The 72,089-nt window shown below is 38.6% G+C and overlaps 1 protein-coding gene and 1 pseudogene across 1 annotated transcript; one reads left to right on the top strand and one right to left on the bottom strand.

The window, feature by feature from the left end:
- Positions 1–5,077: 5,077 nt before the first annotated feature.
- Positions 5,078–7,025, bottom strand: LOC121136375 (annotated as a pseudogene).
- Positions 7,026–42,203: 35,178 nt separating this feature from the next.
- On the top strand, positions 42,204–43,037 carry LOC121136348 (olfactory receptor 18-like). Its single transcript, XM_040736672.1, has 2 exons — positions 42,204–42,549; positions 42,838–43,037. The coding sequence occupies exons 1-2, from the start codon at positions 42,204–42,206 to the stop codon at positions 43,035–43,037; spliced, it is 546 nt and encodes a 181-aa protein (XP_040592606.1).
- The last annotated feature ends 29,052 nt before the right edge of the window (positions 43,038–72,089 follow it).

Genomic DNA, 72,089 nt, shown 5'->3' with positions numbered 1-72,089 from the left:
TTGAGAACAGACATGGGGAATTTCTGGTCTTTGGATTGGCACACAGGAAAGAAATATGTTTTTGCAGACATAGGAGATATTACATAGAATTTAATAATAATAAAATAAATACTAAAGAGAGCCCAAATTGAAATAAAAGTGGAAATAAAAAATTTAGGACATCAAAGAAACCTCACAGCTATCCTCTTGAGAACATTCAACATATTTTCTTCTTCCATTAACCCCAGGAAATTCTTAGATACTGCAATGTTGCAGACAAGTATGTGTAATCACCAGTTCTGTGCATTGAGTTTCTAAGGTTATATAAGAATAATTAGTTGGCCCATCCCTGTAGGTCATCAGCTTGATGTGTAATCCGGGACTATATAACCCTATTTGCTCTTCTTACAGTGTTCTGCATCAGGGCCTCTTCTATTATATTCACTCCAGTATTCAAGTGTGAGCTTGGTCATTCACCAGTTAAGTTAGTGAGGTTTGTCATATCCACAGCCCTTCTACATGGCCACGTGGTGCCACAATTTATTCATGTATGTTCTGAGGGAGTTGATGATATAGAAGAGATTACAGTAATTATTACTCCTTCCTATTCATATTAATTATGATAATTTGTGTACTCTGTTGCTATGAAAACTGCAATAAAAAGTTGAGCCTCTCCATGGGGATTTAATGTTCTTAGTTTCTTTGGAAGTCCTCTAAATTCTCATTTTATTGTTTCAGTGTCTCTTCTCCATGGTTCTAAGATCCAAGAGTGCAGAAAATATGTTCAAATAAGTTGTTTAAAAAATAAATTGTTTTATATGCAATCTAAAGTACTGTGGCTATGCTGGTTACAGTAATTCAGTAAATATACTTTTGAAGAAAACTACTACGTCTGCATGACTACTTGGGTCTTTCCTGATTGGAGGACCTGAGTTCTATATTTCATGGGTCTTACTTCATCTGAATAGTTCTTCCAGGTTCCAAAATTATAAGCTTCTGCATGATTAATATTTCATAGAATATGAAAAACAAAGACTGCATTGCTGTTTAACATGTACCAGGAAGTCAGGTAAAATTCTTTGAAGTCTTGTGTGAATTACTTTGCCTGATGACAACACAGAATGATCTTTTCATCAAAAGACATTGTATAATGCTTCATTATAAAAGAAAAAAAGTCCCATCTTTTCTTTCCCTTGTTATTTCCAAATTCTTTATAATGGAAAGTTCACTTCTGCCATGTAAACTGTAGTTTGTATATTCCAGGTGCACGCAGAACAATCTCAAAACTTTGAAACAATAATTCAACTCATGCTTTTCTAGTTCCCTTGGTTCCTATTTTGCCTAATCCTCTCAGTGATGGATTTACTGTTCTACAAAGGCTGCATTCTATTTCTCTGCATATCTTTGCTGCTGTCAACATCCTCCATAATTCCAAGGATCAGCCACTAAGTTTCCAATAGAAAATGAGGTCAGGTCCCTATATCATCTGTAGTTTGAAAGCATGAGAGCTTAAAAAGACACCTTGTATTAAGACCTATGATTATCTTCTTAAAACTATATGATTAGTTATTCATGAAAATATACACATGTGAATGAAATAATGGATGAACAAAGAAGCTGTGAATGTGAAATAGAGTGGGGTGAGTTATACAGGGATTTTGAAGAGGTTAAATGGAAGAAATGTTAGTATATTATGATTTTAAATACGAAAATCATCAAATAAAAACCAAAACCAAAGGAAAACACTTCAGAATCAAAGAATTATACATATTATTTTGCCTCTGCTATTTATTCATGTGAATTAGGACACATTATTAGTAATTGTGGAACAATTTCACCATTGTGAGACCATGTTTTAGTATTTTTTCTATGAACACTCCTGAATATATGAGCATTTTTTTGTATATTGATATTAGTTATGACCTCTAGCTTTCATTTTTTGGTTTCATATCACCTAAAGGGTCATTGCCGCAGATGTGAAATGAACATACTTCAAACATTAAGTAGACCCTTTCTTCTCTCAAAATACCACCCTCCACATGTTTGGTTTTCCTTTGTATTTTCATTCCATTCCATAATGTGACCTAGAAATTTATGAAAGGTCTACATTTTGGTGTTTGATTCTGTGTCATGGACTTTTTGGGTCATCTAGTGATATTTACGGTTGCATTAATGGGTTATCCAAATAATTTTGACTGCATTCTCATCAGAAGTTAAAAAATGTAGAGTTATAAAAAGAAATGGAAGGTCAATCTTATATTTTGTTTGAAGACCCACTTTAGATTTTCACATAATTATATGGTCGAGTGTCATTTGGAAATGCTACCCAATAAACTCATATTGTCTGTATCCAGAGGATTTAAATTTGGACAAATAAGTACAATGCAAATTTTATCATTTTGGAATTGGAGATGGGCTTTTAATCCTTGGTATGTGTAAATATGTGGTATGGAGAACGTCATAAATGTTCTCTTGATTCACTGATTCCCAACCATTGTCACTGTTTTTACCACTGGAGACAAATAGAGATATATTCTACATGTGAGTGTATTTCATATTGTATTATCTTGAAGGAGTATAACTAGGTAGATTTCACCAAATCTCTGACTTGGCTGACAAACCTGAATTTATCCTTCGGGTAGAAATTACAATGTGGTCAATGATTGTTCTCATGCTGGCAACAAACTGACCCTGCAAGAGCACAAAATCCTGCCTGCAGGGGTTTCCACTCCTAGGAAGGCATACCTCTTCAGCAGAGCTTTACCACAACCTGAAGAATGTCATCAAGAAGAAATGAGGGAAGAAAGCCACCAATATGAGTGATAAGGACAGGTTTGTGCCTAACATCCAGAAGAACAAAGAAGCCTTGGAGTTCCTGAATTCCTCAATTGAGAAATCCAGCTACAATGACCAGGGTGACATTGTCATGGACATGACTGACTCTGAGTTATTCAGGTCTGGCAAGTATGACCTGGACTTCTAGTCTCCTATGGCTCAAACAGGTACATTATGCCTGACTAGATGAATGACCTGTGTAAGTCCTTTATCTGGGAGTATAGTGTCTGTAGCACTCATAACTCCAATGTAATGTCTAGAGTGGCCAAATGCAAGACCACACCTCAGTAGTTCTATATGCAAAACAAAACTTCAGTGACCACAAAACAAATTCATAAGTTAATAGATAAATTTTACTTTCATACCTTGAATTTTTCTTCATTTCATTCTACTGTTTTTGTTTTCACAGACTTCATTTTTCATACCCTCTTTACTCACATCCTCTGTAACAGTTTTAAAGATATTCGTAACTGATCTTTTTTGAATTGTATTACTCAAGACCTCCGGGAAGAGGGTTACTGGCTTCCTGTGGAGGAGGGCTGTCTTGGCTGTTCATGCTTGAATCTTAGCACAAGAATCTAAACATCTAGAGCTATGATGTGTGAGGTGTTTCTTGGTGTTGATATCCAGTCTTATCTTTGGTAGGTGAGTGTTATTTTCTTTGGTATTACCTTCTAGAGATCCTAGGCAAGTTTGGTTGCTCTGGGTTTTCTGGTAAACAGTGCTACTGTGGGTAGGTAATTGGCAGACAGGAATGGGGATGAACAGGAAGGAAAGGCTGAGAAGTCTGCAGAAAAGAATGAGGGGAATGCGTTTACAACAAGAGGCAGAGTTCTTAGGGATTGTAGTTGTTACAGAAGGAGGATCTCTTGCAAAAAAGGCTTCAGTATGATAAATAATAAATCAGGATAGACAGGGGTGAAATGACAAGGAGTTTGATTGGTAGAAGGGGTTCCTGCAAAATGGCTACCACAGAACTTGTTGTAAAGTCTGAAGCATAATAAAGGACAGAAAGAACAGTGAGAACTGCCTACCTGAGTCCCTGACCAATGCAGCCACTAAAGGATACCTGATAGGTGTTTGTAGGAATTGATGACTCACAAAAAGAATGCAGATGGAGTAGAAGGGAAGGATGAGAGGGTCATCAGGAAAGACCTAGCTGATATTGAAGCAAGTAGCAGAGTCCTCAGGGTTTAGAGGGAGAGGGGCTTCTGAAAGCAGACTGCTATAGGACTATGAGATGGGAAAATGGTAATGGCAGACAAGAAACAGAGTGAAAAATGCCCACTTGAATCGCAGCCCTGTGTGGTCAATGGGAGAAAGTGTTTGTGGGGATCAAAGCTGACACAAAGGAATGGAGATGGACTGAAAGAAAAGGCTTAAAGTGTTGGCAGGAAAGCTAAGCCTGGTCTACATCAAGACTTGGGAATCCCAGAGCTGTACATCTTATAGAAATACTTATTTTGATCTTTTGTTCATATCAGTAACTGGCAACCAAGTCACTCACCTGTTCTTCCAACTGGTAAAGGTGTTTGTGCCTATAGGGGCTGCTGATGTTGCTGGGCATGGTGGGTCATGGGGAGAGTTAGGGTCAGGGTACATATAATTCGGGAGGGGTGTGCATTAATTGGTAAAGTCCTCCAAGCTGCATATTAGTATTCTGTTACACCAAATAGTTTGAAGACAAGGAAATGTTGTAATATAATTTTAGGTTATGTTTCTTTTGTCTAAAATAGAGCATAATGTTGCTTTGCCATATTAAAAGATTACTACAATAATTTTTTCACATAACTCCAGGGCTAAATATGGCACGATTATTTTGCTTTTTATCTGTCAAATAGCTAAAAATTGACAATTTAAAAACTATAACAAAAAAGTGAAACAGTGAGACTCTTACATCATTGAACCAAATATAATGGTTAACTGTTAATACCCAACAAATTCAAAGAGTTAATGAACCATTGCATTCATTCAGTCTTCTGTGCCTTAGCTAGGATGCATAATTTCAAAAGGCAGCAGTTCCTGGTCAAAACTTTAAGACAGAAAGTGCTTGATGCCGTTACAGTTCTCAAGGGTTTGTTGAGAGTTTAAGTGCAGATGCTGATGAAAACCATTTCAAGAAGAGTCAATTTCATGCTAAAGTGTTCAAAGATATCACCATGAGCAGAAAAAGGCTTTAATAACATCTTCTTTGACTTATTAGGCATTTAAAGAGTCTACATAATTAATGTTATCATTTTAGTAGAACATTTCCATACAGTGGTTATTGCTTGTTTTTATTTATCTCCCTTCGCATAGCTTCCTCCTCCTCTTGATATTTTTCATAATGTGCAATGTCATCAAAAATTGAGGTGATATGCTTGAAAGTAGCAATTATTTTAACTACTTGCTTTGCTTTTTGGGGGGATGCTTCTTGCGTGCCCCTTGAGTTGGTTACTGATTTGTTGTCACTGGTTTCTTAGTGAATATGTCATAATAGGTCATTAGGAACATCTTTGGCCGGGCGTTGGTGGTGCACACCTTTAAACCCAGCACTCGGGAGGCAGAGGAAGGTGGGTTTCTGTGAGTTCAAGGCCATCCTAGTCTACAGAGCGAGTTCTAGGACAGCCTCCAAAATGATACAGAGAAACCCTGTCCCAAAAAACCAAAAAAGAGAACATTTTTGACAAAGATTCACTTAACTTCATATTTGCCCTTCCACTTATCATGAGACCAGACATCAGCATACACAATATAGTGTACAACAGACTTCACTTCAGCCACTCCACAAAAGTGTCCCCTGTCATTCACACTGAAGAGTAAATGCAGTGGTCTTTCACATTCAGGGAATGATAAGCTGCATCCAAATGCTTGTTACCATGCTCAGTACTATACCAGATAGAGTACTTGATAGAATGATGTGTATTATCCTCAGAATAGCTCTGTATTATAAACACATGTCCATTCTTCAGGTTACAATCAAAGTCTTTATTTTTTCCAGCACTGGATGCACCTCCAGATGAGAAGGTGAAGCACTAACAGGTATAACACCTAAACCAAAGTTTTCACCGCCCATTTCATTGTTCTCATTGCAGCCAGTTCCTCTATTCTGAGGAGCTATTCAGTGATTCTGCAGCTGTAGCTGTTGAGACTAGTCTTGGTGAGGCTGGGCCTATGGTTGAGGTCCTTGTTGCTGCTGTGGTTGTGGTGGTTGAGGCTGCTGTTGAGGCAGTTGGCTTTGCACCAATGGTGGTGGTTGAATTAAGGCTGAGGCTGCTGAATTGTAGTTTGTGGAGGCAGAACTGGTTGGGTTGGTGGAGCCTTTACCACTTACCTCTTTTCCTCCCAAGTTCCAATATTCATGTTGTGTTTTATAAGAGGAGGTGGCAAACCAGTATCCTCCAATTCCCACATTGCCCTTGGGTTTAAGTTTGGGTTGAGGTTTGGCAGGCTTTCTGGCAATAACAGCCCAAGAAGTTGGTTTATGTGCTGCACTGCTAACAGGGGTCACATTATTGGTTGCAATGCTAGTCATACTACTGCTTCTCAAGACTACACCTACAGATTTTGTCACTGCATCTGTCAGGTCACCACTGATTTTCAGTCCAGTCATACCTTGCACAGTACTATTATTGCTAGGCATCTTACTCAAAGTATCATTTCCAATTCCTGCCTGTCCATCAGTAATAGTTCTCCCAAGAGAACTAAGTGGATAGCCATAACTGCTACTATAAGCAGAATTTTGTGTTGATTGTTCCTGAGATCTACTTGTCCCCATGTAGAGAAATCAGCATTACCAGTTAAGTCCAAGAAATGGAGGGATATTTCCTAATGCCCTTGGTCGAATAAAAATGCCATCTGGTATTTAATGATGTTTTCCATTACTAATTTTTCCATAGTTTTTTTGATGCGGCATAGGCTGGTTTCCAACTGTGGACCACGCGGCGTCCGCAAGAGAATATGGAAATCCAGTGGATAGAGCATAGTAATCAGGCATGTATGGATCTGACATTGGTGGATAGCTGTTGCTTATGCACACACTACTCTCCAGTCAATGCAACCAGCAACCTCAGAGCCCCACCCATACATGATGATACCTCTGATTTGTGTGGCTACTTAATAAAGTATGGCTCAAAATCTTCATCATTTACAGCATGTTGTTGATGAATTGAATCATTTTGTACTGAAACTTTATTTCCTTGCCCCTTGGGTCTCTATTCCACGCTAGCAGCTGACAACTTCACTTTAAGTTGAGAGCAAGAGCAACCTATGCTCTAGCTGCTGCTCCAGCCCATTCTCACAGAGATTTCAGAAAGAGGGTTGGGAGTTGCAGAACCGGCCCAAGCTTGCTGGCTGCATGTTGCTAGTCCTGGTTGGCCCTCAGCTCCTCAGTCCCACAATGGTGGACCTAGTTCCTAAATTTTTCATTTCATGTCTTACCTCAGTTAGGTTTTCTTTATCAATACTATTGTATTTTCATGTCTTCTATAATTTATTCATTATTTCACTGTTTTTTATATTTCAAGAATAAATTAAATTGTATTCTCTTTAAGCACCTCAATTTTATGAAAATGCAATTTGGAGTCCTTGCACTGTGCTTCAGCTATATTGCTTTACTCAGGTCCTGTTGTACTGCTTTGCTATGTGTGTTAGAGAGTACACATTGTTCTGGCTGTTAGTGATTATATATTTGCAGTGGTGTATAGTTCTTTGCTTGGAATAATTGCCATTTTAGATGCTGATACCTGTTCTTGCCTTTGTTGGGTGAGTGTTTGCAGATGCACGGATAATGATTCTCGGGACTAGGTTCACAGGACTGCCACAGGTTCCAGCTCTAAGGATCCTGACAGGCTGGTCCTTGTGAGCTGATGAGAAGCAAGAGAGAGCCACCTTCCCTGATCCCAGACCTAAATTCACTCCCAGTCTGGTCTTCACTAAGTCACTGTGTTCCATTTTCCCAGGCAGTTTTCCTGTTATTGGAAAGTCATGTTGTTTTTCAGTACCTTGATTTGGTAATGAATATTGTCTTAAACTAGTATCAACTTAAATTGTGTTTATGTTAATTAAAATTTCATTTGAGTTCACAATTCAAAGTTGGTAGTAGTTATGATAAATGTGCTTTATTATTAAGAACTTTTATTAAAACTTACATAGTAAATGGAATCAGTAAACATAAATATGCCCTTTTTATCATTTTTTATTTTAATTTTAAATAGCTTGTTTTACATGTCAATCCCAGTTCCCTCTCCCTCCCCTCCTCCCACACTCCTCTTCCCCCCCACCCTCCCACCCTATTGCCAAATCCTTCCACATAGGGGATATCTAGAGTCTGTCATTTTACTCTGGGTAGGGTCCAGGCACTCCCATAAGAGTCCAGGCTGAGAGAGCATCCCTCTTTGTGCTATAGGCACACGAAGACTGTTTGTATACCAGGGATAGACACTGATCCACAGCTCAGGGCCCCATAGGTTGCCCAGGCCTTCTCACTGACACTCAGATTTGGGGGTTCCAGACCAGTCCCATGCTGGCCTCCCCACTGTCGGTCTGGGGTCCAAGAGCTCTCCACTGTTCAGATCAGCTGTCTCTGCTGGTTTTGCCAGCCCATTCTTTGCCAATTTGCTCATCACTCCTCTCTCTCTGTCACTGGGTTCCTTGGGTTCAGTTCAGTGATTAATTGTGTGTTTGCCTCTGCTTCCATCAGTCACAGGATGAAGGCTCCCGGATGGTTATAGGCATCAAGTTCATTATCAGGAATGGGCATTCGAGGTGGTCTCTCCACTATTGCTTAGCTTGCCAATTGGTATTATCCCTTTAGATCACTCGAGGTTGCTCTGGTGCCTGATCTGTATTCGATCCTATGATTCCCTCTTCCCCCTATTCTACCCCCACCCCCCTCAACTTCCTGTTCCCCCATGACCAACTCTCTTCCTCTTCACCCCCTCTCTTCTTCCCAGGTCCCACTCCCCCCCGCCACCCCTCGCCGTGTTCCCCATCCATTCAGGAGATCTTGTCTCCATCCTCTTCTCTTGGGTACTATGCATATATGCATATCTTTTAGGCTCTTTCTTGTTTCCCAGACTCTCTATCAGTGGAAGTGCAGACTGGCACTATCCTGATCCATGTCTAAAATCCATATATGAGTGAGTACATACCATGTTTGTCCTTTTGCGACTGGGTTACCTCACTCAGGATGGTTTCTTCCAGTACTATCCATTTCCCTGCGAATTTCAAGATTCCATTGTATTTTTCTGCTGAGTAATACTCCATTGTGTAAATGTACCACATTTTCTCTATCCACTCTTCAGTTGAGGGGCATCTAGGTTGCTTCCAGGTTCTGGCTATTATAAACAATGATGCTATGAACATAGTGGAGCAGATGCCCTTGTTGTATGAACTTGCCTCATTTGGATAAATGCCTAAGAGTGGAATTGCTGGGTCTAGTGGTATATTAATTCCCATTTTCCTGAGGAATATCCATACTGATTTCCAAAGAGGCTGTATGAGTCAGTACTCCCACCAGCAGTGGAGGACTGTTCCCCTCTCTCCACATCCTCTCCAGCATAAATTGTCTTCGGTGTTTTTGATTTTAGCCATTCTGACAGGAGTAAGATGGTATCTCAGAGTTGTTTTGATTTGCATTTCCCTGATGGCTAAGGATGTTGAGCACTTTCTTAAATGTCTCTTGGCCATTTTAGCCTCCTCTACTGAGAATTCTCTATTTAGCTCTGTACCCACCTTTTAATTGGATCCTTTGGTGTTTTGGAGACTTGTTTCTTGAGTTCTTTGTAAATTTTGGAGATTAGCCCTCTGTCAGATGTAGGGTTAGTGAATATCTTTTCCCATTCTGTGGCCTGCCTTTTTGTCTTTTTGACTGTGCCCTTTGCCTTACAGAAGCTTTTTAGTTTCAGAAGGTCCCATTTGTTAATTGTCGATCTCAGTGCCTGTGCCACTGGTGTTATGTTTAAGAAGTGGTCTCCTGTACCAACTGGTTGAAGAGTATATCCCACTTTCTCTTCTAAAAGTTTCAGTGTGGCTGGATTTATGTTGAGATCTTTGATCCATTTGGACTTAAGTTTTGTACAAGGTGATAAACATGGATCTATCTGCAGTCTTCTGCATACCAGTACCCAGTTATGCCAGCACCATTTGTTGAAGATGCTTTCTTATTTCCATTGTACAGTTTTAGCTTCGTCAAAATTCAAGTGTTCATAGGTGTGTGGGTTAAAATCAGGGTATTCAATTCGTTTCCATTGGTCTACCTGCCTATTTTTGTGCCAATACCAAGCTGTTTTCAGGACTATAGCTCTATAATAGAGCTTGAAGTCAGGTATGGTGATGCCTCCTGAAGTTCCTTTATTGTATAGGGATGTTTTATGTATCCTGGGCCTTTTGTTTTTCCATATAAAGTTGATTAATGTTCTTTCCAGTTCCTTGAAGAATTGTGATGGAATTTTGATAGAGATTGCATTAAATCTGTAGACTGCTTTCGGCAAGATTGTCATTTTTATTATGTTGATCCTACCAAGAGCATGGGAGATCTTTCCATTTTCTGGTATCTTCTTTGATTTCTTTAATTAAAGACACAAAGTTCTTGATATACAGGTCTTTAATTTCCTTGGTTAACATTATCCCCAGATATTTGAAGCTGTTTTTGGCTATTGTTTTTTTTTATAGCTTGTTTTACATGTCAATCCCAGTTCCCTCTCCCTCCCCTCCTCCCGCACTCCCCTTCTCCCCCACCCTCCCACCCTATTGCCAAATCCTTCCTCATAGGGGATATCTAGAGTCTGTCATTTCACTCTGGGTAGGGTCCAGGCACTCCCCTAAGAGTCCAGGCTGAGAGAGCATCCCTCTTTGTGCTATAGGCACACGATGACTGTTTGTATTCCAGGGATAGACACTGATCCACAGCTCAGGGCCCCATAGGTTGCCCAGGTCTTCTCACTGACACTCACATTTGGGGGGGTCCAGATCAGTCCCATGCTCTGTCGCTCTGGGGTCCAAGAGCTCTCCCCTGTTCAGATCAGCTGTCTCTGCTGGTTTTGCCAGCCCATTTGCCAATTTGCTCATCACTCCTCTCTCTCTGTCACTGGGTTCCTTGGGTTCAGTTCAGTGATTAATTGTGTGTTTGCCTCTGCTTCCATCAGTCACAGGATGAAGGCTCCCGGATGGTTATAGACATCAAGTTCATTATCAGGAATGGGCATTCGAGGTGGTCTCTCCACTATTGCTTAGCTTGCCAATTGGTGTTATCCCTTTAGATCACTCGAGGTCACTCTGGTGCCTGATCTGTCTTCTATCCTGTGTGTGTGTGTTTAAATGCTGTGTTTTTTTGAGGTCATTATAGTTCTCTATGAATTTAGACTTTCTTAGTTCAGTGAGAAATTTCACTTACATTTTGGTGGGGATTGCATGGAATATTTAGGATTCTTTAAGTAATTTTTCCCACAGTATTAATTGGGCCAGTCTCTAAGCATGGAATTTTTTTTCTAGTGACTGTATCAGTATCATTTTTAAATGTTTTCAAGGTTTCATAGTAGCGATATTTTTAATCTCCCCAATGAGGTTTATTCCTAGCTTTAAAAAGATTTATCTTGTTATTTATGTTTGTTTGTGTGCCTATGTGTGTATGTATACATGTGTTCAGAGAACCTAGAAGAGGGCATCAGATTCCCTGGAGCTCGAGTTATAGGAGGTTATGAGCCCCATGACATGAAGGAAACCAGACACCATTCCTCTGCAAAAGCATTGTTTTTTTTTGTGTGTATTTTTTTATTTTAATTTTAAATAGCTTGTTTTACATGTCAATCCCAGTTCCCTCTCCCTCCCCTCCTCCCGCACTCCCCTTCCACCCTCCCTCCCACCCTATTGCCAAATCCTTCCACATAGGGGTTGTCTAGAGTCTATCATTTTACTCTTGGTAGCGTCAAGGTACTCCCCTAAGAGTCCAGGCTGAGAGAGCATCTCTCTTTGTGCTATAGGCACATGAAGACAGATTGTATACCAGGGATAGACACTGATCCACAGCTCAGGGCCCCATAGGTTGTCCAGGCCTTCTCACTGACACTCACATTTGGGGGGTCCAGATCGGTCCCATTCTGGCCTCCCCACTGTCGGTCTGGGGTCCAAGAGCACTCCCCTGTTCAGATCAGCTGTCTCTGCTGGTTTTGCCAGCCCATTCTTTGCCAATTTGCTCATCATTCCTCTCTCTCTGTCACTGGGTTCCTTGGGTTCAGTTCAGTGCTTAGCTGTGTGTTTGCCTCTGCTTCCATCAGTCCCAGGATGAAGGCTCCCGGATAGTTATAGACATCAAGTTCATTATCAGGAATGGGCATTCGAGGTAGTCCCTCCACTATTGCTTAGCTTGCCAATTGATGTTATCCCTTTAGATCACTCGAGGTCACTCTGGTGCCTGATCTGTCTTCGATCCTATGATTCCCTCTTCCCCCTATTCTACCCCCACCCCCTCAACTTCCTGTTCCCCCATGAACAACTCCCTTCCTCTTTACCCCCTCTATTCTTCCCAGGTCCCACTACCCCCCCCCTCGCCCTGTTCCCCATCCATTCAGAGGATCTTGTCTCCATCCTCTTCTCTTGGGTACTATGCATATATGCATATCTTTTAGGTTCTTTCCTGTTTCCCAGACTCTCTATCTGTGGGAGTGCAGACTGGCACTATCCTGATCCATATCTAAAATCCATATATGAGTGAGTACATACCATGTTTGTCCTTTTGCGACTGGGTTACCTCACTCAGGATGGTTTCTTCCAGTACTATCCATTTCCCTGCGAATTTCAAGATTCCATTGTATTTTTCTGCTGAGTAATACTCCATTGTGTAAATGTACCACATTTTCTCTATCCACTCTTCAGTTGAGGGGCATCTAGGTTGCTTCCAGGTTCTGGCTATTATAAACAATGATGCTATGAACATAGTGGAGCAGATGCCCTTGTTGTATGAACTTGCCTCATTTGGATAAATGCCTAAGAGTGGAATTGCTGGGTCTAGTGGTATATTAATTCCCATTTTCCTGAGGAATATCCATACTGATTTCCAAAGAGGCTGTATGAGTCAGTACTCCCACCAGCAGTGGAGGACTGTTCCCCTCTCTCCACATCCTCTCCAGCATAAATTGTCTTCGGTGTTTTTGATTTTAGCCATTCTGACAGGAGTAAGATGGTATCTCAGAGTTGTTTTGATTTGCATTTCCCTGATGGCTAAGGATGTTGAGCACTTTCTTAAATGTCTCTTGGCCATTTTAGCCTCCTCTACTGAGAATTCTCTATTTAGCTCTGTACCCCACCTTTTAATTGGATCCTTTGGTGTTTTGGAGACTTGTTTCTTGAGTTCTTTGTAAATTTTGGAGATTAGCCCTCTGTCAGATGTAGGGTTAGTGAATATCTTTTCCCATTCTGTGGCCTGCCTTTTTGTCTTTTTGACTGTGCCCTTTGCCTTACAGAAGCTTTTTAGTTTCAGAAGGTCCCATTTGTTAATTGTCGATCTCAGTGCCTGTGCCACTGGTGTTATGTTTAAGAAGTGGTCTCCTGTACCAACTGGTTGAAGAGTATATCCCACTTTCTCTTCTAAAAGTTTCAGTGTGGCTGGATTTATGTTGAGATCTTTGATCCATTTGGACTTAAGTTTTGTACAAGGTGATAAACATGGATCTATCTGCAGTCTTCTGCATACCAGTACCCAGTTATGCCAGCACCATTTGTTGAAGATGCTTTCTTATTTCCATTGTACAGTTTTAGCTTCGTCAAAATTCAAGTGTTCATAGGTGTGTGGGTTAAAATCAGGGTATTCAATTCGTTTCCATTGGTCTACCTGCCTATTTTTGTGCCAATACCAAGCTGTTTTCAGGACTATAGCTCTATAACAGAGCTTGAAGTCAGGTATGGTGATGCCTCCTGAAGTTCCTTTATTGTATAGGGATGTTTTATGTATCCTGGGCCTTTTGTTTTTCCATATAAAGTTGATTAATGTTCTTTCCAGTTCCTTGAAGAATTGTGATGGAATTTTGATAGAGATTGCATTAAATCTGTAGACTGCTTTCGGCAAGATTGCCATTTTTAATTATGTTGATCCTACCAAGAGCATGGGAGATCTTTCCATTTTCTGGTATCTTCTTTGATTTCTTTAATTAAAGACACAAAGTTCTTGATATACAGGTCTTTAATTTCCTTGGTTAACATTATCCCCAGATATTTGAAGCTGTTTTTGGCTATTGTAAAGGGTGATATTTCTCTGATTTCTTTCTCAGTCACTTCATCATCTGTATATAATAGGGCCACTGATTTTTTTGAGTTAACCTTGTATCCTGCCACATTGCCGAAGGTGTTTATCAGCTCTAGGAGTAACCTTGTTGAGTTTTTTGGGTCACTTATGTAAACTATCATATCATCTTCAAACAGTGAAAGTTTGACTTCTTCTTTTCCTAATTCTATTCCCTTTATCTCCTTTTGTTGTCTTATTGCTGTAGCTAGAACTTCAAGTACAATATTGAAGAGATATGGAGAGATTGGACAGCCTTGTCTTGTTCCTGATTTTAGAGGCATTGCTTTGTGTTTCTCTCCATTTAGTTTGATGTTAGCTGTTGGTTTAATGTATATTTCTTTTATTATATTCAGGTACGTTCCTGTTATCCCTGATCTCTCTAGGACCTTTATCATGAAGGGGTGCTGGATTTTGTCAAAGGCTTTTTCAGCATCTAGTGAGATGATCATGTGGTTTTTCTTTCGCAGATTGTTAATATGGTGGATTACATTGATAGGTTTTCTAATGTTGAACCATCCCTGCATTCCTGGGATGAAGCCTACTTGATGATGGTGGATGATTTTTCTGATGTGTTCTTGAATCCGGTTTGCGAGTATTTTATTGAGTATTTTTGCATCAATGTTCATGAGGGAAATTGGTCTATAGTTCTCTTTCTTAGTTGTGTCTTAGTGTGGTTTGGGTATCAAGGTAAATGTAGCCTCGTAGAAAGAGTTTGGCAGTGTGCCTCCTGCTTCTATTGTGTGGAATACTTTGAGGAGTATTGGAATTAGCTCTTCTTTGAATTTCTGGTAGAATTCTGCACTGAAGCCATCTGGGCCTGGGCTTTTTTATTTGGGAGACTTTTGATGACTGCTTCTATTTTATTAGGGGTTATAGTTCTGTTTAGATTGTTTATCTGTTCTTGATTTAGTTTTGGCAAGTGATATCTATCCAGGAAATTGTCCATTTCCTTTAAATTTTCAAATTTTGTGGAGTACAGATTTTCAAAGTATGCCCTGATGATTCTCTGGATTTCCTCAGAGTCTGTTGTTATGTCCCCTTTTTCATCCCTGATTTTGTTAATTAGCATGCTCTCCCTCTGTCTTTTGGTTAGTTTGGACACAGGTTTATCTATTTTGTTGATTTTCTCAAAGAACCAACTCTTTGTTTCATCGATTCTTCTCAGTATTTTTCTGGTTTCTACTTGATTGATTTCAGCCGTCAATTTGATTATTTCCTGGCGTCTGCTCCTCCTGGGGTAGTTTGCTTCTTTTTGTTCTAGAACATTCAGCTGTGCTATTAATTTTCTAGTGTGACTGTTCTCCAGTTTTTTCATGTGGGCACTTAGTGCTATAAACTTTCCTCTCAGCACTGCTTTCAAAGTGTCCCATAAGTTTGTGTATGTTGTGTCTCCATTCTCTTTGAATTCCAGGAAGTCTTTAGTTTCTTTTGTTTTTTCTTCCTTTTCCCAGGGATGGTGCAATTGTGCATTGTTCAATCTCCATGAGTTTGTAGGGTTTCTGCGATTTGTGTTATTGTTGAATTCTAATGTTAATGCATGGTGGTCTGATAAGATGCAGGGGGTTATTCCAATTTTTTTGTATCTGTGGAGATTTGCTATGTTTCCTATTATGTGGTCAATTTTAGAGAAGGTTCCATGTGGTGCTGAGAAGAAGGTATATCCCTTTGTAAATGGGTGGAATGTTCTATAGATGTCTGTTAAACCCAGTTGTGTCATAACTTCTATTAGTTCTTTTGTTTCTTTGTTAAGTTTCTGTGTGGAGGTCCTGTCTAGCGGTGAGAGTGAAGTGTTGAAGTCTCCTACTATTAGTGTGTGAGATTTTATGTGCATTTTGAGCTTTAGTAATGTTTCTTTCACGAATGTAGGTGCCTTTGTATTTGGGGCGTAGATGTTTAAAATTGAGACCTCGTCTTGATGTGTTTTTCCTTTGATGAATATGAAGTGTCCTTCTTCATCTCTTTTGATTGATTTTAATTTGAAGTCTAATTTGTTAGATATTAGGATTGCTACACCCGCTTGCTTCTTGGGACCGTTTGATTGGAAGATCTTTTCCCAATGCATCTTCCAGAAAGCATCAAATATTCGAGTATTAAGCAGTGATTTTGAATTAGCAATGTTGATGTTTATATATGCAACTCCATCAATCCCCCATCAAATGAGTCACTCATATTCTTCATTATTTATTCTTCATTCTACAGTGACATGTTGATGTGGTTTCATGGACTCTGTGAACACAACATCCTAAAATCCTGTGAGGACTTCCGAACTGAGAAGGCCAAAGGCATTTTGAGTCCCAACCATTTAATGCTTCATTAGAAAATTTTTATTCGTGTCAGTCCTTATCCATGAACTTTATTTTCTCACTTCTGGGAGTGAAAACTGCTAATCTTCTATGGATATTGTGATAAATTTAATTGATTTTATTTAAAATGATATTATAAAGTAAATTAAACAGTTCTCACCTCCCTCCAATCCTAATTAACATGTATCCATCCTTGCTGTCTTTCAAATTCATTGCCTTTTTCTTTAATTGCTGGTATTTCCTCTGCTCTCAGAATTCCTTCTTTGCATATAGTTTTTTGTCTAAGGATGGGGCCTACTGAGCTTTCCCCTGCAACATTGGAATGACCTGAGTTCACCAGTACTTTAATTTAATTTCTTAATCTATATATTTCCTTCAACAGCATTCATCTCCATTCAAACTTACTGGTGCTCTTTTTCTCTTCAGAATGTACTTTTTGCAATTTTCCATACTCATCTTGCTATTTTTCATTACATTTCTTCATTAGAGTTACCACTAATATGTGCACAACAGAGTATTTTGAAATTTCTTCTTCCCATGAAATTAATCCAAGATTCTTCACTTTAGGCTCAAGCAGAATTTTGAGACAAGGGCCAAAAGAAGCAACTTCGTCAAAGTATCACAAGAACGATTTCAACGCAGCATACTAAAATTCTTCTCTGAAATCTCTTGAATGAGCCTCGAAAGTTCAAATGATGGTAAGCATCTCTGTATTCCATGCTTCTATTAGTATGGCCCATTAAGCAATGCTTAAAGCATTCCTATGTTCATAAACCAAAGTACCAAAGTCTAAAATCCTCCAAACAAACACATGGTATGGTGTGGCACCCACACACAAGCAACTCCAAGGTATCAGGAAAAGAAAGAACAGATGTTCATCTGTTTGTACTAGGAAGTGTCTTTATTTTGCAAGTGCTAAGAGGCCTCTCTCTCTTGAAGGAGTGAGCAGTCTTATATATAGTCTTATAACACATTAGAAAATCCCCAGGTGGAAGAGAGCATGTTTTCCTTGTGCTAGTTGATGATGTCAGTGGGACAATGCGGGGGCAGTAAACAAGGACTAGTGAGCAGGATGCACGTGTGGCTATCAGATGACAAACAAGTCAGAGACCCTGTGGGGGCTAGGTTCCAACATCTCCCCCCCTTTTTTGAAAATTTGTTTGAACTGTTTGCTACTCTATAGAATCTTCTATACAGATTTCTTTGGCTCTCAGGACATGTTATAGGCTTTTGATACTTTTCTCAGGGGCTATAGCCATACCCACTCCTTGTAAAAAGTCTTTAGAGATGACTCACAAAATTGACATTAAATTTATAACAACAACCAGCCCTGTGGAAATGCAAACATTTATAAACAGTATTTGGGAATGTTGGTATCATTCTTTGCAAACTACTTTCTGCTGTTAAGGGGCACTGTTCATACCATGGGGATCATGACAAAACTCAGAAACCTGTATAAGTCCTTATTTTATGGGTCTGTAATGATGTGTCATCTTAGCTGTTTTAAATGTTGAATCACTTGGGCCACTGCCACTGGAGGCCTTGCTTCATCAAACCATGCTAGTCTGGAAAGAACCCACAGCTTTTTATTTTCTGTGGAAACAAAAGCAGAAATTTTTCCCAAGTAACCTGTCTTATATTTAAAATAAGAAGTTATGACAAATAACATGATGACATTCAGATAGATCTGGTGTTGGAACTAAGAGAACTAAACTGCAGGCAACAGGAAGTGAACTACCTGTCACACTGAGGGAGGCTTGAACAAAAGAGACCACCCCCAAATGACACACTTCCACACTTCCTCCAACAAGGCCACATCCTAATAATGCTACTCTTTAGAGGACCATTTTCTTACAAACCACCACATTATCCATTTGCCAAATGTACAACCTCAATGACCACAATAATTCATGCAATATTGTGAAATATCAGTTAGTAGTAATGAGAGACATTAACTGGGATTTTACATGATTTTACATCGATGCATGGGAAAATAATAAAGATTTTCATTGGTTAGAATACTCTGCTAAAAATGAATGAAAGAAAAAGCATACCAAAAAATGCAAGAAATGGAAGAAAGAACAAACCAAAAAATTAATAAAATGCAGCAAATGTACAAAAAGATAAACAAAAATTGCAAGGAACAATTCAAACAATGCAAGGGTTGAAAATTGAAATAGACACAATAAAAATCACAATCTGAAGAAAGGCTGGAAAAAGAAAATCTGGGCAAATGGTCAGGTACTACTGACACAAGCATTACCAACAGAATATAAGAGATGGAAAAGAGAATATCAGGTATTGAAGCTACACTAGGAGAAATGGATTCATCAACCAAAGAAAATCTTAAGTCCAACAAATCCTTAACAAAAAACATCCAGGATATATGGGACACCATGAAAAGACCAAACCTAAGAATAATAGGTATAGAAGGTGAAGAAAAACACCTCAAAGGCACAGAAAACATACTCAACAACATCATAGAAGAAACCTTTCCCAACCTAAAGAAAGACATGCCAATGAAAATAAAAGAAGCTTGCAGAACACCAAGTAGAGTGGATCACAAAAAAGTCCCCTCGTTACATAATAATCAAGACCCCAAATATACAGAATAAAGAAATAATATTAAGACCAGCTAAGGAAAAAGGCCAAGTAAGATATAAAGGCAAATCTATCAGAATTACACCTGACTTCCTCATGGAAACTCTGAAAGCCAGAAGGTCCTGGATAGATATTCTCCCAACACTAAGAAACTATGGATGCCAGCCCAGACTACTATACCTGGTAAGGCTCTTAATCACTATAGATGGAGAAAAAAGATATTCCATGACAAAACCAGGTACAAGCAATACATATCCACTAACCCAGGCCTACAGAAAGATATGGAAGGAAAATTCCAACCCAAGGAAGCTAACTACAACCAGAAAAACATAGGCATTAGATAATCCCACAGCCAAAAGAACAAAGGGGTGGAATTCCAAACATAATTCCACCACCAACAACCATTCCAAATCAAAGAAGAATGAGTAATCAATGGTCATTAATATGACTCAACATTAATGGTTTGAACTAATCCATAAAAAGACACAGGCTACCACAATGGATTCGAAAACACATCCCATCCTTCTGCTGCATTAAAGAAACACACCTCACCCTCAAAGACAGACATTACCTGAGATATAAGCTTGGGAAAATATTTTCCAATCAAATGGACCCAAGAAACAAGCAGGGGTAGCAATTTTAATATATAACAAATTAGACTTCAAAATAAAATCAACCAAAAGAGATGAAGGAGGTCATTACATACTCATTACAGGCAAAATCCACCAAGATAAAGTTTCTATCCTGAACATCTATGCCCCAAATACAAAGGCATACAGGTTCATAAAAGAAACATTACTAAAACTTAAATCACATATAAATCCCCACACACTTAGAGTGGGAGATTTCAACACCCACTCTTACCACTAGACAGGAATACCAGACAGAAACTCAACAAAGAAGCAAAGGGTCTAATAGAAGTAATGACCCAACTGGGATTAACAGACATCCATAGAACATTCCATCCACATAAAAAGAATATACCGCCGGGTAGTAGTGGCACACGCCTTTAATCCCAGCACTCGGGAGGCAGAGGCAGGGGGATCTCTGTGAGTTCGGGGCCAGGATGGATCGACAACCTCCAAAACAATACAGAGAAACCCTGTCTCATAAAAAAACCAAAAACAAAAAAGAATATACCTTCTTCTCATCACCACATGGAACCTTCTCAAAAATCGAACATATACTTGGCAACATATCAAAACTCAGCAGATACAAAAAAAATGGAATAACTCCATGCGTCTTATTAGACCACCATGCGTTAAAATTAGAATTCAACAACAACACAAATTGCAGAAACCCTGCAAACTCATGGAAATTGAATAATGCACAACTGCATCATTCCTGGGTCAAAGAAGAAATAAAAAAGGAATTAAAGACTTCCTAGAATTCAATGAGAATGAAGACACAACATGCCCAAACCTATGGAACACTTTAAAGGCAGTACTATGGTGGAAGTTCATAGAACTAAGTGCCTACATGAAGAAAATGGAGAATAGTTACTCTAGAGAATTAACAGCACAGCTGAAAGCTCCAGAACAACACAAAGAAGCTAACTCCCCCAGGAGGGTAGACACCAGGAAATAATCAAACTGATGGCTGAAAACAGTAAAGTAGAAACTAGGAAAACAATACAAAGAATCAATGCAATGAAGAGTTGGTTCTTTGAGAAAATCAACAAGATAGAAAAACCTTTTTCCAAACTTACCAAACAGTAGAGTGCGAACATGCAAATTAACACAATCAGAAATGAAAAGGGGGACATAATAACGGACTCTGAGGAAGTTCAGATAATCATCAGGTTATACTTTCAAAACCTATACTCTACAAAATTCGAATATTTAAAGGAAATGGATGACTTCCTGGATAGCTATAACTTGCCAAATTTAAATCAAGAACAGATAAGCAATTTAAATAGACTTATAACCCATATGGCAACAGAAGTACTCATCAAAAGTGTCCCAACCACAAAAATCCCAGGTCCAGATGGCCTCAGTGAAGAATTCTACCAGAAATTCAAAGAACAGCTTATACCAATTCTTCTCAATGTATTCCACACAATAGAAGCAGAATGGTCTTTGCCAAACTCTTTCTAAGAGGCGTCAATAACCTTATTCCCCAAGCCACACAAAGATACTACTAAGAAAGAACATTAATGCAAAAATACTAAATAAATACTGGCAAATTGGATTCAAAAACATATCAAAAAATCATTCACCACGATCAAGTAGGTTTCATCCCAGGGATGCAGGGATGATTCGACATATGAAAATCCATCAATGTAATCCACCATATAAAGAAGATGAAAAACAAAAATCCCATGATCATTTCACTAGATTCAGAAAAAGCCTTTGACAAAATCTAACAGCCCTTCATGATAAAGATCTTGGGGAGATCTGTGATAACAAGAACATACCTAATCATAATAAAATCTATATACAGCAAACCAACAGCCAATATCAAACCAAATGATCAGAAACTCAACACAATTTCTCTAAAATAAGGAACAAGACAAGGCTGTCCACTATCTCCATACCTTTTCAATATTGTACTGGAAGTTCTAGCCAGAGCCATACGATAACAAAAGGAGATCAAGGGGATACAAATTGTAAAGGAAGTGGTCAAACTTTCATTATTTGCAGATGATATGATAGTTTATATAAATGACTCAAAATAACTCTACCAGTGAACACTTAGAGCTGATTAACACCTTCAGCAAAGTGGCACATGACAAGATCAAGTCAAAAAAATCAGAAGCTCTACTATATGCAGATGATAAAAGGGCTGAGTAAGACATCAGAGAAACATCACCCTTTACAATTGCCAGAAACAACATAAAATACCTTGCGGTAATGCTAATCAAACAAGTGAAAGGCCTGTATTACAAGAACTGTGAATCTTAAAGAAAGAAATTATAGAAGCCCTGAAAAAAAATGGAAAGATCTCCAATGCAATTGGACAGGTAGGATCAGTGTAGTAAAAATGGCAATCCTGCCAAAAGCAATCTACAGATTCAATGCAATCCCCATTAAAATACCAGCATAATTCCTCACAGACCTTGAAAGAACAATAATCAATTTTGTATGGAAAAATAAAAGAGCCAGGATAGCCAAAACAACCTTACTCAACAAAGAAACTTCTGGAGGCATCACCATCTCTGACCTCAAGATCTATTATAGAATTATAGTCCTGAAAACAGTTTGATATTGGCACAAAAATAGATAGGTAGACCAGTGGAATCGAATTGAACACTCTGCTATTAACCCATACATGTATGAACATCTGATCTTCGACAAAGGAGCTAAAATATGCAATGGAAAAATGAAAGCATCTTAACAAATGGTGCTGGCATTACTGGATGCTGACATGTATAAGAATGCAGATAGATCCATGTATATCGCCATGCACAAAACTTAAGTCCAAATGGATCAAAGACCTCAACATAAATACACTGAAACTCTTAGAAGAGAAAGTGGGTGGTACCCTTGAACAAATTGGTACAGGAGACAGCTCATGAACATAGCACCAGTAGCACAGATAGTGAGATCAGCAATTAATAAATGGGACCTCCTGAACCTGAGAAGTTTCTGTAAGGCAAAGGACACAGTCAGCAAGACAAAAAGGCAACCCACAGAATGGGAAAAGATATTCACTAACCCCACATATGCCAGAGGGCTGACCTCCTAATTTTACAAAGAATTCAAGAATCATGTCTCCAAAACACCAAAGGATACAATCAAAAAGGGGATTACAGAAATAAATAGAGAATTCTCAATAGAGGAGTCTAAAATGGCTGAGAGGCACATGAGAAAGTGCTCAACATCCTTAGCCATCCAGGAATTGCGAATCAAAACAACTCTGAGATAGTCTCTCACTCCTGTCAGAATGGCTATAATCAAAAACACCAATGACAATTTATGCTGGAGAGAATGTGGTGAAAGAGGAACTCTACTCCATGCTGGTGGGAGTGCCAACTTGTACAACCACTTTGCAAATCACTATGTTGATTCCTCAGAAAAATGGGAATAAACCTATCACAAGACCCAGCAACATGACTCTTATGTATATATCCAAAGATGCCCATTCATACAACAAGGATGTCTGTTCCACTGTGTTCATGGCAGCATTGTTTATAATAGCCAAAAATTGGAAGCAACCTAGATGCCCCTTAACTGAAGAGTGAAGAGAGAAAATGCGGTACAATTACAGAATGGAGTACTATTCAGCAGAATGAATCAGTGGAATCCTGAAATTTGCAGGCAAATGGATGGCACTAACACAAACCATCCTGAGCAAGGTAACCTAGCCACAAAAGAAAAACATGGCATGTACTCTCTCATATATGGATTTTAAACATAGATCTGGCGAGTGCCAGCCTACAATCCCATGGCCAGAGAGTCTGGGAAACATAACCTTCATTCAATGGCTGATGGAAGCAGAGGCAGACTCCCACAGCTAAGCACTGAGCTGAAGTCAAGAAATCTATTGACAGAGAGGGACGGCTGATTACCAAAGGGGTTAAGACTGGGCTGGTTTACCCCCAGAAACAGCTGACCTGACAAGGGTTACCTCTTGAATCCCAGACTGTTGCCTGGGAATCCAGCATGGGACGGATCAAGATTCCCTGAATGTGGGTGTCAGTGAGGAGGTCTAGGTAATCTATTGAGCCTTGGGTATTAGATCAATATTTATCCCTGGCATACAAAAGGACTTTGTTCTCCCATCCAACAATGAGAGATACACTCTCATCCTGGACTCTTGAGGGAGGGTCTAGGCCCTGCCCTGGATGCAATGTCAGATTATGGACACCCCCATGGAGGGCCTCACCCTCCCTGGGTAAATAAGATTATATTGGGCGTATTGGGGGGAGGTTGCTGCAGGAGGGGAGGGAAATGGAGAGGGACCTGGAACAATAAGACAACAGAAGGAAATCAAGGGGATACAAATTGGAAAAGAAGAGTTCAAACTTTCTCAATTTACTGCTGATATGATAATTTACATAAGTGACCCAAAAAACTCTATCAGGGAACTCTTACATCTGATAAATATCTTCAACAAAGTTGCAGGACACAAGATCAACTGAAGAAAATAAGTAGCCCTACTATACCCATACTATATAAAAGTGCTGAGAAAGAATTACGAGAAACATCACCCTTTACAATTGCCTGCAAAGAACATAAAATACCGTGGAGTAACACTAACCAAGAAAGTGAAAGATCTGTATCACAAGAACTTTGAGTCTTTAAAAATGAGATTAAAGAAGGCACCAGAAAATGGAAAGATCTCCCATGCTCTTGGACAGGTAGGATCAACATAATAAAAATGTCAATCATGCCAAAAGGGATCTACACATTCAATGCAATCCACAGTAGAATCCCAGCGCAATTCTTCACAGACCTTGAAATAACCATTCTCAACTTTATATGTTAAAACAAAAGACCCAGGATAGCCAAAACAACCCTGTTCATCAAAGCAACATCTGGAGGCATCAGCATTCCTTACTTCAAGCTCTATTATAGAGCTATAATCCTGAAAACAGCTTTGTATTTACACAAAGATTGACAGGTAGACAAATGGAATCAAATTGAAAACCCTGATATTCACCCACACATGTATGAACACTTGGTTTTTGACAAAGAGGCTAAAATTATATAATGGAATAAAGAAATTATCTTCAACAAATGTTGCTGGCATAATTGGATGCTGGCATGTAGAAAATTGCAGATATATCCATGTCTATTGCCATGCACACAACTTAGGTCCAAGTGGATTAAAGACCTCAACATGAATACAGTCCCACTGAACCTGTTAGAAGAGAACGGATTGGTACAGGATAATGTTTCCTGAGCATACCGTCAGTAGCAGAGATACTTAAATTGACAATTAATAAATGGGACCTCCTGAAACTAAGAAGCTTCTGAAAGATAAAGGACACAGTCAACAAGTCAAAAAGGCAGCCCACAGAATTGGAAAAGATATTAACTAATCCCATATCTGATAGAGGACTGATCTTCAAAATCTACACAGAGCTCAAGAAGCAAGTCTCCAAATCACCAAAGGATCCAATTAAAAAGTGGGGGACTGAACTAAATAAAGAATTCTCAATACAGGAGTCTAAAATGGCTGAGAGGCACTTGAGAAAATGCTCGACATCTGTAGCCATCAGGGAAATGCAAATCAAAACAACTCTGAGATACCATCTTACTCCTTTCAGAAAGGCTAAAATCAAAATCACCAACCACAGTTTATGCTGAAGAGGATATGGAGAAAGAGGAACATTCCTCTGCTGCTGATGTGAGTGCCAACTCATTCAGCCACTTTGGAAATCAATATGAAGATTACTTAGGAAAATAGTAATCAGCCTACCACAAGATCCAGCAATTCTACACTTAGTCTTGAAAATTGTCATCAAATGGACAGCCCTAGAAGAAACCATCCTGAGTGAGATAATCCAGTCACAAAAAATACAAACATGATATGTACTCACTCATATATGGATTTTAGGCATGAATCAGTGGAGTGTGAGCCTACAACTGCCAGAGAGACTGGGAAACAGAAAGTACCCTAAGAGAGATATGCATGGTAATCCAGAGAAGGTGTACAGAGGCAAAATATCCTGAGCAGCTGGGGGCATGGCGGGAGGAGAGAGGGAGCCTGCAAAAAGACAGTGGTAGAAGATGATTGAAAAAGAGGATATGAGGGAGCAGGAAAGTTAATTTTGGGGAAGAATAGAAGAGTCCAAGAAGAGAGATACAATAATAGAGGGAATCATTTTAGGTTTGAGCTGAGATCTGGCACTAGTGAGATTTCCAGAGATCTACAAGGATGATACCAACTGGTAACTAAGCAATAGTGAAGAAACTACCTTAAATGCCTTTCCCTGATAATGAGCTTGAAGACTACCTTATATGCCATCCTAGAACTTCCATCTAGTGCAGATGGAAGCAGATGCAGATACCCACAGATATAAACTGAACTGAACTACTAGAATTCAGTGACAGAGAGGGAGGGTGATGAGCAATGTTGTCAAGACTGGACTGGTGACACCCATAGAAACCACTGACATAAACAAGTTGTAGATCTTGGATACCAGGCTGATGGCTGAGAGGCCAAAATGGGATTGATTCAGACCCATTGAAAGTGGGTGACAAAGAAGAGCCCTAAGCAACCTAGGGTCTTTGGGTAGTAGATCAATATTTATACCTGGGCACACAAATGGAATTTTCATGCCCATCCCACAATGAGGGATGCTCTATTAGCCTGGATAATAAGGGGAGGGCCTAGGCCCTGCCCTGAGCAAAATGAAGAATGACTTACTCTGCATGGTGAATGGAGTGGGGATTTAGCAGGGGGATGGGGGAGGGGCAGGGGAGGAGGGGATGGGGAGGGAGCTAGGTTTGACTTGTGAAGCAAATTTTTTCTAATTTAAATGAAAAATATATAAAAATTATTTGTATCTCTAAAAAATACTCATAACTAATCCCTTGAGAACATTCAACATCAGTCCTGCTTCTTCCATTAGCTACAGAAATTCCTTAGAGATTGCAAAATTGCGGACCAGTATGAGTAGTCACCAGCTCTGTGCATTGAGTTCATATGTTTATGTAAAGATAATTAGTTAGCCTGTCCCTGTAGGTCACCAGCTTGTTCTTTGTAATTCAGTAGTATATAACCCTGTTTGCACTTCTTACAGTGTTCTGCCTCAGGAAGCTCTTCTATTATATTCACTTCAGTATTCAAGAGTAAGGTTGAGCTTTCACCAGCCAACAAGCAAGGGAGATTTGTCATATCCACTGCCCTTCATCATGGCCACAGAGACCCATTGTTTATTCACGTAAGTTTTGAGGGAATTGAGGATGAAGATGAAGAGGAGACTACAAGAAGTATTATTCCTTCCCAATCATATGAACTATGGTAATTTGGACATCAAGGTGGTGTAACATGTGCAATAATAATTTGAACCTCTGTACCAGGATTTTATATCTGTAATGGCAGTAATTTTTGTAGGACTGGATTCATGGATATGCATTATTTAAACCTGGTTTGACTTGACTTGGAATATCTTATATTCTCCATCTATAGTGACTGAAAGCTTTCCTGGGTATGGTGGTCTTGGCTGGCATCCATGGTGTATTAGGGTTTATAGAATATCTATCCAGGGACTTTTTTCTTTCAAAATTTCCATGGAAAATTCAGGTGAAATTCTGATAGGTTGGCCTTGATATGTTCCTTGGCCTTTTTCCTTTGCTCCTCTTAATATTCTTTTTTATTCTGTATGTTTGATGTTTTGATTATTAGGTGACAAGAGGGCATTTTTTGTGGTCCACTAAATTTGGTGTTCGGTAGGCTTCTTGTACTCTCATTGTGCTTTAGGCTATCAAAGTTTTCTTCATGATTTTGTTGAATATGTTTCTGCATCTTTGAGTTGGGTTTCTTCACCTTCTTCTGTACCTATTATTTTTTGATTTGGCCTTTTCACAGTGTCCCATATTTCCTGGATATTTTTCTTTGGTCGATGTCCCATATTTCCTGGATATCTTTCTTTCTCCTGGTGTGTCTTCATCACTTGAGATTCTGTCTTCCATCTCTTGTATTCTTTTGGTTATATTTGCATCTGTTGTTCTGTATTTTTTTCTAATTCCTGCAATCCCTCAGACTGTGTTTTTTATTGTCTGCATTTCAGCTTTCAAACTTAGCACAGTTTGAAATGTTTCTTGCAATTTTTGCTTTGTCTTTTCTTCCATTTCTTTAAAGTATTTTCTCATTTCTTCTTTTAGGGTTCTCTATCATCTTCATGCATTTGTTTTTAAGGTTGGTTTCTTCTGCTTCATCAGTATCGGGATGTTCAGGTCTTCCTGGTGTAGTTTCCCTAGACGCTAGTGGCATCCTATTTGTTTTTCTGTTGTTGAATATGTTCTTATATTGTAGTCTTCCTATCCCTTCTTCCTGTGGGTACATGTGGGGCCTCTTCCTCTCCTGGTGGATATGGATCCATGGTTCCTTTCCGGTGGGTGCAAACAGGTTCTTTACTCTAAAGAGTCTTTCAGTGGGTGAAGGTGGGTCTCATAATTCCCTCTCCCACTGGGTGGGAACACAACTAGGACAGGTATGTTAGGAGAATATGGGTGGCTTTGTCTGCCAGGGGTGGGGTGGGTGGTGTGGGTGGGATGGGTGGTGGGGGTGGGACGGGTTGACCTGCCTGCATTCCGCAGGTCATGAGATCCCAGAGTCGCTGGTACCATTTTTAACAACATTTTTTCCTCTAAAAGACGTTCGAGAAATAAAAACACAAAAAATGCAGCATCTGTACCAGAATTTCCATCCATTCAACTCTTAGAGGTTCCAGATGTACAGCCATGTCTCTTTGGCCTATTCTTGTCCATGTGCATCTTGGCCCTGTTTGGAAACCTGCTAATAATCCTGATAGTAAGCTTTGACTCCCATCTCCACACACCCATGTACTTCTTCCTCCTCAACCTGTCCATGGTTGATATTGGTTTCATCTCTACCACTGCACCAAAGGTGATTGTGGACATCCGTGTTCACTGCCCAATCATCTCCTATGTGGGCTTCCTGACAAAGATGTCACTGTTCATAATTTATGGAGGTGTGGATGACCTGCTTCTGGCTGTGATGGCATATGACAGGTTTGTGGCAATTTGCCACACCCTCTGTATTATCAGGTCATTATAAATTCCAGTCGCTGTGGTATTTTGCTTCTAGGGTGTTTTCTCCTTACCCTTGTTGAATTACTGTTGCACTATGTCACTATGTCTCAGTATTAAGTTTTTCTTACTGTGAGGATTTTTTTTGAAATTTCCAACTTCTTCTGTGATCCTTCTGAAGTCCTTAAATTTGTCTGCTTGGATAAATTCACCAAAAATATAGTCAGATACTGTGTAGGTACACTTTTTGGTTACTTCCTATTTCAGAAATCATTTTCTCTTATTTTAAAATAGTTTCCTCTGTCATGCGATCATCATCATCAAGTGGGAAGCACAAAATCTTGTCCAACTGTGGGTTTCATTTTTCCATTTTTTGGTATTTTTTGGAACAGGACTAGGGGTGTACTTTACCATCTCTCTGTCACTTTCCCCAAGAAATAATGCAGTGGCCTCAGTGATGTACATTGTGGTCACACCTGTGTGAATCCCTTCATCTGAGGAACAAGGACATTAAAACTGCCTTAAACAAAATTTTTAGTAGAACATTGTTATCATTTTATAAACTCCGTGTGTGTGTGTGTGTGTGTGTGTGAGTGTGTAAGGAGCAGTCTTCTTGTCAGCCTGGTCCCAGAGATGCAACAGTACCAAAAGAATACACAGAATGTTACATTAATTATGAAGCTTTTGACTGTTTGCCATGGTTTCTTAATTGATGATTCTGACTTAATTTTTAACCCATAACTGCTAATCTGAGTATTTCCACAGGGTCTTCTCTTACCAGAGAAAGCGTCTGGACCTCTTACTCCTCTTGCATCATATGGGGTGACTCACTATGCCTCCATCTCCCAGATTCCTCCACTTCTCTTGTTCCCACCTATATTTATCCTTCTTCATCAACCAATAAAAGACAAACATATACAGAGAAGGACTTCCTCCATCAAATATATGTTGTATATGTAAATCCCAGTTAATATCTCACATTATTACTAGTTGATACTTCAAAATGTAACATGATGTATGGTTTTCACTTAAGTTGCACATGTGGTGGATGGGTAGTTTTAAAAGTATATTCAAATTTGAAGTTGCAAAGATGAAACTTTCTAGATATGAATGATGCCCATTGTTGAACAACCTTTTGCAATGTGAGCATAATCATCACCCAACAGCTACTCCCAACAGTCAATTTAACAGAGGCATTCTGCTGAAATTCTGTTTTAGAAAGACAGAGAATCAGGTTTTTCAGTCAGTGTGCCTTACTAGGACCTCAGCTAGGAAGACATGAACAGACAAGCTAATGTGGAATGTGAATGTTCAGTGGCCTCATCCTTTGACAAAGAAGGAGTTTTTAGAGCAGGAGAAATAATAGAAGGTAGAGAAAAAGGTAATGAAGTTGAAAGACAACGAGGGTGGGTACATGGATAGTTGGGAGGGAGGGAGGTGGGAACTGCTAGATTTATATTACTTTTTTGCACTTATTATTATATATTTAAATTATAAACAAGCTTGCTTCCCATGTCAGTCCCAGCTACTTCCCACTTCCTTCTTCATTCCCACTGCCTCCAACTCAGCACCCCCAACCTCTCACCCAATCCTCACTCCATTCCCCAGGAAGGGTAAGGCCCTCCATGGGGAATTTCTAGAGATTGTCATTTCATTCTGGGGAGGGCCTGAGCCCTCCCCAAAATGTCCAGATTGAGAAAACATCCCTCATTATGGAATGGATCCCCAAAGTGCATTTGTGTGCCAGGGATAAATATTGATCTACTACCCCAAAACCCCATAGATTGCCCGAGTCTACTCACTGACACCCACATTCAGGGGGTCTGGATCACTCCCATGCTGGCCTCTCAGACATCAATTTGGGGTCCAAGATCACCCCCTTGTTCTGGTCAGCTATTTCTCTTGGATTCACCAGCCCAGTATTGACCCCTTTGCTCATCACTCCTCCCTCTCTGTCACTGGGTTCTGGAAGTTCAGTTCAGTGTTTAGCTGTGAGTGTCTGCCTCTGCTTCCATCTGTCACTGGATGGAGGTTCTAGCATGGTATGTAAGATATTCATAAACATTATAATTAGGGAGGGGCATTTAAAGTAGTCTCTCCACTACTGCTTAATTTGCCAGTTGTTGTCATCCTTGTACATCTCTGGAGTTCTCACTACTTCCAGATCTCCTCTCAAATCTAGAATGGCTCCCTATATTATGGTATCTCTCATCCTGTTCTCTTCTATTCTTCCCCAACTCAATTTTCCTACTCCTCCATGTCCTCCTCTCCCCTCCTCTTGACTCCCTTTCTTTTTTGGCTCCCTTTCCCATCCCACACCCTGTGCTCCCAATCTTCTCAGGAGATCTTGCCTCATTCCACCTTTTCTGGAGTATCATGTGTATCTTTCTTAGGGTCCTTCCTGTTTCCCTGCCTCTTTGGCAGTGGAATTGTAGACTGGCACTCCCCTGAGTCATGTCTAAAATCCATATATGTGTGAGTGCATATCATGTTTGTCTTTTTGTGAGTGGGTTACCTCATTCAGGATGCTTTCTTCTAGTGCTGTTCATTTGCCTGCAAATTTCAGGATTCCATTGTTTCTTTTTCTGCTGAATAGTATTCCATTGTGTAAATGTACCACATTTTCTCTATCCACTCTTCAGTTGAGGGGCATCTAGGTTGCTTCCAGGTTCTGATTATTACAAATAGTGCTGCTATAAACATAGTGGAACAGATGGCCTTGGTGTATGAATGTGCATCTTGTGCATCTTTCTGGTATATGCCTAGGAAGGGTGCCTAAGAGGGGAATTGCTGGGTCTTGTGGTAGACTGGTTCCCATTTTCCTGAGAAATCGCCCTACTTATTTCCAAAGTTGCTAAACAAGATTGCACTCCCACCAGCAGTGGAGGAGTGCTCCCGTTTCTCCACATTGTCTCTGGCATAAACTGTCATTGGTGTTTTTGATTTTAGCCATAATGGCAGGTGTAAGATGGTACCTCAGAATTGTTTTGATTTCCATTTTGCTGATGGCTAATGATGTTGAGCAATTTCTTAAGTGTCTTTCTGCCATTTATGGTTCATCTATTTAGAATTTTCTGTTTAGTGTTGTACCCTACTTTTAATTGAATAGTGTTTTGCTGATTAGCTTCTTAAGTTCTTTGTATATTTTGCAACTCTTCCATTTGTCAGATGTGGGATTGGTAAAGATCTTTTACCATTCTGTGGGCTGCTCTTTAGTCTTGTTAACTGTGTCTTTTGCCTTACAGAAGCATCTCAGTTTAAGGAGGTTCTATTTATTAACTGCCAATCTCAGTATCTGTGCTGCTGGTGTTATTTCCAAGAAGTGGTCCCCTGTGCCAATTCATTCAATGGTACTTCCCACTTTCTCTTCTAAGAGGTTCAGTGTGGCTGGATTTATGTTGAGTTTTTTGAACCATTTGAAGTTAAATGTTGTGCATGGTAATAGACAGGCATCTGTCTGCAGTCTTCTACATGCCAGCCTCCAGTTATGCCAGCAACATTGGTTGAAGAGGCTTTCTTTTTTCCATAGTATAATTTTAGCTTTTTTGTGAAAAATCATGTGTTCATAGATGTGTGGGTCCATATCGGGTTTTTCTATTCAATTCCATTGGTCTACCTGTCTATTTTTGTGCCAATTCCAAGTTGCTTTCAGGACTATAGCTCTATAATGGAACTTGAAGTCAGGAATATAATGCCTCTCGAAGTTCCTTTACTGTACAGGGTAGTTTTGACTATACTGGGATATTTGTTTTTCCATATAAAGCTGTGTATTGTCCTGTCAACATTTGTGAAGAATTGTGCTGGGATTTTGATGGGGATTGCACTGAATCTGTAGATTGCATAGAAACATGAGAAATTAAACAGCAAAGAGACTCTCTGCCCCTACCTCCAGTAGAACAGGCAGATAGATCTCTTATAGCTTCCCTCAAGACTACAACCTTTGTCTCAGCTTCAAACTCCAAAAATATTTATTGGAAATCCATCAGTCAAACAGTTCAGGAAATCAGCTGGGCATCTTCAGTCTTACTACTATCTTTCAATTCTAATCTACTGTCTTATTCCCCACCTCTGTACCAGAGACTACATGTTAGGGCCTCTGTTCCCTTTGTGCCTATATTCCCAAGGGTCTAGGCAGGTCTTTTTGGCATATCCTGCTTTTTTCCTACATGTGGTCCCCAGAAAGCTCCAGTTTTTAGCCCATAAATCATCGCAATTGTCAGTTTCAAATACCTAATATCATATTATACCCAGAAACCCCAGTGTGTATCACAGAAGCATTTCCTGCCTGTCAACCCAGAATCACCACACTCTACTAAGAACCGGAGGAGGAAACTAAAACCAACAAACAAAACTTTGACCCAAAAAAGACAATAGGAGATATCAGCATCTATAAGGACAATCATGGCAAGCCAAGATGCCTCTACACCAGTGCAAATATATAATCACTAACAGTCAGACCAATATGTACTCTCTAGTACTTAATAAACAATACAATAGGCCCTGAGTAATGCAATAGAGCTTAAGCACAGGACATGGATTTCAAAATAGCATTCATATACATTTGAGGTGTTAAAGAATATACAAATGAATGCATTAATGGAATATATAAATAAACTGTGAAATAAAATCAAGAAAACTTTTCAAGACAGGAAAATGAAAATAGTATTAAAAATGAATACCTAAACTGAAGGGATATGTGAAATGAAAAATTTGGGAACTAGAGAATACAAGAAATGAAACAAAAAATTCAGACACTTGAGACAAGAAAGAAAAAAGGGGATAACACAGTCAAAAAATGATAAATGTAAAAAAGTCCGAAACAAGACATGCAGAAAATCTGGGACAGTGTGAAAATATCCAATCTAAGAACAATGGGACTACAGGAAAAAGAAGAAAGGCACAGAAAATATTTCAACAAAACCACAGGAGAACATTTCCAAAACATAAATATAGAAGCTCATATCAAATGCTAGAATGATCCCAGAAACCCAAATAGTTATAGCCAGAAAAGAAGTTCCCTGGATAACCTAAAAATGAAACCACTAAATATATCAAAAAAGAAGGTATATTAAAACTGCAAGGAAAAAGGCCAAATATGATGAAGACAGCAGACCTTTTAGAATAACACCTGGCTTCTCAATGAAGCCTCTCATTCCCAAAGGGACTGGTAGAATGTTCTACAAATTATAAGAGACTACAGATGCCTATCAGACTAATACAGTCAGTTAAAATTTTAAATAAGAGATGGTGGAAGTCATTACATAATGAAATCAAATTACAAAATGTAAATCTTACTCTCTTATCTCAGCCTCAGCAAGGAAGTTGGATCCTGCACCCAACTTTGGTGGAATCCCATTGCTCTGGTGCAGATCCCAGGAGTAGGGCAGCATCTGAGGGATCTGTGTGCAGACTGCACCACCACTTCTGCCAATCACTGGACTCTGCTCCCACATGAACCAAGCTGCCACCTGCTCACATTACGGCATCATGCTCCACTTTACCAACCAAGCCCAGCATCATCAGCAGCCCTTATAAGCACAAGTACCACCTATACCAATTAGAAGAATGGATGAATGACTGGTCTATTCTTGGTGTAGATAAGGCCTAGTATTCCTCCTAACTTTCTCAGTCTTGTCTTTCAGTCCATTTCCATTCCTTTGTGTCAGCTTTGATCCCCACAAACACTTTCTGTCAGTGACTACACAGGGCCAGGACTCAGTTGGGCATATTCATTCTCTTTCCTGTCTGTCACTGTTATGTTTTCCAGCCTGCTTGCAGGAACCCTTCCTCACACCCTACCTCCTGAGGACTCTGCTACTTGGTTCATTATCAGCTAGATCTTCCCTGATGACCCTCTCAGCATTTACTTCTACCCCATCCTCATTCATTTTTCTTGGGCATAAATTACCACAAATATATTCTAGCATGAATCTCCAGTGGCTGAAATGCTCTGGGACTCATGTAGACAGTTGTCATTGTTCATCCTGTCCTCCATTATTCTTTCTTTAGACTTAATCCCAGTCCTATAGTAGCTTTATGCAGGAACCACTTCTCCAAATCAAACTCCATTTTGGTTCAGAACCAGGATTCCCCTTGCCCTTTTACCCTTTTCTCTCCAGAATTATAATTTATAATACTGCAGCCTCTTTGCAAGAGCCTGATGGTGGATGTCCTTTCGTAGGCTTTGGATATACATTTCTCTTATTGATGAATAAAGCTCTTTGGGCCTATGTACAGACAGTATGTAGCCAGGCAGAAAGTATAGCCAGGGTTACCAGACTAGGAGAATTTGTGGAAATGGTATGCAGAGAGGAGGTGCCAGAGTGACACCATGTAGCCACCCAAGGAGTTACATACTGGAACTCTATGGATAAGCCACAGCCTCGGGACTTTTTATAGGTTAATAGACATGGGTTAATAATTAAGAGAGGGCTAGGAAATAAGAAGCCTGAGCCAATGGCCAAACAGTTCATCATTATGTAAACTTCTGTGTGTTTATTTGGAACTAAATGACTACAGGACTAGGTGGGACAGACTCTGTCTTCAGGAGCCACTCCTTTTGCAGAACCTACAATTCCTGGGGATTCTGCATGTTGGTATAGACACATTCACCTATCTCTTTCCTACACTCTTCTCAGCCTTTTCTCTAGCGCATCTCCATGTCTTTCTGTCAATGACCTATCCACAGAAGTAGATTTTACCAGAGACTCCACAGTCACCACATGTGCCTAGGATCCAGGGAGGGTAAATGAAACCAAAGAATGGAACACCCACTCCCAAGGACAAGACCAGAAAGTAACACCAAGATAAACCTCACACTTCATAGCTTTGATGCTTAGACCCCAATGTAAAGACACAAACATGAATAACCAAGACAATAAGCCTCCACCAGAAGTAAATATCTCCATTTCTCTAGCCCTTAAGTAATACAATATAGCTGAAGCACAATACAAGGACTTCAAAAATAGCTATTATGAATATGTTCAATGATCTTTCATAGGATATGAATAAAGAAGATATGAAAAGTGAAGTCTGTGGAAAAAAACTGTAGAATGAAATGATGAAAAACATTCAAGGTATGAATGGTTCCCTGGAGAATGGGAAAGGGACAAGAGCTCCTGTACAAATTGTGAGCACAGGGGTGGGCAAGTTGGTAGGAAGAAGAGAAGTGGAAAAGAGGAGCGGGGAGAATGGCATGATGAAGCAGGAAGATTGAGTGGGGGAAGAATAGAGGAGAAGAAGAAAAGAGATACCTTAATAGAGGGAGTCATTATAGGTTTAAAGAGAAATCTGGCACTAGGGAAATATGCACAGATCTACAAAGATGAACCCACCTAAAAATCTGTGCAATAGGGAAGTGGCTACCTTAAATGCCCTTCTCCTATAATGAGATACATGACTACCTTAAATGCTATCATAGAGCCTTCATCCAGTAGATGATGGAGGCAGAAGCAGAGAACCACAGCTAAACACTGAGGTGATCTCCTGGAATTCAGTTGTAGAAAGCGAAGTGTGATGAGCAAAGGGGCCATGGACATGCTGGGGAAACCCACAGAAACAACTAACCTGAAAAAGTGGGAGCTCGGCCTGGGATTGGTGGCGCACACCTTTAATCCCAGCACTTGGGAGGCAGAGGCAGGCGGATCTCTGTGAGTTCGAGACCAGCCTGGACTACCAAGCGAGTTCCAGGACAGCCTCCAAAGCCACAGAGAAACTCTGTCTCGAAAAACCAAAAAAAAAGTGGGAGCTCATGTTCCCCAGATTGACAGCTGTGAAACTAGTATAGGATTGAACCAGGTCCCTTAACATGGGTGTCAGGGAGGAGGCCTGGATAGTCTATGGGGCCTCTGGTAGTGAATCCAGTATTTATCCCTAGTGTACAAATTGATTTTGGGATCCCATTCCTCATAGAGGGAAAGTCTCTCAGCCTAGATACATGGGCAAAGGCCTAGACTCTTCCCCAAATGTTGTGACAGACATTGATGATCACCCATAGAAGACCTAACCCTCCCTGGGGAGCAGAAGGGGGATGGGATGGGGAGATACTGGGTGGCATGTGAGGATGGAAGGGAGGGGGAACTGGGATTGATATGTGAAATAAGATTGTTTCTAATTTAAATAAAGATGAAAAATATACAAGGTACGAAGGTAAAATTTATCGGTTAATTCATTAACGAATTTTGTGGTCACTGAGGCTTTTATTTTGTATATATAACAACTGAGGTGTTGTCTTGCATATGGCCATTCTAGAGATTACACTAGAGTTTTGAGGGCTACAGACACTATCTGGGAAGTGAGGTGTCAGAAACAATGATTTGGACAAATATGATTGCAAAGCTGGGGTTTCCAGCAGGGGTTCTGGTGGTGAGGTGTGGCTTTAAATATCTAAGGAAGTTGTGGCATGGAATCAGCTGCACTAGTCCAGCCATGGATCCATCTCCAAGACATCAGGCAAAGGTCTAAGCAGATGTTGACTTCACAGATCTCTAGTCCCTACTTTATTTCTCCAGAGGATATCTGAAATTTCTGCCAGCAAACTTGGAATCCCTGTTCATCTCTCCCTTGAATATAAGGAACTGATTATACTTTATCCATGTTCAGATAAACAAGGTGCACCAGTCTTGATATAGCTGATGCAGAGCTCCACCAAAAGGTTAGTTATGAACATGTCATCAGTCTCCCCATACTCATGGGAGTGCATGAAATACGAACATTGGACTAGGTCAGCTTATATTCCTGTAAAGATTTTTTTCCCAGAGACTGATCTAGTTCACTTGTTCAGGAGGCAGTAGTCAGACTTCTCTGGCATAGCCTTGGTAATTCATGCATGTTTGGTTATTATGAGCTCATCCCCAATCACCTGGATACATACACTAGCTGTGAATTTCTGCCAAGCCTCCCTCTCATTCTAGGCAAAGGGATCTTCAATGGATACCACTGGATACTCACATATGAATTATTTATAAAGGTTATCCATCTAGTCGGGCAGGGTGTACCTGTTGGAGTCATAGGAGACTTGAAGTCCAGGTCATACTTGCCAGACCTGAAGAATTCAGAGGTAGCCATGTCCATGACAATGTCACCCTGATCAGTGTACCTGGCTTTCTCAATTGTGGCCTTCTGACACACCAAAGCTTCTTCATTCTCAACGATGTTAGGCACAAGTCTGACCTTATCATTCACATTGGAGGATTACTTCCTTTATTTCTTCTTGATGACATTTTTCAGGTTGTGATAAAACTCTGCTCAAGTGCACATGGCTTCACAGAACCTCGACACCATGACCTGTTGCAGGACCAGCTTGTTGCCATCATGAGGACCACCATAGATCACATTGGAGTTGGGACCAGCAGGATGACTTAAGGATGTCAGCCAAGTCATTAATGTTAGGGTACAGGGACACCTCATTTTCAATGTTACCAGATTTTGAGACAGTCAGGGAAACTTCCTTTATGGCTTTTGCTCCTAATTTAGATTTATTTTCAGTGCCGTCCATCTTGGTGATCAGTTTGTCCATCTTCTCTTTTTCCACAGCATTCAGTTTCTCTCTACCCAGAGCAGGGGCAATACTTTTATTAATGTACTCAACAGCCTTAATAGCACATGTTATCATTGTCACAGAGATCTAGGGCCTAAAAGATATCAGTGGAGTTACTGTTGTTGACAACAGTTTGGAAGAGACACTTTGAGGTTCAGAGATCAACCTCAACAGTGGGATTTCCCAAGAGTCAAAGATCTCTCTGGCATGAATCTTCAGAATAGGCATGGTAAATTACTGGCATTTGGATTAACATAGAGGGAAGAAACAGTTTTCTGCAGACACAGGGGAGTACATTCAAAAGAATTTAATAATAATAATAAATACTAAAATTACTAAAGAGTACAACCTGAAATAAAGTGGAAATAAAATATTTAGGATATCAAATAAACCTCATCACTAACCTCTTGAGAAATTTCAACATCTCTCCCATTTCCTCTTTTAACCTCAGGAATTCCTTAGAGATTGCAATATTGTGGACCAGTATGAATAATCACCAACTCTGTGCATTGAGTTTGTCAGGTTTCTTACCAGTAATTAGTTAGCAGGTCCCTGCAGGCCATCAGCATGATCTCTGTAATCCAGGACTATACAATCCCATTTGCTCTTCCTATAGGGTTCTGCATCAGGAAGCTCTTGCTACTATGCTCACTTCAGGAAACAAGAGTGAGTTTGAGTCATCACCAGACAACAAGCAAGGGAGGCTCATCATATCCACCACCCTTCATCATGACTATACAGAACCATGGTTTATTCAAGTAAGTTCTGAGGATATGGAGGATGAAGAAGAGAGTACATTATGTTTTAAGAGTTATTATTTCTTCCTAGTCATACGAACTATAATAATTTGGTCAGGATGGTAGTGTAATGTGTGCAATGATAATTTAAGCCTCTTTACTGGGATTTTATATCTGTAATGGCAGTCCTTCAATTCTCATTGAAGTATTCTCCAGTGTCCCTTCCCCACGGTCCTGTAACCAAAGGAACAGAGAATAGAGTCCACTTAATTATTTCATATGCAATCTAAAGTATTGTGTTTATGCTGGTGATGGTGATCCGGTAATTATTCTTTTGAAGGAAGCTACTAAATGTGTGTGACTGTTATACATTTGTCACATGTACCATGAGTTTACACAGAAGTGAGTGAAGTCTTTCATGAATTACTTTCTTGATCAAAACACACAATGATCTTTTCAGTAAGCAGAAACTGTGTAAGGCTGTATTCTGAAAAATAAAAGATCCTTGTCTTCTTCCTTCGTGATTTATCGATGTTTATAATGGAATGTTTACCTCTGCTGTGTGAACTGCAGGTGGTATATATTGAGGTGCATCTGGAAGAGTCTCAAAACATTGAAATAACAATTCAACTCAGCTTTTCTAGTAATTTAAGAAATGGTCGCATCCTGTTTCCTGCAGAATTTCAGTAAACCAGCACTCATTTGGTCTCTCCCTCTGGAGTTTACAGATTTATAAAGGCTGCGTTCTATTTTTCTGGATATTTTTGAGGCTGTCAGTGTTCCCCCATCGTTATTATGCTCAGTCACTAACTTTTCAAGGAGGAAATGAGGACATGTCCAGTTTAAAACATGAAAGCTTAAAATGCTACCTGCGTTAAGATCTCTGTATATCTCCTTAAAACTGTATGGTTAGTAGTCTATGGTGATACACATATATGCATGCAATAATGAATTGACACTGAAGCCATGAATGCAAAGTAAAATGGGGTGAGTTAGACTCATATAGGGAGTTTGAAGAGGTGAAATGTTACTATATTATAATTCGAAATATAAAAATAATCAGAGAAAGTTAAAACAAAACAAAACAAACATTCCAGAAACAAAGAATGACACATTTGGTATGAATTAGTTTGTCTCAGCTATCTGTGTATGTGAATTAGGAGATGCTATTAGTAATTCTCAGACACCTTAACTGTCATATGACCAAGTTTTAGAAAGAATATTTTCTATTTACGTTTCTCCTTGTATAAGTACTTTTCGTATATTGATATAATTTACTACTTTAACTTTCATTTTTTGGTTTCATAGGGCCTAAAGTGTCATTGCCACAGATATGAAATGAACAATATATATTTTAAACATTAAGTAGTCCCTTTCTTCTCCTACAACACTGATTTACATGTACTTGTTTTCCTTTACATTTTCATTCCATTCAGGAATGTGATCTAGAAATTGATTCAAGTTCAATTTTTTGTTGTTGTTTGATTCTGTGTTATGAACTTTGGGTCATCTAATTGTATTATATAGCTGCACTGGTGGGTTGTTAAAAAACTGTATGTTTCTCACCTGAAGATAAAAGGAGGCACAGGCATAACAGGAAATGGCAAGTCAATTTTGTATATTGTGTGGAGACACACTTTAGAGTTTCAAATAATTCTATTGTCCAGTGCCTTTTGGAATACTACCCAATAAACTCATATTTTTTGTATTCATAGGATTTTTAATTTGGACAAAGAATTACAATGCAAATTTTATCAATTTGCAAATGGACAAGGGTTGTTATCTTTGGTTTGTATGAACATGTGGCTATGGAAAGAGTCATAAATGTTGTCTGAACTCACTGATTCACAAAGGTCATTGTCTTCACCACTGGAGACAAATAGAAATATAATCAACATACAAGTGCATCCCATATTGCATCATCTTGGAAGAAGAGTAACTAGGCAGATTTCACCATTTTTATTAGCACACAGGAGGATTCCTTTCATGGGTAAAGTGGGAAAATTATGCAAAGTGGATGATATGCATATGTGATAATATCAAAATTCCAATACTTTACAGTGTAAAACAGAAAGGGGTTTTAGGATCCATTAGAAAATTGCCCACGTTCTGGCATCACTAATATTTTCTGTATATTAAACCATTGACCTTTTGAGCAATTCAGTGTGCTCTGACCTAGAAGTGAATGTGAAATTTCCTGTGTAGTGGAAGTAAGAACATTGGCATCTTTGCACCAGGCCTGACTCACATGGGAATCACTTTACTGTCTGAGGAGGTGGGGACTGAAACTAGCGCCCTGGGTAAAGAAGGGTGCACTTCAGAAAGTCAGTGGCATTGCATAGACAAAAGAAAAGCATGTTTTTATAGCATATATCTTACTTAGATTTTGTGGAGATGATCTCTCCAAATTGGCTTTGCAGCATAAAAGTTCAACTGTATTTAATAACATTTCATTATTTTTCACATCACTGAACATCTCAGTAGTTGTGAAGAGAAATGTTCTGTGATAATGTGGATTTAACTAAGACATATTTATAAAAAATTGAAATAGACTAAAGGAAATAAGGAATACATGTATTAATTTGTTTTAAAATTTTAAATAGGTTTTTAACAAAAGCTTAATACTCCAACAAAGATGGTGAACATTTTTTAAGTCAAAGAGAGGAAGAAACCAATTGAAGTCATTGGAACTTGAAAATATGTTTCTGGGTATGAATCATAAATTATTATTTAGAGACTCAGACTTCACACTGTCAGATATATTCTAAGAAAAATAAATTTATTCCATGTTATTTTAATAAAAATACCTATGTTTAATTTTTAGTTTTCATTTTATTTGATTGAAATTTTGCTAAAGCAAAGATTCTACAAATTACCAATTTTGTCTTAAAAGTGTTGGCTTTATTTTACTGTGACTACAGTCCATTGGTTTACATTAATCCTGGCCTCACATCATCTAGATTACTGTATTCCATATGGCTCTCATAAGAGGTAACACATTAGTTATGAACAAACGACTATTTAGAGTATGGCATTTGCCACAAGTGAGTAATTACTAATGATGCCACAATATGCTTGAAAAATATCAATATTTGTAGTTACTTGACACAAATTGTAAAGAAGATCTATGTGTATGATCGTACCATTATTCACAATATTTTGATTTCCTCTGGAAGATGTTCAAGAAATGAAACCATGTGGAATAGATCATATGTACCAGAATTGCACTTCATTCAACTGTCAGAGGATCCAGACCTACAGCCTGTTCTCTTTGGTCTATTCTTGTCCATGTACATCTTGGCCCTGTTTGGAAACGTGCTCATCATCCTGACAGTAAGCTCTGACTCCCATCTCCACACACCCATGTACTTTTTTCTCTTCAACCTGTCCATGGTTGATATTGGTTTTATCTCTACCACTGTTCCACGGGTGATTTTAGACATCCATGTACACTGTCGAGTCATCTCCTATGTGGGTTGCCTGACGCAGATGTCACTGTTCATAATTTTTGCATGTATGGATAGCATGCTTCTGACTGCAATGGCATTTGATCGATTTGTGGCCATCTGCCATCCTCTGCATTACCAGGCCATTATGAATCCGAATTGCTGTGGTGTCTTACTTCTAGGTTCTTTTCTCCTTAGCCTGGTAGAATTACTGTTGCACTATGTGTCAATATTAAAATTTTCCAACTGTGGGTCTATTACTGAAATTTCCAACTTCTTTTGTGGCCCTTCTGAAGTCCTTAAACTTGCCAATTTTGATACTATCACCAATAACATAGTTAGATACTGTATAGGCACTCTCTTTGGGTTACTTCCTATTTCAGGAATCATTTTCTCTTACTTTAAAATAGTTTCCTCCATCATGAGATCATCATCATCAAGTGGGAAGCACAAAACCTTCTCCACCTGTGGCTCTCTTTTATCCATTGTTTGCCTGTTTTATGGAACAGGAGTAGGGGTGTACTTCAGCTCCTCCCTGTCACTTTCCCCAAAAAGTAATGCAGTGGCCTCAGTGATGTACACTGTCGTCACACCTATGTTGAATCCCTTCATCTACAGCCTGAGGAACAAGGACATTAAAACTGCTTTAAGCAACATTCTTAGAAGAACATTCTAATCATTGAAATTCTTTATATATTTACATTTATATACTTATATATTAACTATATGTATAATTCTAGCTAATGTTTAACATTATCACTAACTGATATTTCACAATATTGTGTGATGCAGTGGTAGTCATTCAATTTGCTCCTAGTGGGGATGGATTGTGTTGTGGGTTGAAATTAAATTCCCACAAAGGGAATGGCAGTATTGGCAGGTGTGGCCTTATAGGAAAAAGTGTTCTTTGTGAGGGTGGCCTTTGAGATGTCTTTTGCTCAAGAATCCTTCAATGTGACAGCCAATCCATTTCCTGTTGCCTGAAAGTTGAATTTCTCTCAGCCCCAGCACCACATCTTCCTGTACACTGTCATGTTCCCTGTCATAATGATAATGAACTGATCCTCTGAAACTATAAGCAAATCATCCCAATTAAACGTTGCTGAGGTAGTGGTATCTCTTCATAACAATAGAAAACTCCAATCAAGACTGAAGTTAGTGCCAGAGAATGTGGAACTGTTGTGATATGCCTGACCAAGTGTTTGTTTGGAGGATTTTTAGGTTTGGTACTTTGGGTTATGAATGTAGGAATACTTTAAGCACTGTTTAATGGGCCATACTAATAGCAGCTTAGAAAACAGAGGTGCTTAGAATAATTTGAACTGTTGGTACTCACTCAGGAGGTTTCAGAAAAGAATTTTAGTGGGCTGCCTAGAGATCCTTCTTGTGATATTTGTTGAAGTTGCTGCCTTTTGTCCTTGTCTCAAAAGTCTACTTGTTCCTAAAGTTAAGACACTTGAATTAATTTTGTTCGCAGAAGAAATTCTAAAACAGCTTAGTAGTACTCTGTTGTGTGGATATTAGTGGTAACTGTAATGGTGATATATAATGAAAAGTAGCAAGTTGAGCATGGTAAATTACAAAAAGTATATGTTGAGGCAAATAGAGCACCAGTAAGTAGAATGGACCTAAAGCCCGTATTCAATAAGATAATTAGATTAAGAATTGGAATAAAGGGAGTGGTGACCTCAGGGCAAGATCCCACCCAACCAAGTGTCCACCTTGTAAAAAGAAATTAAATACAAGCTTTGGCCTGTTGTGATGGTACTCTAATTCCAGCACTCAGAATGCAGAGGTGGGTGGATCTCTGAGTTTGCGCCCAGCCTAATCTATATATCCCTTTCAGACAGGCAAGCTTAGGTAGTAAAAGATAGAAAGCTGGTGAATATTTAATTGAGTAAGTGGCTGTGTTACATTCCCAGTATCCAGAAGAACTTAGCAGCTTTAGTCATATAATTTTGGCTTCAGAGTTAAGAATAGAAGAAACAGGTTACATAATTCTGGGTTCAGAGTTAAGGATTATAGAAATCAGTTATGGAATTTGCCAGTGTACCTATAGCAAACTTCTGAGGTCTGACTTGTGATAGGGGTGTTTCTGAATGGAGGTATAGCAGAGAGGCTTTTGAGTGAAGCCGTGAAGTTGAAGCCTGGATTTCCTTGGAGAACCCAGGATGTTAGAGAGGCGAGAGTTGTGGGATATCTGCCTAGGAGTGGAACTAGTTCAAGAGAAAGAAGTGTGTTGCAGTCAAACTGGAATGGAGTTGGAGATCTGAAGAGCATTTTGACATCAGACATAGAGATGCAAATTTGGAGTTTTCCCAGCTGACTTTTGGTTTTACTTTGGTTCAATATTTCCTCATTATGCTCCCTTCCCTACATTTTGGAATGGTAATGTATATCCTGTGCCATGATCTGTTGAAAGTATGTGACCTTCTCTTTTATGTTGAGTTTGATAGGCAGATTACAGTTAAGACATTGCCATGCATCTCAGAAGAGACTTTGTGTCTTGAAAGTAGTTTAAAGCTATTACAGATTATGGGGACTTTTGAGCAGGTCTGCACGCATTTTTGCATTATATTATGGGTATAAGGCTTTGGGAGCTAGGGAGTATAATGTGGTGATTTGAAAGGAAATTGACCTGAAAGGGAAAGCCACTATTAGGAGGTGTGGCCTTGTTGGAGGAAGTATGACACTGTGGGGGATGCCTTTGAGGTCTCTTTTGCTCAAGCTTCCCTAAGTGTGACAGCCAGCTGACTTCCTGCTGCCTGCAAGATAATAATGGACTGAAACTCTGGAAGTATAAGTGAGTTACCTCAGTTAAAATTTTTCTTAATAAGTTCTGCCTTTGCTGTGTTATCTCTTCATAGTAAGAGAAAACCCTATCCAATACAGGTAGTTCTAAAAATATACAAATATTTCCTAGGGATGAATGATTCATATTGTTGAATATCCCCTTGTTGTGAAATATTCATTTAAATTGTATAAATATGTGTTACCATGATTGGTTTAATAAACCATTTTATATTTTGAAATTTTTGTAAAAGATTTGTTTATTATGTGTGCAGCATTCGGCCTGCATGTATCTCTAGAGGCCAGAAGAGGGCACAAGATCTCATTATAGATGATTATGAGTTACCATGTGGTTGCTTGGAATTGAATCCAGGACTCTGAAAGAGCAGTCGGCACTCTTAACCTGAGAGCCATCTCTCCAGCCCCATTTTGAATTTCAATTAATTTTTAAATTTAAATTAGAAACAGTCTTATCTCTCATACCAATCCCATTTTCCTCTCTCTCTGATCCTCCATTCTCCCCAACAACTCCCCAATCACACCCATAAAAACTAGAAGTATAGAAGCCTCCATAGGCATAAGTACCATGTACAGTAGTTGCAAGAAAACATGGGTAAACACCAGTGTAAGAATATATTTAACAACATAAAGGGGAATATTGCACCACCAGAACCCAGTGGTACTACAACAGGGAGACCTGAATATCTCAATAGAGATGAAGTAGAAGAAAATGACATTAAATATAACGTTTTGAATATGATAGAGCCCCATAAAGATTAAATGATAAATTCCTTTAAGAAACAGAGGAAAAGACAAAAATTGGAAGATATCAACAAATCTATTAAAGAAAGCCAAAAAACCAAGAAGACAGAATCAAACCGGTAATGGAACTAGCTCAAGTCTTTGAAATTGAAACGGAAGCAATGAAGAAAACACAAATCTAGAGAATTCTGTAGATGTAAATCTGGATAAGCATCTCCAGCATAATACAGAGATGGAAGAGAGTATCTCAGGCATTGAAGATATGATAAAGGATACAGAATCATCAATCAAAGAAAATGCTAAATCAAAAAAAAATTGTAAACAGAAAACATTCACGAAATCTGGCACACCATTAAACGGCTGAACCTAAAAATAATAGGGATAGAATATGGAGAAGAAGCACAAAACAAAGGCACAGAAAACATATGCAACAAAACGATAGAAGAAAACATTCCTAACATAAAATGGTATCCCTATGAAAGTCTAAGAAGCTTACAGAACACCAAATAGACTGGACCAGAAAAAAATTCCTTGCTACATAATAATCAAAACAGTAAACACACAGAATAAAAGTCTGATGCTCTACCAACTGAGCTATCCGGGCATAAAAGAAACATTAATAAAATGTTTCGATTCTGAAAATCTATGGGCCAAATACAATGACATCCACATTCATAAAAGAAACATTACTAAAACTCAAATCACATATAAAGCCCTATACACTTATAGTGGGAGACTTCAAAAACCCAGTCTCACCACTAGACAGGAATACCAGACAGAAACTCAACAAAGAAGCAAAGGATCTAATAGAAGTTATGACCCAATTGGGATTAACAGATCTGTAGAACATTCTATCCACATAAAAAAGAATATACCTTCTCATCATGACATGGAAACTTCTCAAAAATCGACCGCATACTTGGCAACATGTCAAAACTCAGTAGATACAAAAATTGGAATAACTCCATGTATCTTATCAGACTACCATGTGTTAAAATTAGAATTTAACAATAACACAAATTGCATAAAACCTACAAACTCATAGAAATTGAATAATGCACAACTGCACTATTCCTGGGTCAAAGAAGAAATAAAAAACAAATTAAAGACTTCCTAGAATTAAATGAGAATGAAGACACAACATACCCAAACCTATGGGACACTTTGAAAGTAGTGCTACCAGGGAAGTTGATAGCACTAAGTGCCTACATGAAGAAACTGGAGAACAGTTATACTAGAGAATTAACAGCACAGCTCAAAGTTCTAGAACACAAAGAAGCAAACTCCCCCAGGAGGAGTAGACACCAGGAAATAAACAAACTGAGGGCTGAAGTCAGCAAAGTAGAAACTAGCAAATCAATACAAAGAATCAATGCAACAAAGAGTTGGTTCTATGAGAAAATCAACAAGATAGACAAACCTTTGTCCAAACTTACCAAACAGCAGAGTGTGAACATGCAAATTAACAAAATCAGAACTGAAAAATGGGACATAAAAACAGACTCTGAGGAAATTAAGAGAATCATCAGGTCATACTTTGAAAACCTGATCTCCACAAAATTTGAAAATTTAAAGGAAATGGACAACTTCCTGGATAGCTATAATTTGTCAAAATTAAATCAAGAACAGATAAGCAATTTAAATAGACCTATAACCCTGATGGAAATAGAAGCAGTCATCAAAAGTCTCCCAACAAAATAAAAACCCAGGTAGAGATGGCTTCAGTGCAGAATTCTACCAGAAATTCAAAGAATAGCTTATACCAATTCTTCTCAAATTATTCCATGCAATAGAAGCAGAAGGATCTTTGCCAAACTCTTTCTATGATGCTTCAATAACCTTGATCCCCAAGCCACAGAAAGACACAGCTAAAAAGAGAACTTCAGACTAATATCCCTTATGAACATTGATGCAAAAATACTCAATAAAGTACTGGCAAATAGGATCCAAGAACACATCAAAACAATCATTCACCAAGATCAAGTAGGTTTCATCCCAGGAATGCAGGGATGGTTCAACATACGAAAATCCATCAAAGTAATCCACCATATCAACAAGATGAAAAACAAAAATCCCATGATGATATTACTAGATGCAGAAAAAGTCTTTGGGAAAATCCAGCACCCCTTCATGATCAAGGTCTTGGAGAGATCTCAGATAACAGGAACATACCTAAACATAATAAAAGCTATATACAGCAAGACAACAGCCAACATCAAACTAAAAGGCCACAAACTCAATGCAATTCTTCTAAAATCAGGAACAAGGCAAGGCTGTCCACTATTCCATACCTTTTCAATATTGTACTTGATGTTCTACCCAGAGTCACACGACAACAAAAGGAGATCAAGGGTATACAAATTGGAAAGAGGTCAAACTACCACTATTTGCAGATGATATGATAGTTCACATAAATGACCCAAAGAACTCTACCAGGGAACTCTTACAGCTGATTAACACCTTCAATAAAGTGGCAGGCTACAAGATCAAGTCAAGAAAATCAATAGCCCTACAGTATACAAATGATAAAAGGGCTGAGAAAGAAATCAGAGAAACATCACCATTTACAATTGTCACAAACAACATAAAATACTTTGGGGTAATGATAATCAAACAAGTGAAAGACCTGTATCACAAGATCTCCCATGCTTTTGGATAGGTAGGAACAATGTAGTAAAAATGGCAATCCTGCCAAAAGCAATCTACAGATTCAATGACATCCCCATTAAAACACCAGCACAATTCTTCACAGACGTTGAAAGAACAATAATCAACTTTATATGAAAAACAAAAGACCCAGGATAGGCAAAACAATCTTACTAAACAATGCAACATCTGGAGACATCAACATCCCCGACCTCAAGCTCTCTTATAAAGCCATAGTACTGAAAACAGCTTGGTATTGGCACAAATATAGAGAGGTAGACCAATGGAATAAAACTGAACCCATACATGTATGAACATCTGCTCTTCGACAAAGAAGCCAAAAATATAAAATGGAATAAAAGAATTTTTAAGAAATGGTGCTTACTTAATAGGACTCTGGCATGTAGAAGAATCCAGATAGATCCCTGTCTATTTCCATGTACAAAACTTAAGTCCAAATGGTTCAAAAACCTCAACATAAATCCAGCCATACTGAACCTCTTAGAAGAGAAAGTGGGTGGTATGCAGCTTCCTGAACATAACACCAGTAGCACAGACAGTGAGATCAACAATTAATAAATGGGACCTCCTGAAAGTAAGAAGCTTCTGTAAGGCAAAGGCACAGTCAGCAAGACAAAAGGGCAGTCCACAGAATGGGAAAAAATATTCACTAACCCCACATCTGACAGAGGGCTAATCTCCAAAATTTAAAAAGAACTCAAGAAGCAAGTCTCTAAAACACCAAAGGATCCAATTAAAATGTTGGGTACAGAACTAAACAGAGAATTCTCAATAGAGGAGTCTAAATTGGCTGGCAGACACTTGAGAAAGTGCTCAACATCCTTAGCCATCCGGGAAATGCAAATCAAAACAACTCTGAGATACCATCTCACTCCTGTTAGAATGGCTAAAATCAAAAACACCAATGACAATTTATGCTGGAGAGATTGTGGTGAAAGGGGGACACTCCTCCACTGTTGCTGGAAGTGCCAACTTATACAGCCACTTTGGAAATCAGTATGGAGTTTTCTCAGAAAAATGGGAATAAACCTACCACAAGACCCAGCAACTCCACTCCTAGGCATATATCCAAAAGATGCCCTTTCATACAAGGATGTCTGTTCCAGTATGTTCATAGCAGCATTATTTGTAATAGCCAGAACTTGGAAGTAACCTAGATGTCCCTCAACCGAAGAGTGGATAGAGAAAATGTGGTACATTTACACAATGGAGTACTATTCAGTGGAAAAAACAATGGAATCCTGAAATTTGCAGGCAAATGGATGGCACTAGAAGAATCCATTCTGAGTGAGTTAACCCAGTCACAAAAATAGAAAAAAGGCATGTACTCCCTGATATTTGGATTTTAGACATAGTTCTGGGGAGTCCCAGCCTACAATACCATGGCCAGAGAGTCTGGTAAACAGAACCTTCATTCAGTGGCTGATAGACTCAGCGGCAGTCTCCCATGGCTAAGCACTGAGCTGAACTCAAGAAATCCAGTGACAGAGAAGGAGGACTGATGACTAGAGGCATTAAGAGTGGGCTGGTTTAACCCCCAGAAACAGCTGACCTGACAAGGGTTATCTCTTGAATCCAGCATGGAACTGATCAAGACCCCCTGAATGTGCGTGTACAGAAGATTGCACAAAAGAACATAGCTTCTTCTCACCACCTCATGGAACCTTCTCTAAAACTGACCACAAACGAAATTTCAACAGATAAAAAACAAATTGGAATTACCCCCTGAATGTTATGGCATTACCATGGCTTAAATTAGAATTCAACAAGAAAGAAAACTGCAGAAAGTCTTCAAACTCTCTACTGGATCAAGGAAGAAACAAAGAAAGAATTTAAAGACTTCCTAGATTTCAATGCAAATGAGTGCACAACATACACAACCTTATTGGAACACTATGAGTAGAGTGCTATGAGGAAAGATCATAGGACTAAATGCCTACATAAAGAATTTGGAGAAAACTTACACTAATGACATCACAGCATACCTGGAAACCCTATAACACAAAGAAACAAAGTCACCCAGGAGGAGTAGACAGCAGGAAATAATAAAAAACTGGGCTGAAATAAACAAAATAGAAACAATGAAAACAATAAAAAGAATCAATGAAATAGTTTGTTCTTTGAGAATATCAACAAGGTAAACAAATCTTTATCCAAACTAAATAAATGACAAATAGAGCGAATATTCTAATTACCAAAATAAGAAATGAGAAGAGGATGTAAAATAGTCACTGAGAAAATCTAGAAAATCATTAGGTCATAGTTCAAAACCTGTACTCCACAAAACTGGCAAATTTAGAGGAAATGGACAACTTGATAGTTCACATACCAAATTATTTCTAGACTTGATAAACAATTTAAATAGACTTAAGACCCCAAAGAAATAGAAGCAGTTATTAAAAGTTCCAAACCAAAAATCTATGGGGCCATACAGTTTTAGTTAAGAATTCTACCAGAATATCAAAGAAGAGCTAACATCAATATTACTTGAATTTTTCCACACAATAAAAACAGAATGAATATGCCAAATTATAACTTTTATGCGGCTACATTTCTGCTGATACCTAAACCACACCAAGATACAACAAAGAATTACAGGCCAATCTCCCTCATGAACATTGATGCAAATGCTGGCAAACAAAATTCAAGAACACATAAAAATTCTTCCTCCATAATCAAGTTGGATACACCCCAGAGATTGTTCAACATATGAATTATCTGTCAGTGTAATTCAGCATATAAACAAAATGAAAGAAAAAAGAAAACCACGATCGTGTTATTGGATGCTGAAAGAGCCTTGAAAAAAATCTAACATCCATTCATGGTAAAAGTCCTGGGGAGATCAGGATACAGGGCACATACCTGAACATAGTAAAAACAATATAAGAGAAGGTGACAGCCAACATCAAATTAATTGTAGAGAAACTCAAAGCAATTCCACTAAAATCTGGAACAAGGGTTCTATCCATTCTTTCCAGATCTATTCAACACAGTACTCAAAGTTCTACCTAGAGCAATAAGAAAACGAACAAATATCAAGGGGATACAAATTTGAAAAGAAGAATTTAAACCTCTGCCATTTGCAGATGATATAATTGTATACATAAACAACCTCAAATATTCTACTGGGGACCTCCTATAACTGAAAAACACCTTCAGTAATGTGGCAGAATAGAAGAGTAACTTTAAAAATCAGTAGCCCTCTTATATACAAATAATGAATGGTCTAAAAAAGAAATCAGAAAATATACCCTTTACAATAGCCACAGGCAATGTAAAATGTCTTTGGGTAACTAATCAAACTAATGAAAGATGAAGAACATCAAGTCTTAGAAGAAAGAAATTGAAGTTATCAGAAAATGGAAAGATCTCCCATGCTCTTTGGTAGGTATGATTAACATAGTAAACATGACAATTTCACCACCACAATCTACATATTCGATGTAATCCTCTTCCAAATTCCAACATGATTCTTCACAGACCTCAATACTCAACTTCCTATGGAAAAACAAAAAAATCCCCTGAATATAGCTAAACAATTCTGTATAATAAAGGAACTTCTGGAGGTATCACCATCCCCAACTACAAGCACTTCTATAGAGATATAATAATAAAGACAACTTGGTATTGGCATAAAAAGAGACACTTAGATCAATGGAATAGAATCTATGACCATGATAAAAATCCACAGACCGATGAACACCTGATATTTAACAAAAACAAAAAAACAAAAATTGTACAACAAATAAAAAGAAAGCATCATCAACAAATGGTACTTGCATAACTGAAGGTTGGCATGTAGAAGACTGCAAATAGATCCACACTTATCACTTTACACAAAACTCAAGTTCAAATGGATCAAAGACCTCAAGATAAATCCAATTATATTGAACCTGATAGAAGAAAAAGTGGGAACTAGCCTTTAACACATTGGCACAGGAGAACACTCACTGAAACCAAAAAGGTCTTATAAGTTGAAGGACACAGGGATTAAAACAAAATGGAAGCCTACAGAATAGGAAAAAAATCTTCCCCAAACCCACATATGACAGCGGACTGATCTCCAAAACACAAAAAAATGCACATCAAAATACCAATGAATCCATTTAAAATGTGGATGAAATACACTTGAAGAATTTTTCAATATTCTTAGTCATCAGGTAAATGCAAATTAAAATGACTCTGAGATACAATCTTATACCTGCTAGAATGGCTAAGATGAAATACACTTTTGACAGCTTATGTTGGAGAGGATGTGGAGTAAGAGGAATACTCCTCTACTGCTGGTGAGAGTGCCAAGTGGTACAGCCATGTTTGAAATCAATATGGTGGCTCCTAGGAAAAATGGAATCAGTCTACCTCAAGATCTAGCAATACCAATCTTAGGCACATATCCAAAGGATGTGCAATCACACCACAAGGACACTTGCTCATCTATGTTTATAATGACATTATTCATTATTGTCAGAACTCAGAAACGACATTTACACAATGGAATATTAATCAGATGTAAAAAACAATAGTAGTGATATTTCCAGAGATCTACAAGGATGACACCAACTTGCAAATTAAGCAAAGTAGAGAGACTGCCTTAAATGAATGCATGATAATGAGTTTGACAACTACCTTATATGCCATTCAGAACCTTCTTCTAGGGGCTGAAGGAAGCAGAGCAGACATCTACAGCTAAACACTGAACTCCTGGAACCCAGATGGAGACAGGGAGGAATGATGAGCAAAGGGGTCAAGACCAGGGTGGTAGAACCCACAGTAACAGCTGACCTGAACAGCGGGGAGCTCTTGGATCCCAGACTGATGGTTGAGAGGCCAGCATGGCATTGATTCAGACTCCATGACTCTGGGTGTCAGTGAGGAGGCCTTGGCACTATATGGAGCCTTGGGTAGTAGAACAGTGTTTATCCCTGGCATACAAATAGACGTTGGTTGCCTACCCCACATTGAGGGTTGCTGGTTGCTCTTTCAGCCTGGAACATGGGGGAGGGTCTAGGCCCTGCCCTGGATAAAATGACAGACTCTGGAGATCCTCCATGGAAGGTCTCACCCTCCCTGGGGAGCAGAATGGTGATTGGGTAGGGGGCTGGGAGGTTGATGCACATCTGGGGCAGGACGAGAGAGAGAGGAAGCTGGGATTGACATGTAAACAAGCTTGTTTCTAATATAAATAAAAAGATAAAAAGCAAACAAACAAAAACAACAACAAAAAAGAAAAAAGAAAAAGAAAAAACAATGACCTCATGAAATTTTCAGGTAAATAGATGGGATCAGAAGAAATCATTCTGAGGTAACTCAGACCCAGAAAGACAAAAATGGTATGTACTCACTCATAAGTGAATGTTAGGAGAAAAGTACTGGATAGTCAACCTACAATCCACAACTCTAGAGAGACTAGATAACAAAGATCACCCAAAGAGGAATGCATGGATTTCCCTGGGAAGGGGAAATAAAAGAGATCTCCTGAATAAACTGGGGGTTGAGGGTGGGCATGTGGGAGGATTGGAACTTGAGGGAGCAGGTTGAGTGGCCTTGTTAAAAGAGGCAATGTGGGGGTGGGAAGGAGGGCAAAGGAGAAATCTGACGCTAGGAAAATTCCCAGCTAGACCCATAACAATAGGGACAGGGTGTCTGAACTAAGCATCTATTATATTTTGATTGGTGACTACACTCATTGTCATCACAGAGCCTTTGTCCAGTAATTGATGGAAGCAGATGTAGAGATCAACAGCCAAGCACTGGCCTGAGCTCTGGGAGTTCTCTTGAAGAAAAGAAGGGGGGATTATATGAGACAGAAGTGGTCAAGATTATGGTGGAGGAACCCATAGAGACAGCTTACTTGAGCTCATGGGAGCTCAGTTTGGGAGCCTGCATGGGACTGACCTAGGCCCTCTGCATGTGTGTGACAGTTGTGTAGCTTGATCTCTGTGTAAGGATCCTAACAGTTAGATTAGGACTAGTCCCTGGCACCTAGATGGCTTTTAGGAACCTAACTTCCATGCTGGATTATTTGCCCAGCCTTGATACAGGAGCGGGGGCGAATAACGTTCCTTTCTCAACTTGATATGCCATCCTATGTTCAATCCCATGGGAGGCCTACCAACTTCTGATAGGAACAGAGGAGGAGTAGGTGGATAGGGAAGGGGGCAGATGGGAGTTATGGGAAGGGAATAGAAGTAGAGATGAGAGGGAAACTAGGTCAGTATGCAAAATAAATGAAAAACTGTTAATAAAAAGATAAACAATATCCATCCATATGGAGTGAGATATTGTCTTATCATACTTTGAGTTCCAACAAGGAACAGATTTGCTGCTGTTGTAGTAGCTTCAATTGATCTCCTTCCTCCACCATGAAGGCCCCCTTTCCCTATTTCTCTGGTCACTAGTATCCTGTTATTTACCTCACTATTGTTTTCAAATCCTCTTTCTTGGCAATGATCTCATTTACCTCTTTGGTTTCTGAAGTAATTCCAGGCTATATACTCGCAACTGTATATTTAGAGCTAGGAGCTTCCAATGAGAGAGAATATGCAACATTTGCCTTTCAGGGTCTGTATTGTCTCCCTCAAGATGATCTTTTTTACTTCCATCCACTTACCTGCAAAGTTCAAGAGTTCATTTTTATTTACAGCTGAATAGTAATCCATAGAGTAACTGAATCACATTTTGATTATCCATTGATAGTTGTTTTAGATCACTTAGCTTTTTGCCCATTTCCCAGCTACTGTGAATAGAGTAACAATGAACATGACTGAGCATACATCTGGGCAGTTATATGTCCAGTCCTTGGAAATATGCCAAGGTGAGGTATGGTTAAGTTATATGGTAGATGATTTTTAGATTTTTGAGTGTTCTTTACACTGATTTCCCTAATGACTGTACCAGTTTGCAGTCCCACCAACAGTGACTGAAAGTTCCACTTTCTTAGCATCAACTCCAGTATTTGTTGTTATCATTGATACTTGAAATCTCAGGGTTGACTTGATATGCATTTCCATAATTACTAGGCAGGATGAATACTGATATATCTCTTAGACCTTTTTTCCAACTTTTGAAAAATCTCTGTTTTTTTATATCAAGTTTTTTGAATGGGTCTTTTTTTTCTTGAGTCTTCTTTTGAGTTCTTTGAATACTCTAGACATTATTACTCTGCCAATTGTATGGCTGGCAAAGATTCTCTTCCATTCTGTGGATGTCCTCTTCATCCAGTTGTTTCTTCAGATTTTAAGTAGATTTTTAGCTTTTTACAGTCCAACTCATCAATTGGTGGCCTTAATTCTTGGGCAATAACGTCTGATTGAGGAAGTTCTTTCTTACACCTCTATCATGTAGGGCACAGCATACGTTTTCTTCTCGAAGTTTCAGTACTTCAGGTGTCAGGTTTAGGTACATGATCTATTTGAAGCTAGTTTTTTGTGCAGGTGATAGCTACTGGTCTGATTTCATTCTACTGCATGTGGGCCTTCAGTTTTCCTTGCACTATGGTAGAAGATGCTTATTTCCTCCACCATGTATTTTAGTATGTTTGCTAAATATTCAGAGTCCAGAGTGCTAACCACTACACTATGGAACCTCTTTGCTAAACATTAAAGGAATGAACGTTTGTGTACTACAAGGGATTCAGAAATGAGGCTGGCAAAATCCTGGTTAGGGTAGCTCTTTATTTTTCCAAGAATGGAGGCTCTCTAGTCTTCAAAACTGTTCTTTGCAAATGTTCCCTCTTAAAATATGTCTTTAATATTTCTCTCTAAAAGCTCATTCCTCAAAAGTTCTTTCTCTAATAGCTCCTTTAGAGTTCTCTTAATTTCTGGAATTTCTTCCAAAAAATCTCCAACAGTTCCTTCTAGAAACTCTCTAACAGTTCCTTCTAAAAATTCTCTTAAAATTCCTTTTAGGAATAAGGAATAATGGTTTAGGATCACAAGTGGCAGGTACCAAGTACTGCACTGGGACTGCAATGATCATTGTTCCAGGTAATGTGATGAACTGTAAGTAGATGTGGAAATATTTGTTAAGAATATAGAGTAATGTCTTGGGACCGAAGGTGGCAGTTTTCTAGTTTTCCTAGACCTTGAGGATGGAGGTCCTGGGTTGGGCAGATTCTGAAATAGAGACCTGTAGACATGACTAATATTAAAAGTTTTATTGAGGGGGAGGTAAGAAAATAAGGTAATGAGACATAGAGACAGAAAAGAGGGAGACAAGAAATGTCCTGTCTCCCTCAGGGGAACAGTGAGAAAGAGAGCATAATCGAGTGTGGATCTTTCTTTTAAAGGAGTCTTTTGCATCTGCATGTAAACTATGCAGCCATGGATCCCTGTGCTGACCAGGGTACTGCCTGAGTGCATTAATGCTTGAATCTTTATAGTATCTTATAAAAGTTCTCTATGCTTTCCTTCTAAAAGTTCTCTCAAGGTCCCTCTAAAAAGTCCTTAAAAGTTCCAAGTTCCTTTTCATAGCACATGGTTTCTAGTTTTTAGATCAACAGGAATGTTTAGCAACTCTGACAATAGGGCAGTCTCTCTCTCTCTCTCTCTCTCTCTCTCTCTCGGTTTTTTTGAGACAGGATTTCTTTGTGGCTTTGGAGATTGTTTGGGAACTAGATCTTGTAGACCAGGCTGGTCTTGAACTCACAGAGAATTGCCTGTCTCTGCATCCTGAGTGCTGGGTTAAAGGTGTGCACCACCAGTGCCCGGCTGCAGATAAGATATTGAGAAAAGCTGGTGCCTTGCACGTGACATGCAAAATGTTCTGGCAACCTTAAGTCTCAGTGGCAGACACCACTTGCAACCACTGATGCCCTGGGGAAAAGGAATTCATTCTCTGAGGCTTACTTGGGAATACAAAGCACCCAGTATATCTTCTATATACAGGCAAATTCAGAGTAACAAATATTCTGGAGTTGATACCTAGACTATTTTAAATTCTAGAAACAATCTTATCTTACATATCAATCACTCCATTCCCTTGCCCTTCCATCCTCACATGACTCCCACCAATCCCCCCAACCCACCTGACACACACTCCCCAAGGATAGTGAGTCCCTTCACTGTGGAACATCAAAGTCTGTCACATCATTTGGGGGAGGGCCTGGGTGCCCTCTTCCATGTATCTGGTCTGCAATAGTATCCCAACATAGGGAATGGGCTCCCAAAATACATTTGTGCCCTAGGGATAAACACTGGCTACACTATTAGAGGTTCCATAGACTACCCAGGCCTCCTAGCTGGAACCCATATTCAGAGGGCTTGGTTCCAGCCAATGCTGATTCTCCAGCTTTATGAATGGCGTCCATGTAATCTTACTAGGTCAGGTCAGCTCTTTCGGAGGGTTTCTCCAGCATGGTCTTCATTCCTTTGCTCATCTCTCTGCCCACTCTACAACTGGATTCCAAGAGTAGGGATCAGTGCTAAGCTGCGGGTATCTGCTTCTGCTTCCATCAGCTACTGCATGAAGGCACTAGGATTGTCTCAATGTAGGGGAAAGATATCAAAGGCAGCCTCTCTGCTTAGATTCTTAGTTGGGACATCCTTGTGGATCTCTGGAGAATTCCCTAGTTTTGGATACCTGAGTCTTTTGTTTTTCCATATAAAATTGAGTATTTTTCTTTCAAGGTCTTTGAAGAATTGTACCAATATTTTGATGGGAAATTGCTTTGAATCTTTAGATTGCTTTTGGCAAGATTGTCTCTTTTCTATGTTGATCCTACCTATATCCTACCTATATCCAAGTGCATGAGAAATATTTCCCTTTTCTGGTATCTTCTTTAATTTCTTTCTTTAAAGTATCAAAGTTCTTTTTATACACATCTTTCACTTGTATGATTATCATTACACCAAGTTATTTTATGTTGTTTGTGGCTATTGTAAAGAGTGATGGTTCTCTGATTTCATTCTCAGCCAATTTATCTTGTTTATTTTTGAGTTAATATTGTGTCATGACTCTTTGCTGAATGTGTTTATCAGCGTAGAAGTTCCTTGGTAGTTTTTCTGGTCACTTACATAGACTATCATATCATCTGCAAATAGTGAAAGTTTGACTTCTTCCTTTCCAATTTGTATCCCCTTGATCTCCTTTTGTTGTCCATTGCTCTATCTAGAACTTCAAGTATAATATTAAAGAGATATGGAGAGAGGGCACATCCTTGTCTTTTTCCTGATTTTAGAGGTATCAAATTGAGTTTCTCTCCACTTAGTTTGATGTTGGTTGTTGGTTTAACATATATTGCTTTTATTACGTTCAGGTATGTTTATGTTATCCCTGATCTCTCTGAGACCTTAATCATGAAGGGGTGTTGGATTTTGTCAAAGACTTTTTTAGCGTCTAGTGAGATGATTATGTGGTTTTTCTTTTGCTGTTTGTTTATATGGTGGATTACATTGATATATTTTTGTATGCTGAAACATCCCTGCATCCTTGAGATGAAGCCTACTTGATTATGGTGGATGATTTTCTGATGTGTTCTTGGATTTGTCTGTGTTTTTTTGACTATTTTTTCATCAATGTTCATTAGGGAGATAGGTCTGCGTTTCACTCTCTTAGTTTTGTCTTTGTGTTCCTTGGGTACCAAGGTAATACTAGCCTTGTATTAAGAGTTTGGCAATATCCCCTATGCTTCTGTTGTGTGGAACAGTTTTAAGGAGTACTGGTATTAGCTATTCTTTGAGTTTCTGGTAGAATTATGCACTTAAGTCATCTGTCACTGGGCTTTATGTGGTTGGGAAAATTTTGATGACAGCTTGTAATTCATTAGGGGTTATACGTCTATTTAAATTGCTTATCTGTTCTTGGTTTAATTTTGGTACATGATATCTATCCAGAAAATTGTCCATTTCCTTTAAATTTTCTAATTTTGTGGAGTACATGTTTTCAAAGTATGACCTGATGATTCTCTGGATTTCTTCAGTGACCTTTCTTATGTCCCCCTTTTCATTTCTGATTTTGATAATTAGCATGCTATCTCTCTCTCTCTCTCTCTCTCTCTCTCTCTCTCTCTCTCTGCCTTTTGGTTAGTTTGGATAAAGGTTTGTCTATCTTGTTGATTTTTCTCTAAGTACCAACTCTTTGTTATATTGATTCTCTGTATTTTTTCTTTGTTTCTAGTTTATTGATTTCAGCCCTCAATTTTATTATTTTCTAGCATATATTCCTCCAGGGCATGTTTGCTTCTTTTTGTTCTAGAGCTTTTAGTTATGCTGTTAACTCTCTAGGGTGACTATTCTCCAGTTTCCTCATGCGGGCACTTAGTGCTATGAAGTTTCCTCTTAGCACTGCTTTAAAAACTGCTGCATAAGTTTGGATATGTTGTGTCTTCATTTTCATTGAATTCTAAGCAGCATTTAATTTTTTTTGTTTCTTCCTTGACCCAGGAGTCGTGTATTGTTTAATTTTCACGAGTTTGCAGGTTTTCTGTAATGTGTGCTGCTGTTGAATTCCAACTTTAAACAATAGTGATTTGATAGGGTACAAGGTGTTATTCAAATTGTTTTGTATCTGTTGAGGTTTACTATGTTGCTCAGAATGTGGTCAATTTTAGAGAATGTTCCATGTGGTGTTGAGAAAAAGGCATATTATTTTTTGTTTGGATGGAATGTTCTGTAGATATCTTTTAAACACAATCAGGTCATGACTTTTCTTAGTTCCTTTTTTTGTTTGTTAAGTTTCTGAATGGTGGTCCTGTCTAGTGGTGAGAGTAGGGTATAGAAATTTCCCACTATAATTGTGTGAGGTTTTATGTATGATTTGTACTTTAGCAATGTTTTTTGAATGTGGGTGCTTTCATATTTGGGCCATAATTGGTCAGAATTGAGACTTAATCCTGATGGACTTTTCCTGTTATGAATATGAAATGATCTCCTTCACCGCTTTTGATTGATTTTATTTCACAGTCTAATTTTTAGATGTCAGGATTGCTACACCAGCTTGTTTCTTGTGTCCATTTGATTGTAAAATCTTATTTCAAGCCTTTATTCTGAAGTAATGCCTACCTTTAAACTGAGGTGTCTTTTTTGTATGCAGCAAAAGGATGGTTCTGTCTTTGTATCCATTCTGTTAGCCTGTGTCTTTTTACAGGCAAGTTAAGACCCTTGACATTGTATTAATGACCACTGACTGTTAATTCTTTTTTGTTTTGGATTTGTTGTTGTTTGAGGTATTGTGTGTTGATTTCTTCTCTTTTTCCTTTTGGTGTTTGTTAAATTGGGATTATCTATTGCCTATGTTCTTGTGTAGTTACCTTCCTTGGGTTGCAGTTTTCCTTCCCGTACATTCTGTAGGGCTTTATTTGTGGATATGTATTATTTAAATATGGTGTTTCATGGAATATCTTTTTTTCTCCATCTATAGTGATTGAAAACTTTGTGGGTTATAGTAGTCTGAGCTGGCATCCAAGTTCCCTTGGCCTTTGTAGAACATCTATCCAGGACCTTGTGGCTTTCAGAGTTTCCATTGAGAGGTCGGGTGTAATTCTGATAGGTCTGCCTCTATATGTTACTTGTCCTTTTCCCTTCACAGCTCTTAATATTTTTCATTATTCTGTAAGTTTATCGTTTTGATTATTACATGGCAAGGGGACTTCTTTTGTGTTCCAGTGTATTTGGTGTTCTGTAAGCTTATTGTACTTTCACAAGCATATCCTTTTTTAGCTTAGGGAAGTTCACTTCCATGATTTTGTTGAATATGTTTTCTGTACCTTTGACCTGTATTTTTTCACCTTCTTCTATACCTATTATTCTTAGTTTTCTGTTTTTTACGGTGTACTATTTTTCCTGAATATTTTGTGCTCTTGATTTGTTAGACTGGAGATTTCTTGAGTCATTTAATGTATAACCTCTAATGAGTCCTCAACACCTGAGATTGTTTCTTCCATCTCTTGTATTCTATTGGTTAAACTTACATCTGTAGTTCCTAATCATTTACCCAAGTTTTCTACTTCAAGTATTCCCTCATTCTGTGTTTTCTTTATTGTTTCTATTGCAGCTTTCACGCTTTGAACTGTTTGAATTTTTTCCTTTGATAGTTTGGTTTAGTTTTCTTGTCTTTGCATTTTTTAAGAGTCACCTTTATTTCTTTAATGTTTGGTTTGTGTTTTCCTCCATTTCTTTAATAGATTTTTCTCATTTCTTCTTTGAAGGTTTATATCATCTTCAAAAATTTATTTTTGAGGTACTTCTCTTCAGATTCATCTGTGTTGGCATGTTCAGGTCTTGCTGGTTTAGAGTACCTAGATTCTGGTTGTATTATATTGGTCTTTCTGTTGTTGATTGTGTTCTTATGCTATTGCCTTCCCATCCCTTCTTCGAGTGGGTGTATGTGGGTCTCTACTTCCTCTCTCATCTCCAGGTGGGTGTACTTGTGCTAAGTCTTCAATGTTGGCAACTATGCATTGACCTGCCTTTCCTGGTGTTCTTACTCAAGCAATGGGAGTGGGTGTGTAAGACTGATGTGTGGTCAGACTCCGGGTAGTGCCTCCTGCTGTGGCAGATCACTACATGTGAATCAGACCAAGGAAGTTCCAAGGAAGGGATGGTGGGATTCGGGCCCAAGTGGAATACACACTCACCTCAAGCAGAGATCTAGAGTATTGATTGCTACTTCTGTAGTAAATGATAAATGCTCACATAGGTGTACTTATGTTTGGGTCTTTGATGTTGTTAAAGTGTACATGTCTGCTTCTGTGCCCATACCCACTGGTTTTATTTCTATGACTTTGAAATGTATCTTAAGATCTGCGATGGTAATTATTTAGTATTGATTGTCCTTTTTGCTTAGGATTATAATGACTACTTGGGGTGTTTTGTGGTTTCCTATGAGTATTTAAGGTCATTTTATTCTGTTTATATGACAAATGAGATGGGCATTCTTTTTTTAAATAGAATTCTACTGTTAACCCATTTGTGTCTAGATTTTTTTGTCAGAAGGCTTTGTATTACCCACAATTTGCAGCACCAGCATAATTCCTTACTACATTCTAAATCTCATTTTATGTGAAATGGGGATTCTTATTGTATTTTCCTGATTATTTAAGTAGCTTCTTGTATAATGACCATTTTCACAATGTTAATTCTACCAATCCATGTCCATGCATGTCTTTTTTACTTTCTAGTGTTTTTCCATTTTTCTTGAAAGGTTTAACGTTTGTAATTTTAGAGGTCCTTCATTTCCTTGTTTAGTTATAGTCTTAGGTATTTTATTTTGTTTGAGGTCATTGTGAATAAAAATGAGTCCATGATTTTCTTTTATGTATGCTTGTTGTTGGTAGAAAACCTACTGATTTGTGTGAGGTGAGTCTATATCCTTTTATATTGTTGAATTCATTTCTCATTTCTAGAAAATTTTTGGTTGAATTTTTGGTATCTCTAATTTAAAGAGTGGTGGCTTGAATAAGAATGACATAGGCTTATATATTTGAATGGTTAGTTATCACGGAATGGCACTATTTGTAAGTATTGGAAAGATTATGATGTGTGCTTTTATTGGATGAAGTGTGACACTGGCTTTGAGGTTTCAAAAACCCATGCCAAGCCCAGTTTCTCTCTTGGCCTACATATCAGGACTTAGCCCTCATCTACTGCTCCAGCATCATGAGTGCCTCCATGTTCCCTGGCATGATATCATAACCTAAATCCTGAAAATATATGGTAATCCCCAGTTAAATGCTTATTTTATAAGAATTGGTACGGTGTCTCTTCACAGCAACAAAATACTGACTAGTCATCTATTAAAAGGGATAGTTTGTCTTTTTCTTTTACTATTTTTATCCATTTAATTTCTTCTCTTGCCTTATTGCTCTAGCTAGTTAGTACATTAAGCACGATGTTGAAAATGTGTGGGGATAATGAACATCCACTTTTCTTTTATTACTTCAGTGGGATTCAAGCTGTTTTCCATTTAGGGTGACATTGGCTATGGATTTTATGAATATAGTTTTTATTATGTTGAGGGATGTACACAGGGCTGGTCCTGGCAGAATCTTAGAATTGGAATGTGGCTCAGTTGGGTTTTCTGATGGTGGTGATTTTGATGGTAGGGTGGTGGTCAGATTAGGCTAAGGAACATGATGTGGGATCCTGCAGAAATTTAGATCTCTAATTTCTTTTCTTTAAATTGTGCTTACTCTTTGAAAACTTCATAAGATCTATCTTACTTTCTTTTTTTCCATCAATTTGTCTATCTATCTATCTATCTATCTATCTATCATCTATCTATCTTGAATTTATACCTACCTATCATATTCTTTCCATCCACCAACTCCTTCCATGTCCTGCCCACTTCTTATTTACCCAACTTCATTGTCTCCCTCTGCCTTAAAAGAAAAAATCTGGAACTAAAACCAAGAGGGAAAGAGACACTACTTTCTTTTGCTTAACATAGGCACTTGCATTGGTAGGATGGCTTTTTCCATATTTTTTTAAGGTTATGAGCATGTGGGTACTTTCTATTTTCTACTGTTTTCCCTAAATTTCTGTTTTTTGTTCTGGAATTTTCTGCTGAGATATTTAGTGTCTCATATACAGAAAAACATTATCTGAAAAGAAGGACACTTTGACTTTTTTCTTCCCTATTTTATCCATTTTATTTCTTTCATTCATCTTACAGCTCTAGCTAAGACTTCAAACATTGCATTGAATAGGAATGTTAAAGAGAGGAAATAGATGGAATGAATTAGAAGGAGCCAAAGGGAAAAGAGAAAATACTTAGGGATGAGTGACCTTTGCATTGGATTCAAGCATGAAATTGTCACTGGGACCTTATGAGGAGAAAGTATACTTTACTTAGCATCCACAAAAATTTTTCAGAAAAAAAAGGATAAATTTATTTGTCAGTGTTGCTATGTCTGGTGACATTAAAAAACAAAATATGACAAAGCTGGTAAGTAGGAAAAAGATATTAGAAGAATGTAAGAATTAAGGTATTTAAATTTTCAATGATTTTTGCATGATAAAATACTTTCTAAGATGGTGAATGTTTCCAGAATGGGAAGATAAAAAGGAAGGTAGGTCAAATTGGGATGGAAATGGGACTGCGAGTGGTAGGGCAGGATGTACAAGGGAATACAGGAAAGGAATACTACACTAAAGTCATTTTGAAATACTCATTTGGAGACTGACTACTGGAGGACAACAATAACAGCAACTATCAGCAGCAACAGCAAAAACTGAAAATACTTAATTTGGGGCAAATGTGAAGTCCTAAACACCCAATAGGAATGTATAACCAAAGATTAAAATGATTGGAATATTTCTTTAACATTACAGGTAATCTTACTTCCAATACCTTAGGTTTAAATGCGTACAAGATGCTATTTAAACAGTTCATAAGAAGATATGTTAATCTACCTGTATCCCATCCTCACTATACCCTTCCCATCCATACCCCTAAACTTATCGAAAAAAAGATACCCAAGTCTAACCATCACCTTCCATACCCAACCATACACAACTTAAAACCAATCCTAAGCAGTTGATGATTACCACTTTTTCAGTGATGATTGAAGAAAGAAAACCCAAAATACCCTTAATGCCAACTGTAAGGAAAAGGGGCATTAGAACTACCTCATAATATACTGGGGTCATGGTGGCTCTATGGGAATCTCTATGATAAAGAATAAGGCAATGGAAAAATCTTGAGGGGACTAGTTGTAACATTTGTAGCTAGTCTCTGAGTGGCAGGAGATGCTTGACTGAAGTTCTTATTTGAATCTGTGGCCAGAGTGTTATAAGAAGATGCACCATTTTGGCTAGCTAACCTGGAATTGTCTAGAGTAGTACAGTCCTAAACTGGTCTTAGAGTATTGCTTAGTAGTTCAGAGACAACAAGTTGTTTCAAGTGGAATTGATGAAGTAGGGACCCATCTTCTTTCTGGAGACTTCAATGATTAATGTTAGGAAATGTTATAGTTCATTGTGGAAGATTTAAACATTAATATAAATATAGAATATTTAACTTTAATAGGTATGTATATCGAGAATATGTTGGGTACTGATGACATTCCATATGGAGTTCATTCTCTCATCAGCTACTGGCCTCTTGGGCAAAGATCTGCCCCCACCTTTACCACTGACTTTAGACATGCTGTCCTAACTGAGCTTGCAGGAGATAAACTTAAAAAATACTGCTGGACCCTGTCAAGTCAGGGTAAGACAGTTTTTCACTTTCCCTGCTTCTGAGACAGTCCATCTGATACTTTAGCCTTAGCTAAAGTTGGTTGTCCCAACATTGCTGTGAGACCTTGGGTGACTGTCCAGGTAATCTTCAGTCTCTGTCTTCACTTGCACCTTTGGAAGTCACACACTTGTACTTCCTGCCTTCTCAGGTCTTTGATGAGGTTGAAGACTAGAAGTCTTAGCAATATTTTCTCTTATCTTAGCTAGACAAGATTTAGACTTTCTCAGAATAATATCTGTTATGCCTTTACCCTGATACTGGACATATATACTGGACATGTAGCATATATCTATTACTCAATGTGGCTCTTGCTTATAGTAGGTTTTAGTTAGTATAGATTTAGTTTACTTTTTCTTGGAGTATACTTGACATTTGTTATCACTGTATATAGTTTTTGCATCTGGCTTAAAACCTTCTTCTTTAGATTAAAAGGGGAATAGTATGTATCAGGTCTGTGGACCTGTAATGGTGGTCACACCCCTTTGGTTGCCACTTCAGGCAGAAAAAAGCAGAAAGAGAGGATCTTGAGGTGTGCCTTTCCTTTGTGTGCTTTTTCTGGTGGGTCAGAGGATCCAGTATGAAGAGCAGGGAAACGCTTCAGCAGACCTTTGTATTTTTCTGTGTAATTGTTTCCCAATAAACACCCATTTATCATTTATCTTGGGTCTAGTGAGGTAATTACATTTTGCCTTCAGGAAAACCCACAGACTCATGTGACCCGAGCTAGTGAGAGATCACTGACTGGTCAAACAAATGGGGAACCAGCCTAAAACTTAACTAGACTCCCTTATTATAGGTGACAATGGTATGACTAGGGCAATATATGAGACCACTGGCAGTAGATCCAATATCTAACACTAATGCACAAACTGACTTAGTGGAGCCCATTCCATATGGGGGGATACTGTGCCCAGCCTAGAAACATGGATTTGAGGGGTTGTGATGTGCCTTGGTCTTGCCTCAATGATGCTACAGACTTAGTAGATTTCCTAAGGGAGGCCTACCCTCATGAGGAGCAGATGGAGGTCTGGGGAAGGGGGAACTGGTATTAGAATGTGAAAAATACATTAATAAAAATAAAAAAGAAGATTGGAGATGTAGTTTTGTTCTTCAGGTTGTAGTAAACCTTTTCTCAAATGGGCATATCTTCCCTGAAATGGGACACCCTGCATTCAGAATCCAAACTCTTTCATGGACAGCTCATTACCTGTTGATCATATTGAACCCCTGTTGATCATATTGAAGTTGGGACACACGGGATGATTTCAGAGTTGTCAGCCAAGTCAGCCATGTGAAGGTACAGGAACACCTCCTTTTCCTCAGCACCAGCTTTTCAGACAGCCAGGGACACTTCCTGTATGGCATTTGCACCAAATTCAGATTTATTTTCAATACTGTCCATATTGATGATCTGTTTGCCCATCTCTTGTTCCACAACATTCAGTTTCTTTCTACCCAGGGAGGGTGCTATAGTTTTTTGATGTGCTCAGTAATGTTTGATACCACTTCCCTAGTAGCACATCTTTTCATTGTCATAGAGTTCTAGGGCCTTGTAATGTATCAGTGGAGGCACTACTGGACACAGCAGCATGGAAGACACTCTTTGAGTTGCAGAGAACAACTTCAACACTGGGATTTTCTGAGATTCAAAGATCTCTCTGGCATGAATCATGAGAATATACATGGTGAATTTCTGGCCTTTGAATTGCCATGCATACACAGAAGAGAGCATTCAGTATAATTTAATAATAATATAAAAGAATTACTAAAGCAATCCTAAACTGAAATAAATCAGGATATATAAAATTTAGGATGTCAACAAAAACCTGATAGCTAACCTCTTGAGAATATTTAACATCTCTCCTGCTTCCTCCATTAACACCAGGAATTCCTTAGAGATTGCAATATTGTGAACCATTATTAGTAATTGCCAGCTCTGTGCATTGAGTTTCTAAGGTTATGTTAGCATAATTAGTTAGCCTGTCCCTGTAGGTCATCAGCTTGATCTCTGTAACCCAGGATTATATAACAATGTTTGTTCTTCCTACAGTGTTCTTCATCAGGAAGCTCTTCTATTATATTCACTTCAGGATTGAAGAATCAGTTTGAGCCTTCTCCAGCCAAGAAGCAGAGGAGGTTTGTCATATCCATGCTTCATCATGACCTCACAGGCACACAATTTATTCATGTAAGTTATAAGGGATTTGAGGATGAAGAAGAGAGTATAAGAATTATTATTTTTCCTATGATAATTTGAGCATCATGATGGTGTAATAACTGCAATAAAAATTTGAGCCTTTCTAATGGGATTTTATAGTTGTGATAGCAGTCTCTAATTCTCAGTGAACTATCACGAATGTTTCTTCCCCACACCCCTATGACCAATGAGAGCAGAAAATATGCCCAACTTTGTTATTTCATAATCAGCGTAAAGTACTGTGTCCATGCAGGTAAGGGTGATTCAGTTACTATACTTTTGAGGAAAATAAATTCTTCCCTACTTGGAATATCTGAGCTATATATTTTATGGATCCTAATTCATCTGAATAGTTCCATCAAATCACAAAATTATAAGCTTCTTCAATATTATTATTTTATAGAAGGTGAAAGCCGAAGACAGTATTCTTGTGTAACATGGACTAGGTGGTCAGGTGGAAAGGAGTGAAGTGTTGTCCAAGTTACTTTGCCTGAACAAAAAAAAATGATCTGTTCAGTAAACAGCCATTACATAATGCATTGTTCTAAAAGCTGGGTCATGTCTTCTTTACATCATAGCTTCCAGATATTTTATAACAGAATGTTTATCTCTGCTGTGTGAACTGCTGGTATTGTATCTGATATGTATTTAAAACAGTCTGAGAACACTGAAACATTAACTCAACTCAGGATGTTCTAGTTTACTTGGCCCATATTATCTTATGTGTACTTTGAGATATGGTCTAATCAATTTCTCTGTAGGATTTTTGGCCTCACCTTTTGAAGTGCTGGGTTTACCGATCTACAAAATATGTTCTATTTTTTCTGGATATCTTTTCTGCTTCCCAGAAACCTTCATCATTCAGAGGCTTAGCCACCAAGTTTATAATGAATAGAAGATGTCAGGTCCCTATATCATCTGTAGTTTGAAAAAAATTAGAGCTTAAACGATATATGCTGTTAGGACTTCTTGATATCATCTTAAAAGTATATGATTAGCAATCCGTGAAGATATACACATAGGCATAAAATAATGAATGTACACAGAAGCTATGAGTTAGGTAACACAGTCACAAATAGACAATCATGGTATGTACTCACTCATGTATGGATTTTACATTTGGATCAGAAGAGTTCCAGCATACAATCCCACTGCCAGAGAGTCTGGGAAACAGAACTTTCAACCAATGACTTATGGAAGCAGAGGCAGACACCATTCATGTACTAGGGATAAATACTTATCCACTACTAGAGGCCTCATAGATTGGCAAGATCTACAAACTAACATCCACCTTCGGGGACATGTGGAACAGTCCTATGCTGGTTTCTCAGCTATTGGTCTGGGGCTCAAGAGCTCCCCCTTGTTTAGATCAGGTGTTTCTGTGAGTCTCTCCAGCCTGGTCTTGACCCCTTTGCTCATCACGGCTCCATCTCTGAAACTGGATTGCAGGAGTTCTGCTCAGTGTTTAGCTATGGGTGTCTGCTTCTGCTTCCATCAGCAACAGAATGACTCTCGGATTGCATAAAAGGCAGGCATCATTCTCATTATCAGAGAAGGGCCTTTAAGGTAGGCATTCCAATGTTGTTTAGATTCTTAATTGGTGTCATCCTTGTAGATCTCTGGACATTTTCCTAGTGCCAGATTTCTTAATAAACACATGACTCCTTCTATTATCGTATCTCTTTTCTTGTTCTCTTCTATTCTTCCCCTAACTCAGTCTTCCTGTTCCCTTATGTCCTCCTCTCCCTTGTTTTTCTCCCATTCTTTTTCTGCTAACTCCCTCTCCCATTTTCCATGTTCCCAATTAACTCAGGAGATCTTGTCCCTTTCCTCTTTTCTGGGTGTAGGAGTGAACCCCACAAGGCTATCCGCCCATGAGGGCAGGGACAAGTAAATTAGCACAGGCAGAGATAAAAGGAAGCAAAAGGAAAAATGACCTTACTTTTTGGAAGCCAGCCACGCTTCTAATTCCTAGCTTGTGTGACTCTCTCTCTGGTAAATAAATATATTGTATCCCCTATAGCATTGGCTAGTTCCCAAAAAGTCACTGCAAGCTATTTGCCAATACTCATTATCCTTCCATAAGGAGGAAATTTCCTCATTAGTTAAAGGTACAATAATTTCAGATGGGTCTTTCCCATTCTGTTGATGAAGAATTAACTTACCTTTTAATATCAAATCAGAGATTTTTTTCTATATATGTTTTCAATTTTTTATTTTGTTTATGTGGCAGAAATACCCATTTTAGTATGATGTCTTCCCTCTGCATTAATAATCCTGAATGGTATTCTCTAGATGGTAAAATAACCAGAATGTAGTCCAGTTTTGGATCCACACGGTCCACATGAGCTTCCAATACTCTCTTTTCTACCCATTTTAATCTTTTTTAGCCTCAGCTGATAGTACTGGTGTGCTAATTAGGTCTTTATCTCCTTTTAAAGCCATTTTAGGTGTTTTAAATCATGCCCTTCTACACCGATAATTGTCTGTAATTGAGAGATTTTTCCTAATAGTTTCTGAAGATCATTAAGAGTCTGGTAATGATCTCTTCTGATCTGGACTTTCTGAGGTCTGGTTTTCTGAGAATGTATTTTATAACCTAGATAATTAATGGAATCTCCTCTTTGTATTTTTTCTGGGGCAATTTGTAATCCCCAGAGAGGCAAAGTTTCCTTTACTGCTTTAAACACCTCTTCTAAAGTATCCTTATTTGAATCAGTCAGTAATATGTCATCCATATAATGATATTTTAACGAATGTGGAAATTTTTTACGAATTATTTCTAGCGGTTTATGCACAAAATATTGACACACTGTTGGGCTATTTAACATACCTTGAGGCAGCACTTTCCACTGGAATCTCTGTACCGGTTGGGAATTATTATAGGTAGGTACCATGAAGACGAACTTTTCTCTGTCGTTTTCTTGGAACAGTATGGTGAAGAAGGAATCTTTTAAGACTATAACTATAATTGGCCAATCCTTAGGTATTAGAGAAGGTAGTGGCATCCCAGGTTGTAGAGATACCATAGGCTGAATTACCTTGTTGATAGCTCTAAGATCAGTAACCATTCTCCACTTACCAGACTTCTTCTTGACAACAAAAACAGGTGAATTGCATGTACTAGTTGATTCCTCAATATTTCCAGCATCTAGCTGTTCCTGAACTAACTTCTCCAAAACCTCTAACTTCTCAGATGTCATAGGCCATTGAATTACCCAGACAGGTTCATCTGTTACCCTTTTTAAGGGCAGAGCTTTTGGTTGCTCTATAGGTTTGGCATTAGCATCCTGTTTTTGTACAGTCTGTATGTTTGGCAACTGCTTTCTGTAATGCCTTACAACATTTCTACTACCATCTAGAGTTTGTCTATGATTCATATCTGATACAGGAGGAATGTCAATTTGGGTATTTCATTGCTGTAATAAATCACGACCCCAAAGATTCATAGCAATATCTGTGACATATGGCCTCAAACTTCCTCTCTGCCCTTCTGGACCAATACATTCTATCCATCTGACACTTTGTTTCACATGAGATAAGGTAGAAATTGAACATTTACATCTTTAGAGGGCCAATCTACCGGCCAGTTTTTTGAGTTATTATTGTTACATCTTTTCCAGTGTCTGAGAACCCATAAAATAATTTATTATTCATTCTTATAGCTAATTTGGGTCTACGATCTTGTACAAAAGTTTGCCAGAATATACGTTTTATGTTTCCTCCAGTATCAACTAACTCCTTCTCAATAACTAATCTGTTATCCACAATGCCGTTAGTCTTTACAATAGGCTGTGGATTTTCTAATTGTCCTGAGAGAAGCTGTCCTCTACTGTTACTGGGAAAGACCAAATCACCTTTTATCTTGGGGTCTCTAAGGGGAGGCCCTTGTGTACGTTTCCCGGCTGCAAAGGCTTACCTTGTCTGTCTGTGGTTGACCAATATTCTTTGGTCCAGTGTCTTCCTTTTCAGAGACCAGGAGGCTAATGCCTTCTGTGTGAAGTATTTCTAGTGGAAGCATTATTTCTAGGAATTCTTTGTCTACAATTCCTACTCAAATGCCATATTTTATCAGAATTAAAACATCTAGAGTTTTGATGTCTTTTGAAACTTCTAAAGATTGTTTCCCCAGCC

Source organism: Mesocricetus auratus, unplaced genomic scaffold (assembly GCF_017639785.1).
Source record: "Mesocricetus auratus isolate SY011 unplaced genomic scaffold, BCM_Maur_2.0 Super-Scaffold_100066, whole genome shotgun sequence".
Classification (NCBI taxonomy): Eukaryota; Metazoa; Chordata; class Mammalia; order Rodentia; family Cricetidae; genus Mesocricetus; species Mesocricetus auratus.
The sequence above is the reverse complement of the archived record's forward strand: the minus strand, read 5'-3'. Positions and strand labels throughout refer to the sequence as shown.

What these genes read in the sequence shown, in the direction of transcription:
- LOC121136348 (XM_040736672.1), top strand. Translation starts at nt 42,204, where the DNA reads ATGTACATCTTGGCCCTGTTTGGAAACGTGCTCATCATCCTGACAGTA. An exon ending in TGTCTTACTTCTAGGTTCTT is followed by an intron (nt 42,550 to 42,837) that starts TTCTCCTTAGCC and finishes CCTGTGGCTCTC; the next exon opens with TTTTATCCATTGTTTGCCTG.